This window comes from Urocampus carinirostris, chromosome 10, assembly GCF_059441175.1.
Source record: "Urocampus carinirostris isolate Australia breed hairy pipefish chromosome 10, RoL_Ucar_1.0, whole genome shotgun sequence".
Classification (NCBI taxonomy): domain Eukaryota; kingdom Metazoa; phylum Chordata; class Actinopteri; order Syngnathiformes; family Syngnathidae; genus Urocampus; species Urocampus carinirostris.
In genome coordinates this window covers 983260-1054336 of record NC_142358.1, presented here as the reverse complement: position 1 = coordinate 1054336, position 71077 = coordinate 983260, and the positions used below count along the sequence as shown (strand labels likewise).

Sequence of the window (71077 nt, the reverse complement as noted above, 5' to 3'; positions counted from 1 at the left end):
AAGAGAACTTTTTTTTTCCTAAATAAGTCAAGTCAAGTCATTTTTTTTTGTATAGCCCTAAATTACGAAGAGTCTCAAAGGGCTTCACAGATTATTACACTATATTACACAGACTATTTTTCAGCCGACGAGAAGATTAGGTTATTCATATGCCATGGAGTAGAAGTGAGTTTTAAGCTTAGATTTAAACATTTCCACTGAGGTTGCAGATCGGATCTCAGGGGGAAGAGCATTCCACAGCACCGGTGCCCAAACGAGCCTAATTGTCATATACAGTGGAACCTTGGTTCTCGACCATAATCCGTTCCAGAACCCTGTTCGAAAACCGATTTGGTCGATCACGGGAAATCGTTTTTCCCATTAAAAGTAATGTAAAATCGGTTTAATCCGTTCCAACAGCCTGAATGTTTAGCAAGAACGTAAACATGAATCTAACCCAGGCTAATCGTGCGTTAGCGTAATCTTCCATACGAAAGATTACGCTAACATGAACGTGTAAAAATTTAAAAAAAAGGGATTATGAATAGGATTTCTTACCTTTGTGGTGGACGGTGGGGAGAGAAAAATCATCAAAAGTTTTTCAACCTCTTCCAAAACTTGCGGCAGTTGCTTGCTTATAGCGCTAACTTCCTTAGCCGCATCACTCGATTTCACAGCCTCCTTATTCTTTACTATCGTACTGATAGTAAATTTAGCCGTGCTGTATTCACTAGCAATATCGGAAATTCGTACACCTCTTTCATATTTAGCTATTGTGTCTTTCTTAAAGGCAATAGTTGGACAAACAACTTTTTTTTTTCACCTGTCCTGCGTGCACTGACCTTCGGAGGCATAATTAGGGGCTAAAACACCCGTACGCTGCTCAGCATCGCACCCTAGCGTACCGGCGTTCGAACTCCGATTTTTTTGACCGAACAGCGTAGCAAGAATTTCTCAATTTTTGGTCGAACACCGATTTGTCCGAACTGAGAGGCGTTCGAAAACCAAGGTTCCACTGTATGACAATAAGTCATTTTAGATGTGTTACTATTTTTTGCTAGAAACTAGCTGTACACTTATGTTTTTCGTAATAGGGCTGGCCCAAGCCTTCATGAGGCCCTAGGCAAAATTTGATTTTGGGGCCCCCTATTAATTGGATACCTGCTATACCTCTTTGTTTTTCTCCCCGGGTGGGCAACTATCTAGAGTCAAGTCATGTTAATTTGTATAGTCCTTTATCACAAGGGGCCTGCATTAGGTTCAAACATTTGGCCAAGGGACCAATCTTGGAGACTGATTAAGTGTATCAAATTTGCGAATAAATATACCGGTACATGTGGACATTTACATGTTGCATTTCTTTTAAAATGATTTTTAAAAATTGATTACAATTTCAGCAAAATAATATATCAAGTATGTGCTTTAATCCCTTCCTTTGATATTTAGTTTTGAAGTATTACTGTAGTTGTTCTTTTTGTGGGGGCCTTTTTGTATTTCTGGAGTCTGATTTTTGTTGGAAGTTCTGTAGTTTTTTTGTGGTGTTTGTGTTGTCTTATTTTTGTAGTAATTTTGTAGTATTTCTATAGTATTATTTTCTTATTATTTCTGTAATATTGTTGTAGTATTCCATTGTAGATCGTTTGTAGTATTGCTGTACTTGTATTTTGCACTTCCTGTTGTAATACTGTGTGTGAATTTCCCTGCGGGGATGAATAAAGTCTCTATCTATCTATCTACTTCTGTTGTAGTCTCCCAATATCTAGAAATACTATCTCTAAACAAAAGTTGACATATCATCAGCGTATAGATTGATTTTGTGTTCCGTATGAGACATCGTCGCAGTTCTAACTTTGGGTATCAATTCTGTTTTATATAAGCGAGTTAATTGCAAACTGGGGCATTGGAGGGTCTTACGTTTTGTCTACAAGTGTTAAATTTAACTTTCAAATGCCTTCATTTGTCCCCGTTTTATCTGCGTGATGGACCTAATAACTGTTTAAGAAGTAAACTAACAAAAGTATGGAACGTTGTAGGTGAATTCTGGTACTGAACTCATGAATATCCTTGGCGCGACGATCCCCGGCTACAGATACTGGCTTTTGGGACATGGAACGTTACCTCTCTGGCAGGGAAGGAGCCCGAGTTGGTGCGTGAGGTTGAGAAATTCCGACTAGATATAGTCGGACTCACCTCTACGCGCGGCTTGGGCTCTGGTACCAGTCCTCTCGAGAGGGGTTGGACTCTCTTCCACTCTGGAGTTGCCCGTGGTGAGAGGCGCAGAGCCGGTGTGGGCATATTAGTTGCTCCACAGTTGGCGCCTGTACGTTGGGGTTCACCCCATTAGACGAAAGGGTAGCCTCCCTCCGCCTTCGGGTGGGGGGACGGGTCCTGACTGTTGTTTGTGCTTATGCACCAAATAGCAGTTCGGAGTACCCACCCTTCTTGGAGTCCTTAGAGGGTGTGCTTGAGAGTGCGCCCCCTGGGGGACTGCTGGGAGACTTCAACGCTCACGTGGGCAATGACAGTGAGACCTGGAGGGGCGTGATTGGGAAGAACGGCCCCCCTGACCTGAACCCGAGTGGTGTTTCGTTATTGGACTTCTGTGCTCGTCATGGTTTGTCCATAATGAACACCATGTTCAGACATAAGGGTGTCCATATGTGCACTTGGCACCAGGACACCCTAGGCCGTAGTTCGATGATCGACTTTGTCATCGTTTCGTCGGACCTGCGGCCGCATGTTCTGGACACTCGGGTGAAGAGAGGGGCGGAGCTGTCAACTGATCACCACCTGGTGGAGAGTTGGCTTCGATGGTGGGGGAAGATGCCGGGCCGACCCGGCAGACCCAAGCGTGTTGTGAGGGTCTGTTGGGAACGGCTGGCAGAATCTCCTGTCAGAAGAAGTTTCAATTCACACCTCCGGCAGAACTTCGCCATGTCCCGAGGGAGGCGGGGGACATTGAGTCCGAGTGGACCATGTTCCGCGCCTCCATTGTCGAGGCGGCTGATCGGAGCTGTGGCCGTAAGGTAGCCGGTGCCTGCCGCGGCGGCAACCCTCAGACCCGTTGGTGGTCACCGGCGGTGAGGGATGCCGTCAAGCTGAAGAAGGAGTCTTATCGGGCCTTCCTGGCCTGCGGGACTCTGGAAGCAGCTGGCAGGTATCGGCTGGCCAAGCGGAATGCGGCTTCGGCGGTTGCCGAGGCAAAAACTGGCATAGGAGGAGTTTGGCGAGGCCATGGAAGCCGACTTCCGAACGGCTTCGAGGAAATTCTGGCCCACCATCCAGCATCTTAGGGGGGGGAAGCGGTGTGCCATCGACACTGTGTATAGTGCCGATGAGGCGCTGCTGACCTCAAACCGGGACGTTGTGAATCGGTGGGCGTAGTACTTCGAAGACCTCCTCAATCCCACCGGGACGTCTTCCTCTGGGGAAGCAGAGCCTGAGGACTCTGGGTTGGGCTCTGGTATCACTGGGGTTGAAGTCACCGAGGTTGTCAAAAAACTCCTCGGTGGCAGGGCCCCGGGGGTCGATGAGATCCGCCCGGACTTCATTAAGGCTCTGGATGTTGTGGGCGTGTCATGGTTGACACGCCTCTGCAACATCGCGTGGACATCGGGGACAGTGCCTCTGGACTGGCAGACTGGGGTGGTGGTTCCCGTCTTTAAGAAGGGGGACTGGAGAGTGTGTTCCAACTACAGGGGAATCACACTTCTCAGCCTCCCTGGTAAGGTCTATTCAGGGGTACTGGAGAGGAGGGTCTGCCAGGAAGTCGAATCTCGGATTCAGGAGGAACAGTGTGGTTTTCGTCCTGGCCGTGGAACACTGGACCAGCTCTATACACTCTTCAGGGTCTTTGAGGGTGCACGGGAGTTTGCCTGTCCGGTCTACATGTGTTTTGTGGACTTGGAGAAGGCATTCGACCGTGTTCCTCGGGAGACCCTGTGGGGGGTGCTTCGGGAGTATGGGGTACCGCACAGTCTTATCCGGGCTGTGCGGTCCCTGTATGCCCGGTGCCAGAGTCTGGTCCGCATTGCCGGCAGTAAGTCGGATTCGTTTTCGGTGAGGGTTGGGCTCCGCCAGGGCTGCCCTTTGTCACCGATTCTGTTCATAACTTTTATGGACAGAATTTCGAGGCGCAGCCTTGGCGGGGATGGAGTCCGGTTTGGGGGCCTCAGCATTGTGTCACTGCTTTTTGCAGATGACGTGGTGCTGTTGGCTTCCTCAGGCCGTGATCTTCAGCTCTCGCTGGAGCGATTCGCAGCCGAGTGTGAAGCGGCCGGGATGGGGATCAGCACCTCCAAGTCCGAGGCCATGGTTCTCAGTCGGAAAAGGGTGGTATGCTCCCTCCGGGTCGGGGAAGAGGTCTTGCCCCAAGTGGAGGAGTATAAGTATCTTGGGGTCTTGTTCATGAGTGAGGGTGGGATACGGGAGATTGACAGACAGGTCGGTGCAGCATCTGCCGTCACTCGGACCCTGTACCGGTCCGTCGTGGTAAAGAGCCTTTTCGGCTCAGCTCCCTCGATCTACCGGTCGATCTACGTTCCTACCCTCACCTATGGACATGAACTTTGGGTCATGACCGAAAGAACTCGATCCCGCATACAAGTGGCCGAAATGAGTTACCTCCGCAGGGTGGCTGGGTTCTCCCTTAGAGAAGGTAAGAAGCCCAGTCATCCGGGAGGGACTTGGTGTAGAGCCACTGCTCCTCCGCGTTGAGAGGAGCCAGTTGAGGTGGCTCGGGCATCTAATAAGGATGCCTCCTGGACGCCTCCTTCGGGAGGTGTTCCGGGCATGTCCCACCGGCAGGAGGCCCCGGGGGCGGCCCAGGACACGTTGGAGAGACTATGTCTCTCGGCTGGCTTGGGAACGCCTCGGGGTCCCGTCGGATGAGCTGGAGGAGGTGGCTGGGGATAGGGAAGTCTGGGCTTCCCTTTTAACGCTGCTGCCCCCGCGACCCGACCTCGGATAAGCGGAAGACAATGGATGGATGGATGGATAGATGAACTCATGAATAGAGCCATATATTGGCAACCCCTGGTCTGGAACAGTGTTTCTCAGCTGATGGGTCTAAACCAGGGGTCGGCAACCTATGTATGACACGCGTGCCAGCGGTGGCACGCGAGGTGTTAACCAGTGGCACGCGAGTGCAGGGCAAAAAAGAAAAAATGCACATTTTTACCAAAATTTAGACATTTTCAGTTGCGTGCCGCGTTGTTTAGATCCTTTACAGTGAAGGACCTAAACAAGTAAATTACTGTAGCCCCTAAACAACACGGCGCGCAACTGCTCCGTCTGTCTGCGCGGCACCTCACAGAGGAGAGATTCGTGTGTTAACCCTGCCACAGAAACACCGGCGTGCGATAAATAAATGAATCATAACAGCTCCTCCCGCGTGGACAGATGACTGGGGCTTTTTGGAAAAAAAAAAAAAAAAAAAAAAGTCTGTATTTGTGCATTATGCCTCGAGAGCGTTGTACCTCGCACGTCAAGTGTTAAACGTCATTACGAGACAAAACATGAAAATGAATTCAAGCACGAGTCTGTCAAGGTGGAGACATTAAAACACGCTGTGTCCACGGCAAACAAACTCGGACCCTGAAAACATTTTCGCTGCTAAAAGTTATCAAATTGCTCACCGCATAGCAAAGCACGGAAAACCATAGACTGACTGCGAATATTTTAAATAAGCGCGCATGTGTTTGCGCGCATGTGCATTTTTGACAGACTGTGCATAAAATGTCTATCAATCTTGTATATTTGGACTAGTGTAAAATGACAGCTGTTGGATATTAAAAAAATATTGTGCGAGTCATTAATCTTGGTGTGGCACACGGATTCACAAGGAAATTTGAAAGTGGCACGCCGCACCGAAAAGGTTGCTGACCCCTGGTCTAAACCCAAAATTTGGTCGCGGGCCTTGGCTTTGGCAGAAAAATTGCTAAGAAAACAAACATAACTGAAATTAATTACCTCCTTAAAGGTTGGGTGACTAGCTTGAGGTGTCCTCAAATACTTGAAATATTATTTTCTCTATTAAGTATGCGCTAACAATGCTCAACTAAGTCCAGAGAGCTCTTATGCTTTATTTTCTTTTGCGCCAATCTGCTTTTATCTGACTTTCATCATGCCTGTACCGTGCGGAACAAACCCCCCAAAAGATGAAAAAGCAGAGTTGATTCGTGCAAGAGATGCCATGAAAATGCAAATCATGTGTTACTCTGCCTCCATCTCCTGGCCTATCATGATTGCAGCCTTATGTTTTTAAATTCTGCACCCCACCTTTAACAGTATATGGTGATTATGCCCTGCAATTTCAAGTTGACACTCGCTATTTTACACCACATAAAAAATCCAAATTTTTTATCACACATGTTGAGCAGATAGAGTAATATGTCAGTCGTAGTTATAGGTGACCAGAACCCTGCAGTATCTGAAAATCTACCAATTGGCCTGCCCTCCCCCTATTTTAACATGCCCCCGTTTGCAGCAATAGTCAACTGGAGAAATGGATCAGGTGCTGTTTTTTTTAGGCGGAATGTACGAAGAAGAAGAGCTTCCACATGTCACAAATTTGCCCTTTCAGCTTTTCAGGTCTCAGAAATATGCAATTGGGGATAATGGATCATAGCCTCATGAGTGCAGTTCACTTTTTAGTGGACAGCAACAAAGCTGGCAGGCCCAAAAAAATGTGCACTTTTTCATGTCATGCGTTTTGATTGTATTTCTTTTGATTTCATTACTGGTTATTTTGTTTTTATACAAATGTGAATGCATTGTACAATTTCTGCTTTAAACTGCCCTTCAATAAATTGGAGAATTAGAAGTTTTTTCTTAATTTGGGTCACATCTTATAATTAGGGTGGGATAATAGGTCTTTAAGTCAGATCAGTTGAGAAACACTGGTCAAGAGCAGTGTTATTTCAACCTGTGTGCACTAGTGTCCCATGAGAACTTGTCTAGTGTGCTGCAGGAAATCGCCCAATTTTATCTTTGAAAATAACAAACATGCTATTTTTTTTCCTGTGATAAACCGAGTAACTGTTACGTTTATCCATATCTGTAAGAGGGAATACATTACATTTAAAAAAAAATGTTTATACTAATTATCTGCTCAGGAGGTATTACAGGGACGAACATTTAATATATTTTTAAATATCACCGTTCAAGATTTCCTGGCAAAAAAATTTAAATTAATGGAATGAATTAAAATACAATCATATGCAAAAGTTTGGGCACCCCTGATCATTTAAAAATTTTCCTTTATTAATCAATGGTTGTTCGGATCAGCAATTTCAGTTAAGTATATAGCAGATAAACACAATGATATCTGAAAAGTGAAATTAAGTTTTTGGATTTACAGAAAATGTTCAATAATTGCTTTAACAAAAGTAGACAGATGCATAAATTTGGGCACCCAAACAGAAAAATTACATCAATATTTAGTAGGTCCTCCTTTTGCAGAATTAACAGCCTGTAAACGCTTTCTATAGCTTCCAATGAAGGTCTGGATTTTGGTATTGAAGGTATTTTTGACCATTCTTCTTTACAAAGCGTCTCAACTTTTCAGGTTTGATTGTTTCCAAGCATGGACAGCCCGCTTTAAATCACACCACAGATTTTCAATCATTTTCACGTCTAGAGACTGAAATGACCATTCCAGAACATTGTAAATATTCCTCTGCATGAATGCCTTAGTAGAATTTGAGCAGTGTTTGGGGTCATTGTTTTGTTGAAGTATCCGCAACTTCAGCTTTGTCACTGATTCTAGAAAATTGTTCACAAAAATCTGCTGATACTGACTGGAATCCATGCAACCTTCAACTTTAACAAGATTACCAGTACCTGCACTGGCCACACAGCCCCACACCATGATGGAACCACCACCAAATTCTAATGTGGGTAGCAAGTGTTTGTCTTGGAATGCTGTGTTCTTCCGCCATGCATATCGCCCCTTGTTATGTCCAAATATTTCAATTTTAGTTTCATCAGTCAACAGCACCTTATTCCAAAATGAAGCTGGCTTGTCCAAATGTACTTTAACGTACCTCAAGCGACTCTGTTTGTGGCATGTGTGCAGAAAAGGCCGCATTACTCTCCCATAGAGCATCTCCTTGTGCAAAGTGCGCTGAATAGTTGAAGGATGCGCAGTGACACAGTCTGAAGCAAGATCATGTTGTAGGTCTTTGGAGCTGGTCTGTGGGTTGAGTTTGAATGTTCTAACCATCCTTCACCTCTGCTTATTGAGATTTTTCTTGGCCTGCCACTCCGCGCCTTAACTAGAACTGTGCCTGTGGGCTTCCATTTCCCCACTATGTTCCTCACAGTGGAAACTGACAGCTGAAATCTCTCAGCTAGCTTTTTGTATCCTTCCACTAAACCATGATATTGAAACAATGTTTGTTTTCAGGGCATTTGACAGTTGTTCGTAGGCCCCATGTTGCCACTCTTCGGAGAAGATGCAAAGGTAACGACCCTCAATCATGCGCGACACAAGGGTTCACAGTCACTCGGTTTATTGCCTGCATTCAGTAAACAAAACAATACAAAAGTCTGTGCACGATGTTATTGAGCTGAAGGTAAGGGTAACAGACAACATGCGAGCACATTGATATTGAAACCTTAATAACAATGAACATATCTTTCCCACGTACCTGCATTCAGTAAACAAAACAATACAAAAGTCAGGGCGTCTGTACACGTCTGCAATCATCGAAAACATTAACAAAAATACAAAACGGGACATCACTCAACATGCCGCACCTCGTGGCGTGGTTGCATTGAAACCATGTTCCATCACAGTAATCATCATTTCAAGCTGCATTATTTTACTTTTAGTTAGTGCTTTTTTTTATATACATCATTTAGCACAACTTTATACATTTATATACAAAAAATAGTTCGTGAAAGCAGCTCCTATATCTAGCAAAATATGCATGTTTGCCCTAACTGATATTGGGCACAGCTTACCTTCAGCCCGATGTTATTGGGCTGAAGGTACGGCAAGCGCAGAAGCCCATAAAGTGCCGAACAAAACAGACAGTCGCACACGCCCATGGCTTAACAAATTAATGCAGTACCAGAATTTTAACAGTAATGCAACAAAAACACAGATTTTGTGAGAATTTAAAATAAAACTCGTCTTCTCGTACGTGTTTCAACAAATGCACGGAGGCTGCCATGAGGGGGAGTCCTTTATTGCATCATCCCAAAGAACTCAGAGAACTTTAGACATAACAATGCTTTTATAGCTTCAATTGAGTACAACCCAAGAGGCGGCCCGGTCCTCACGCAACAACAAGGAAGATGCTGTCGTACCCTTATTAGGACATGTTGTTCGCCTCAGTTTGCTCAGAGAGTCCTTGCAGGTCCCATGCCCTTTTAAGGAAACTCAACTGTCTGCCAAGGACCTTCCCGAAATGATGTCAACATGACTTTTCTCACAACTGTAAGCAAGTCTTTCTACATTTCTTTCTAAATGTATGCAAATCTATTTTACAAATGCAAGTCTATTTTCCACAACATATCCCCCCTTTGGGAGTTTATCTCCCACATTGAACGGAAATTAAAATCGAAAAATCAATACAGGGTAGTGGTAAAATATCTTAAATCATAGCTACACGGACAGAATTACCCGAATCGAAAATAAAAATAAAATCCTGGCGGTCAGCCTGCCGTGATTATTCCAACTTTTGTTATTCATGTTTTGATTACAAAAACCTCCAACACTCCGAACACCTGACCTATGCACTGACCCCCCCTTCATTTATCTTTATCCGTACATACTGGATTATACACGCAGACTGTCGATGGCTGATCGGTACGTGATAAAGGTAAATGAATAAATTAACTGATAAGTGATAAAACAAATTTTGGTAATAGTAGTTGATACATTCCAATATGAGTGCATGATTGGATAGTGATACAGTATACACATTGGCCTTTGGCCTGACCCCCGTGAACATTTTGAAGACCATGCTTTGCCGTATTCGTCATCGGGTGTCGTGAAGTCAGATGTTGGAGTGAGAGATCATCCCAGCAGGCATCACGCGCAGTTTCCATGCAGCCCAAAACCCGGAAGCGACGATGCATCCTGACCATCCTAGACAGCAGCTTACTCCCTGGCAGTGTGACATACCAACAAGAGAATCACAATTAGAAAAAAACATATTTGTAGCTATTATTCCTAGCGCTATTGTGCGTTGCGTGTTAACCGAAAGTACTACTAGATATTGCATTTAGTCCAGATCATCGTATGTGTCCATTCTTGCAGATGCCCCATTATCTAGTGTAGGTTTTCCCGAATGTCGATGTTGCCAGATAAAAATCATGATGTTCTCCTTTTGTACTTAAGGCCTCGTTTGTGTAATCAATAAAACGTTGTTGGTTGTAATAAATCAATAAATGTAATTAATCCATTCTGCGTTCTTATTCGGAGTTATCCAGATAAATATTGATACCAATCCAGACTTAATTTCATTCCTAGCTTTAAATCCATCTGGAATTCCTCTCGGTTGTCCGATGGCATCTAGATTCACGCCAATTTTCCAAAAAGTGAACATTTTCGATTCCTTACAAGATGTGCTATCAGTTTCATCTAAAACAATACATTTTGAACGGTCTTACTCTTTAAAAAACGTTTTCCTCGTTTCAATGAGCACTTCCGTTTGCGACGTTTTTTTTTTCCATCTTTTTCTATTTTTTCTTTCAGTTACGTGGGCCGATTAAACGCCAGCGCTGGACAAACATATAAGACAAGAAAGAAGAATACAGGAAAGAATTCAACCTTTTACAACATTTCACAAGACAAAACAGAGGGCCCACAAAGACAGAGGGCCCACAAAAATTAGTTTAATTAAGTCAGTGCACATTGAAGCCATGCGTTTACACAATTACTGAGTTTTGGTTATTTTTTCCTTTTCTACACAATTTTTCTGAATTTTACGTACTGGCAGTGTACTCATTTTGGGCCGTTGGCGTTGTAACCTCACTCTTTAATGTTGTTGCCGTGGGTGTAGGTTTCTCTGATCTTTGGTGTGTCGTTACCACTGTCGTCTGCATCGTCACCTTAGGTGCTGGAGTGACCCACCATTTGGTCCTCTAGCTGTTAAGGTTTGGCTTATTATCCGTTACTTTAGTCTGTACTGTCGTCAACATATTTGGTTTCTGGTATTCAGTCGGCAATCCGACTGGTTGAGACGTTTGTCTGACTCATCACATAATACTCGGGATTTCAGTAGTTCAAATTTGTCTTCTATTGCGAATTGCACTATTTATACACGTCTTTCTACTTAATCAAGGAAGCGAGGTTTTGGGTGCTCTGAGGAGAGTGATGAACAACAAGAGAATGAGTATGGATGCTAAGAGTGGACTGTATGAGAGTGTGATTGTGCCGACTCTGTTGTGTGGTGCAGAGACTTGGAGCCTGAACGCAGATTTAAGAAGAAAGTTGAATGTTTTCGAGATGAAGTGTTTGAGGAGTAGATAGATTCGCTTCCAGACCAAGAAAAAAAAAAAAGGGGAGACGATTCAGTTTTATTAAGACGAAAGGTGTGTGTGTGTGTGTGTGTGTGTGTGTGTGTGTGTGTGTGTGTGTGTGTGTGTGTGTGTGTGTGTGTGTGTGTTGTCGTATCGATATATTAATAACTAAATGGAGTGGAATGGAACTATGCTGACTATAACATGAGACCAAACGAGACGGCACGCTCTATAGAGAATATATTGACTTATTTCATCATCACCTATAAACAACTCAAAATTTTGCCAACATTCTGCTTCTTAGAAAGAACCTAAAAAATCCGTCATTAAAAGTGCAATTAACCACCAGTCCGTCATCCCAAAAAAATGGTTCTAGGTCAGGGTGGGCAAACTTTTGGCGTCACGGGCCTAGGGACACATCCAGTTTTTCTCATTAACATTTATGATGTTATATTTCATTATATTAATTCATGTTTATTTATTTTGTGTATATGTATGAACCTTTACTGAACACCAGCATACCTTCAGGGCAGTTGCAGTTGATTTAACAGGGTTCGGTTGCATTTGGAACGGATTAATCCCGTTTCAATCAATTTCAATTGGATAACGTGTTTCGATTTACAACAGTTTCATTATTCCATATTTGCTGCTAGAACCAATTAAACGTATAAGTAGAGGTACAACTGTGTTACTGTAGTGCATATATGTAGTATTTCTGTCGTGTCCCGCCCCCCTGGGTACTGGCTGTAGCAGATCGTCTAATTTGCGTGTGTCCTTCTTAAGGGCTTGCCCGTTCTGAGTAAAAGCCTGTTTTATGAGTATTCCTAGTCTAAGTTCCTGTTTGCCTGTAAGCCTGTTTTTGTTTTGTTTTGTCCCTGGGTGTTGGACAATTTTGCTAAATAAAAGTAACTGGTCGTTAGGAGATTGAGTTCTGGTCCGGTCTGCACTTAATTTAATTTCTGCAGTAGTATCTTATAATATTTACAAAATAAGTTTCTGTAATATTTTCGAAGTAGGTTGTAGTACACCTGACGCTTTATGTTTGAAGGATTTCTTTAGTAGTGCTAGTATTAATGCTGTAGTAGTTTTGTAGCAGTATTCTTGCAGAATTTCTGTAGTTGGTCTTTTTAGAATTACAGCAACACCATATACTATGTCCCGGTTTTCAAGCTCCATATTTCGTTTTCTAGTAATTTCATTTATATTATTGTAATACTTTGCCATCTCATTTCTTGTTCTCTTGGTTAACTGCAAATGAATGGCTGGATTAAACCCTAGAGGTTTAATTCCGACCCAATTGCGGATAATGTGTTTGATTAATTTGATTACCCCTGTGCTCAGCATCTTTTTCTATAATACAATTTTTATGTATGTGTGGTATGTATCTTCTTATTCTAAAGCAGAACAACATGTTATGTCTATGTTTATTTGCCTTCAATTAGATATTCATCCTTTTAATAATTCTCTTTTATTTTTATAGCTTATCTATAAAAATACTGTTATATGTTTTGCACAATGCTGACAACTTTTTTGCACTACAATGACTATTTTTTCACCAAATGCATATTACACAAACCTCAACTAAATGTAACATTTTACATGCAAAACATTTTTTTGTGTAAATATTGTATTAAACCTTATCTTTTCCGTTCCTTTACCTCACTTTGAAGATGGAGTGTCATTCCAAATTTAATCGTCAGTTACAATATGTTAACCCGTTTTGTAACTATGTCCGTAAAGGTATATTCTATTCTATCATAAATGGTCTGCATTTATATAGTGCTTTTCAAGACCCTGAGGAACTCCAAAAACACTACATAATGTGTTTTTTTTCTTACTTTTGTCGCAAGTTTTTCATACCCAATCTTCAGCAAATTATTCTTATTTAAATAACTTATGTTGTATATTAACATGTATATGTAAATTTGTGTTTCTTTTTTTATTTTCAGAATTAAAGCAAAATTTAAAATGAGTGCTGAGGCTCATTTTGTCTGTCAAAAATTCCTAAAACTGAAGATACTTACGTATTTACTTTTAGCACAGGCGCTGGGCAATGGAGTAAAAGTGCTCATGTCCTGTTTATAGTTCCTAACACTTACCCAATCAAATCGTTTGAGTTGCTTTTCTACAGCTTCTGGGTAAAACGTTTGTTTTGGGTTAAAGTTTTTTTCTGTGAGTTTCTATTAAAAAATGTCTCGATAGTGAACCTAAATTGTTTAATCAGCTTCCTTATAAAGTATTTTTAGCAATTTACATCCAAAACGGGGACTGCTGGTGTGACAGCGTGACTGTAAACTGGAGTTACTGGAGTTTTCTATAACATGAGCATCACCTAAAGGCAGCGGATATGACACAATATATATATATACTGGACTGTCTCAGAAAATTCCACGCATCGGCCCGGTATTGCAGTACCTCCGGGAACGGTGCATTCGCAATGATCGCAGCAAGGCTTTAGGGCTAGGACCTTAGCTTGGCCTTTTAGCTGAGAGTAAGTGTCCCGGCTCCTAGGCTTTGTAGCGTATTATGAACTGACTGATAACGGATAATGGATAATGAATAACGAAGATAGAACAATAACCCTTAAAAAACCCAAAACCCCCGTCTCAGAAATTTAGAATATTGTGATAAAGTTCTTTATTTTCTGTAATGCAATTAAACAAACAAAAATGTCATACATTCTGGATTCATTACACATCAACTGAACTATTTCAAGCCTTTTATTATTTGAATATTGCTGATTTTGGCTTACAGCTGAAAAAAACTCAAAAATCCTATCTCAAAATATTAGAATACTTCCTCAGACCAAGTAAAAAAAATAATTTTATAACAGCAAAACTAAATCAAACATTTGAAAATGTCCATTGATGCACTCAGTACTTGGTTGGGAATCCTTTTGCACGGATTACTGCATCAATCCGGCGTGGCATGGAGGCAATCAGCCTGTGGCATTGCTGAGGTGTTATTGATGCCCAGGATGCTTCGATAGCGGCCTTCAGCTCATTTGCATTTGTAGGTCTGGTGTCTTTCATCTTCTTCTTAACTAGACGTGTCCGGGAAATGGGCTACAATAGCCGTATTCCCATGGTCAAGCCACTTCTGAACTCAAGACAACGGAAGAAGCGTCTGACTTGGGCTATGGAGAAGAAGCACTGGACAGTTGCAGAGTGGTCCAAAGTCCTCTTTTCAGACGAAAGCAAGTTTTGCATTTCATTTGGAAGTCAAGGCGCCGGAGTCTGGAGAAAGGCTGGAGAGGAGCAAAATCCAAGTTGCTTGAAATCTAGTGTGAAGTTCCCACAGTCAGCAATGGTTTGGGGAGCCATGTCAGCTGCTGGTGTTGGTCCACTGTGTTTCATCAAGTCCAGAGTAAATGCAACTGTGTACCAAGAGATTTTAGAGCACTACATGCTTCCATCTGCTGAAAAGCTCGATGGAGATGAGTATTTCATTTTCCAGCATGATCTGGCACCTGCCCACAGTGCCAAAACCACCAGTAACTGGTGCACTGACCATAGCATCACTGTCCTTGATTGGCCTGCTAATTCCCCTGACCTGAACCCTATCGAGAATTTGTGGGGTATAGTTAAGAAGAAGATGAAAGACACCAGACCTACAAATGCAAATGAGCTGAAGGCCGCTATCGAAGCATCCTGGGCATCAATAACACCTCAGCAATGCCACAGGCTGATTGCCTCCATGCCACGCCGGATTGATGCAGTAATCCGTGCAAAAGGATTCCCAACCAAGTACTGAGTGCATCAATGGACATTTTCAAATGTTTGATTTAGTTTTGCTGTTATAAAATTATTTTTTTTACTTGGTCTGAGGAAGTATTCTAATATTTTGAGATAGGATTTTTGAGTTTTTTTCAGCTGTAAGCCAAAATCAGCAATATTCAAATAATAAAAGGCTTGAAATAGTTCAGTTGATGTGTAATGAATCCAGAATGTATGACATTTTTGTTTTTTTAATTGCATTACAGAAAATAAAGAACTTTATCACAATATTCTAATTTTCTGAGACAGTCCAGTGTATATATATATATATATATATATATATATATATATATATATATATATTTTTTTTTTTTTTTTTTTGCACTTCGACTCGCTTTATTCGTTATTATTATTTTTTTTCATCGTATTTTGTCCTGTTAAGCACTCTTATTTCGGTTGCACTACACAATGCAGAGACATCTTGGGGTCAAATTATACACACTGTCCCTTTAAAAGATTTTGAGTGCATGTTTCTTATGACACCATATTTTACAAATTACATTTTGCACGTTTTCGTCTTATCTCACATTTCCTTTTTTTTCCCGTAATAATTTAATTTTGGTACTTTTGAGCTTCCATACCTTGGGGCCAGTGAGCCTTTCATGAGGTGAAATGTACTTGTACTTTCCAAATTCTCAACCGTTTTGGCATGTTGTACAGTAGTGTCACACTTAACCAGGCTGCTGTCTCTTTGATGCGTCAAGGTCTGCAACTGCAGCGCCGCTGTTCGGATCTCCGGCTGCACTTCCGGACCCGCGATTTCCATCCGCCGTTGCGATTTCTCGAGCTCTGCTCCTAGTAACAACCATATCAAACAACTTATTACCACACACAACTTTATCATACACATCTTGTTTTCCTAATTTAACGTTACTGCCCTGTTGATCTTGGTTGGTCCCATTGACGGTGGCAGCGTGAGCCTTGGTACAGTGGTTCAGATGGTACCAGGTTGAGCTGCCCTCGACCTGGACTGCGGTCACGACGGTGTACGGTCCCTCACGCCTCGGTTGGTTCCACTTTCGTCGAAACACCTTGATGGAGACGAGATCCCCTGGGACCACCGTCTTCTCGAATGGTTGTTCGATCTTGGACTCTTGTCTCTTCACCAGCCGTCAATTGTCTCATACAGTCTCTCAGTTCAGTTTGTAGTTGCTCAAGTGGCGGGCCCTTATAGGGACCTCCCAGATGCGGCGCTGGCATCGGTCTGCCTGTTAGCATTTCATGCGGTGTTAAATGTGTGATCCGATGAGTTTGCATGCGATAACTCATCAGCGCTAACGGTAGCGCATCCCCTCAGTTGAGCCTAGTACTCGCACAGATCTTGTTTATCTTTGATTTTAATGTTCCATTTACTCTTTCCACGTCCCCTGACTTTGTGGGTGATACACTGCACCAAACTGTTGTTTAATGTGTAATTCTTGTAGGATGCCCTTCACGACCTTTTGAACAAATGCTTATTATGATTATCTGAGCTTATTTCTGATGGTATACCAAATTGCGGAATAACTTCTCTGATCAAAAACTTAATTACTGTTTCCGCACCTAGATCTTTTGATGGAACTGCTACATTTCCTGATATTATTCTCTGCACAGATTTCACACTGGTTGCGCACTTCGTCTACCGTGGCCTGTAAATATGAAGACCTGTAACCTTTTTTCTTCAGCTATTTTACAACCTCCCCCCTTGCACAATGATCTAAATTGTGCTATTGTCAACTGATATAAAATCAAAGGTATTTTCCTGTTACCTATTCTCCTTAAAAATCCTCCTGATGCTCCTGCATCTGGAGAAACACATCACCGTTTCCAGGAAAGCATATTCAAAATACAATTTTAGCAGTATTCCTGTGTTAAAAATAAAATAATTTACAATCCAAATGTATCAATCTTCCTCAGATTTGTAAACACTTTGTCAATCAACAAGACCCTAACGTGACTTAATGCAGACTCGTGTTTTTTGTTTTCCCCGCCTCGTTGACGGCCTTGGACGTCTGGCTCAGTCCATTGTGACGTTCACTCGTAATCCGCTGCTTGAATGTATCCATGAGCCTTATCAGTGCAACACTGACCTTGGTCATTGTCGGTTTTCTTTCTCTTTTTTCTTGAAACTGGCTGCAATCAGTTCAGATTGCCCCCTGCTCACTGTTCGAGGACAGCCTGGATGTGCTCCAGTGTCCCCACAGCCCTGCTGTTGACAAGCGGTGCAGACAATGGATGAGTGAACGTTTTTGTTTGTTCTTTGTTTGTTTTTCTTTTTCCCGCTGTAATCTCCTCACAGCGACCAGTATATCGTCCATCTTCAGTCCTTTTCAACAGTCCGTTTGACTTCAGAATCCTGTTAAATCGGTCATGTTTACAAACTCGAATGTTTACTCTAGGTTAAATGACCATGCAGACAATATCTTAGTAATTCTTAAATTTTCCATGGTCTTCCTCAAGATCGATTAATCTGCTCCTCATTGTCTTTTGAAAATGCTCTCTCCATTGACAAATCGTTTTCTTAATTTACCCAAACTATACATATCAACATTTAACACGCTCAAATTCAAATTTTAAACTATTACACTGCCTAAGCATCAAAAAGCATCAAGATGTTTAACGGAACAAGATCTCACAAATCAAGAGGCCACACGCAGACTAAGCGGGCGAGATTTGCATACAAATAAAACTAGTCACTCCACTCTTTATTTATTATTTCCCCCTCCCTAGCCGAAAAAAAGGAAATAATTTAATTCGCCTGCGCGTTTCTCACACAAACCCGTTCAGCACACAAATAGTTAATACTCACACACGTAGCCGAGGAGAAAAAAACATTCATTAAAAAACACAGCATGACCATTCGTCCCAAATACCCCCTTTTTCAGTGCCGTCTGTACCCAAGGTAAAAAAAGGTATCCTCGTCGTGAGTATTTTGTGAAATTCTTACAAAATTTGTTCGCACCTTGTTTTGAAACCATCGTCTAGGGAGATAATAAGGCAGATTGGGGGGGGGGGGGGGTGGAGAGGAGAACGGGTCAAAGGAGAAGGGGGAGAAAAGCAACAGCTAAATTAACTTGCCCACTCCACGCTCTGATTACACATGTTTCAAACATACTCCCGTCTCTAACACACTTTAAGACACGCGAAAGACACATACAGGACTGTAAAAGGCAAAAGAGCACATCACCATTAGCGCAAGCCCTACTCACGCATACACTAACAGCCAAAAATTCCCCGAGCAAGATATCGCTCAGAGCGGAAATATGCCAGCAATTCACATATACAGTCTCTTAGTCGCTTTTTATATGAGAATTTATCTCAATAATACAACATCTGATTAACTGCTCATTTTCCTACTGCCGGTATAACCTTTCAGATTGCAGAAAATGGCGAGGTTTCATGCACCACACTTTTCTTTAAATGTAACTTGCATGTCAGCCTCCCAATCCTCAATCGACTAGGGAAACACATACAAAACATGCCCCGTATGAACTATATATAGATCGTCCACTCCCGAACTGTCACTTCAGCAAATGATGATGTCTCACCACCGCTTTTTACACAGATCTCAAGACAATTATACGGACCGGAATTAACCATCTCTAAATGTACACACACCGACACTTTGGCTGTTGTCTCTTATCCAGACTTTCGCAGCACGTCCAAAAAACACCACAACAATCCCTGAGCACAAGATTGTTGCCGGACATAAATCTCAACTCAATCTATACAATCCGTCCTAACTGTGGCCCGACTACAGACGAATAATCCACGTGCACGACTTTTCAAATTTAGCCCTCACGTCACAGCCCCAATGCACCTCAACTTACCCCGACAAGCAAACTAAGTAAGGAAAGAAAAACCTTGTCCTTACCTCAACCGCTCGTCGGGGCAGCGTTCACGACGAGAAGTCAATATGAGCCAACACGTTGGGCGCCACTGAATGTTGGAGAAAATGCAGGTTCGATAATCGCTTTTATAGCTTCAATTGAGTACAACCCAAGAGGCGGCCCGGTCCTCACGCAACAACAAGGAAGATGCTGTCGTACCCTTATTAGGACATGTTGTTCGCCTCAGTTTGCTCAGAGAGTCCTTGCAGGTCCCATGCCCTTTTAAGGAAACTCAACTGTCTGCCAAGGACCTTCCCGAAATGATGTCAACATGACTTTTCTCACAACTGTAAGCAAGTCTTTCTACATTTCTTTCTAAATGTATGCAAATCTATTCTACAAATGCAAGTCTATTTTCCACAACAATATCACTGTGTTTGTCTGCTATATAATATATTTAACTGAAATTGCTGATCTGAACAACTAATTATTTATAAAGGAAAATCTTGAAAATGATCAGGGGTGCTGTGAAGTTGCTTAAGAATGTTCTATACATAGTTTGTGTATTTCTCTGAACATAATTCATTATCCACTGTCTATATATCTTTTTATGTTTTAGTCTAATGCCCACCCACCTATGACGCATCAGTCTAAATGCCCCACCCAACTACTTGTACCAAATAAAAGCTTTCTGTGGCTGGGGGGGAGGAGGAGAAAGACACTGGAGCCGAGAACCTCTGTGTTCCTCCTTTCTTTCTCCCTACTGCAGTGGCAAGAAATAGTACATTTGTCTCTGCCTGAACTTCCTTTTGTATCTGATGACCGGCCACACGGGGTTTACCCACATTTGGACCCCACATTAACTGGTGGCCCGTACGGGGACCCACATTTGGACTATCTGCCGACCCTGGATGGAAGAAACCAAAAATCTGTCGACAGTGCTTCCCTTTGTCCGAGGCGGGTCTTCTCCTCCGGTTCCCCGGCGGCTCGCCTAGACACTGGGTCCCACGAACCAGGCCGGCATCAGATAATCAGGTAGTGCAATCTACTACACGTTTATTAAATATTAAAAAAGCATAGTATCAGGTTGGATTACTAAAAAAGGAGGTGGGAGTTGGCAGCGCGCAGAAAAGGGCGGTGGCCCTCGTTTGAAAATGCCCAGCTGGCAATCTATCATCCAGATAACCCAAGAAACCATAAAAAAAGGAATTAGAGTTGGTTTATAATTAAGTGTAAAATAACGACTAACATTAGTTGGTGGTAATTACACTTAACAGGATCGGCTATCTGGGTAGTGAAAATTAAACGTTGGTGTCTACGTAACAGTGACACAAAGAGAAAGACCAACCCCACCTACGAATTTTTAAAGGAGCATAAAATAATGACTTAGTGTTGTAAGGAAACGTGTTTAATCATAATTTGTGAATTGCCTGGCCAGAGCAGAACATATTGTGAGAGATTATAAGTAAAATCAGAGCTTTGTTACACATAGATCAAATAAAGTGCACTGTGTGTGTGTAAGTGATTAGATCAGCGACACATAGATGAAATAAAGTGTGTGTGTGTGTGTGTGTGTGTGTGTGTGTGTGTGTGTGTGTGTGTGTGTGATTAGATCAGCGCTGTGTTCTACGGGTTAGGGCGTTGCCATATTGTTTGGTGTACCGAATTAAAGATGGGGCAAACCCAGAGAAAAACGTTGTTGGAACATGGAGATGTGAAGTATATTGGAACGATGAGTGAGGAGTATGTGAAGTATGTTGTGGATTGGGTGAGAAAATTTGAATTTTATCCCAGTTTGGCTGATGTCCCTACAAGGAGGAAGTGAAAAGAAAGTTATTGAGGAAAAGAAAGGAAAAAGCAAGTAAAGGGAAAGAGACAGCAGGAGTTGAAATTCAACTCCGCGCCATTGATGCATGGATTGTTCAGGGAAAGAAAAGACAAGGAGAAGTAGAGCAGAAGAAGCTTGGAAAGGAAGTTTCGCGTATGAAGATCGTTGAGACAGAAGAAACAGGAGTCAGACAGAGAGTAACAGGAAATGAGTAGGGAGCAGCTCCACACGTGTCTGAGGACGAAGAGGATGTGTATGAGGCCCCACCAGAAGAGGCGGGCCAACAGAGCACAGGCCCACCCACTGAGAGAGTCAGCATTAGAGGGAAAAGTAAAGCGCCCCCTGGCAACAAACCAAACAAAAGAAACAAGTATTAATGGTTGGACCAGATCATGTTGATTTGTATAGCCTTAATCACAGGGGATCACGAAGGGTTGCATGGAACAAAGACTATTGCATGAAACAAAGACTCTTGCGTAGAAACAAAGATTGTTGCGCGGAATAAAGATTATGATGATGATATAAATACGAGTCAACAAGATAATTCACAAGTGACAAGTATGTATTGCTTTATATTGAATCAATAAGAAAAGATTGATTATGATTACAGAGAGAGGAAAATGCAATTAGAAAGTTTTGACATTGAGTTGGAATTGGCATTTTTTTTTTTAGATTTTTTTTTAGATCTTTTGAGATTTTTGATGTTTAGATAGTGTGAGGGTTTGGAATTTTGACAAGTTTAGCCCAAAGGACTGGATCCTCTGGGAGGACAATTGATTCCACACTGAATTTTTTAGAATGAGTGTTACGATTGACAAATGATAAACAAATGTGTAACAAATACTGACTTAAGGTTTGGTTAAGTTAAAAGAAAACAGTGTCTATGGAAGAGCAGTTTAGAAGACAATGAGAAAGAAATTGATCAATCTTGAAGAAGATTATAGGAATTATAGTTGATTTCGAGACATATCATGCTAATTTGACAATAATTGCACGGGAAATAAATGGATAGAAATCGATTAAACTAAGATAATGTCTACTAGTACTTAAATTTAGAGAAAAATTTAAGACATTGAATAATCCGACTAATTGCCTAAAACATCCCAGCACGTAAGCACGATAAAATTAATGAGACTCTTAAGTGCCACTGAATTCCACAAAACTCTTTTTCTTTTTGAAAGTCAATGCACTCTCCAAAGGGCATATCAACCTTGTAACAACATTGTAATGACATAGGTTGTTATTTGAGAAATTCTCATACCTGTCAACCTCCACGTCTCCATGCCCTTACAAACTGTCGTATTTTCCCTTCCAAAATACAAAATAATCTTACACCATATTTTTTTTCCAAACGTGTTTATTTATGTACTTTAACATACATGTGTTTCGTTATAACCTATATTTTGTTAATTAACATTTTGCATGCAAATTTTCTCCATCTCGTTCAAAACTTGAGCCATTAATACTGTTCAAACACACGTAAAGCCAAACCAAAGCTGAATTACAAAGCAGCACTTTGCATAATATACAGTATAGGGCACGTTTTTCACTACAATTTACAGTTAAGGTGTCACACCAAAAAAAAAAAAAAAAAACGTTTTGGCTGTACAACGCTAAAGAATCATTTATATAAAAGCTCACTATATAATCTGTTCATGTACAAAAAAAATCTATCCACGTATTGATAATCGTTTTTAAGTAATTGAGAGAATAGAAGGAGAATCTATTCAGTTTTAAACAAATGTATGTACAGTATTCATCTTTTAATGGTTTTATTTTACAGGAAATACAACTAAATTCCAATTTATAAGTTTTATAGAGTAAATAATTAGCAATTTTTAACTAGCTTTCTGGCCAGATTTTTCTATTTTTTTGGATGTTATCAAGCTTGACCTTTTTTTGCTAGTCACCAGCTCTGTAGCCTAGATGGTAGGGTGCCCGCTCTGAGACTGGTAGGTCGCTAGTTCAAGCCTCGGCCAAGTCATACCTAAGACTTACAACATTGGTACTCATTGCCTCCCTGCTTGGCGCTCGGCATTAAGGGTTGGAATTGGAGGGTCTGATCACCTAACGACTCCCAACACAGCAGTTGGGTCTAAAATGGCGGCGCCCTGTTTGGCTGCGGCTGATGACATTTCGTTCTGTGTGCATGGTTACAAAGAATGACAATAAAAGTAAATTCTATTCTATTCTAGTAATTAAGCTAAATTTTGACCTTTCTAGCTCGCTAGCTTCTTTTAAACTTTGTTTGGCCGTTTAATTTGCTTTTTTCCCTTTAATCTAGTCATCCAGCTCTCAGTTTTTTACCTATTTAACTTACTAGCTAACTAGCAAGCTATCTTTTTTAGTTATTTCGCAAGCTATCGAGCTAGCTTTTTACATTTTTTCCATGCCAACATTTTCTTTTTTGATAGTTATTAAGCTATACTTTGCTATCGTTTTTAGTCAGCTTTTTTTCCAACTTTCTACCCGGCTATTTAGTTGTCTTTTTACTTTTAAAGCTAGTTACAGACGTTGTCCTACTTACGAACGAGGTAGGTTCTGGACCATCATTCGTAAGTTGAATTTGTTCGTAAGTTGCTCCAGCGCTATATTTTGTAATGTATGTTTAAGGTTTATATATGTAGCCTGTATTGTTTTGAAATTGAAAAATAAACATTTAATAAAATAATATGCTCTATAACTTTAAATAGCAGGTTGAATGATAAATCATAGAACTGAAAAACAAAGCTACACATTAGGCGTTGACTCTCTGATCTGTGAAGCCCTTTGACACTCCTTGTGATTAAGGGCTTTACAAATAAACATGACTTGACTATAAAGATATAGATAAATAAAAAAGATTGAGGCTACGTCCTTCTCCGTTGTAAAAAGTGGACGAAAAAAGCAATCCAACAATTTTTTCAACTGCGTCAAGCTTTCTTATTCCATATTCATTTCAAAAGAAACGGCTCGCCTCTTCTTTAAGCTTTACACCAACTATATTGAATAGATGCGCGAGATATCAAACAATGAAAACGTCGAAGTTCTTAGCGTGCTAGAGATACAGTGCAGTGTGTATACACACAAACCAGGAAGTAGAAGCCGGATTTCTTCTTCGGGGTGGTTTGCTGGGTGACCACTCACATTGCCACGCGGCAGAAAGAAGCACTACAGCACTGTCCTCTACTCTGATAAAGGTGCACACAATACAAAATCCAATTTACAGCAATGTCCGAATATTTTTCGACATCCCGAAAAACATGTTTACATGTACCATTGTTCGTAACTCGAATTTTCGTAAGTAGGGGAGCGCCTGTCACTAGCTTCCTTTTAGCTTTTTAAGTGTTTAACTTTCCAGCTAACTATCTAGCTAGCTTTTTACAGTTTTTGCATGCTATCTAACTGACATGTTTTTTTTTTGCTAGCTATCAAGCTCAATGTTGGCCTCCTTACTAGCTAGCTATCTGGCATTTTTTGCAAACTTTTTATCTGGCTATTTACTTTTAGCTGGCTACCTAGCTTCCTTTTGGTTTTTTATCCTGTTCACCTTCTAGCTTGTGCTATTTAGCAAGCTATCTGGCTAGCTTTTTACCATGTTTGCATGCTATCTAGCTAACATTTGACCATTTTTGCTAATAATCAAGCTAATTTTTGGCCACCTTTCTAGTTAGCTATCTATTTTTTTAACTCTCTCTGGCTATTTACTCTTGCCTAGCTACTGTATCTACCACCTTTTATTTTATTTTTTTTACCTGTTAAGCTTTCTGGTTAAGTATCAAGCTATCCTTTTAGCAATTTAGCTAGACATTTAGATACGTTTTTGTTTTAAAAATGCATATCAAACTGGGTTCCACTTGCACTAATTACTAACAAAAGGTAACTCTCAGCTTGAAAAAGGTTGGAGACCCCTGATTTACGCCTTTGTAATGGAAAAGGAGACTCAGAAAAGTACTCATTGTGAAACAATGTACTGGAAAAGATCCATTAGCAATAATGTACTTGTATTTAGAAATGTTACAGTAGTGCAAAATCACAATGGAGGGTTTTCATAGTATTGCCATGGAAACTGCTGACGTCACCTAATACCGCCCACTCTTAACCGCCACGGGACTGAACCACATGAAAATACGTCCATGATCATAAGATATTATACGTCGCACCGTGATTTGAACTACCAAACTTAAGGAGGATTTTCTTTTTCTGGGCCGTATTGAAGAATATTTGAAGTAAAGAGTCAAAGTTTAAAAAAAAATCTTGGGTGTTTTTTTTGCCTACCCAGTTGTACTGGTTGGAAGCGGAGTGATCTCTGAGGATAGTAGAAGCCGAGAAAGGGAAAGACGTCCGCTGTTTTTGACTTCCTGACTAAATTTCGTTTTATATCGGCGCTTGGGTTTTCTTTTTGGTCTTTGTCCTAATTTAGATGGCAAGCTTTCCAGACTCTATAAACGAAAATGATATAGGTAAGTACAACTGCCAACGTGTAGTTTTTCCTTGAACGAGTAACCTCCGCCGCTTAGTCTCAGTAGACAACCCCAGCCATCTTGGCCCTCCCTTCGACCTATTTGTTGTAACAACATATTCACAAATTCTACGATAAATATTCACTGACTTCAAACACATATATGTATATATAATTCCGACTGAATTAATATAATTAGTTAATGCATTTTGAGTCGCTGCGTTAAAGTGTGCGCCACGCCCGAGTTCGTGTCAGTAATGTTTGCCTACAATTTATTATTGATTGAAAATGGCTAAGTAACGGGTATGCTCAATTGTTTTCCCACTATCAAAGCGTTGGGACATATAGCTCGATCTGACACATTCCCCTCTCACGCCAGCGTTGTTAATCAACAGCTCGCTTCGTACGTTCTTGTTCTCCTTTTGATCACACAAACGTCTTCCCACATTCAGTGTATAAAGTACCAAAAGTGTTTTTTTTTTTTTTTTTTAAATTTTTAAGACCATTATACTACTAATCATAGATATGCTAAAAAGCAGATGTCTTATAAGTAGGACAACTTTTCATATACTGCACTATAAGTGACTGCTATAGTTTCAAGTGGAACTGCAACTAAGGACTACTGTATTTTAATAGTAGACTCGTCACAGACTATTGAAATTAAATGATCTGCATTTATATAGCGCTTTTCAAGTCAATGACTTCCCAAAGCGCTTTACAGTGTGCTTCACATTTCCCAATAGCGGCCTTGTATTGCAGCCATGTAAGACGCTAACCTGCTTATTGGGGGTATTAGGGGTTCAGTGGCTCTACCTCCTGAGCTACTGCCGCCCCCGTTGAAACCTGGGGTCAGCAACCTTTTCGGTGTGGAGTGCCACTTTCAAATTTTCTTGTAAATCACAACAAGATTAATGACTCGCACATTTTTTTTATATCCAACAGAGCTGTCATTTTACACCAGTCCGAACATACAGCATCGATATACATTGAAATTGTATAACTGAACAATTTATCTTCTACTATTCTTGTTAATCAACAAATTAAAAAATAATATGAGGAACATGTAGAAAGGCCTGTAGACATCCATGACTTCAACTATTCTTCATCAACAATGAACTACAATCAAAATCAAGTGATATGGCGGTGTCTGAAACTCATGAGAAAAAGTTACCGGACACCCGGGCAGACAACTCTGAAAAGTTGCCTGCCACATTTTTCACAACTTGAAACACAATAAAACGACTCATTGCGAAAAAAAAAAAACCATTGTTGCAAAGTATTATGGATTGATAATCAGAATATATAACAGAACAACATTTTTAAATTACATTTATTATGAATCTACTTATAACATTCATTGCATGGCTATGACATCACTGTTTTCCATCTGCCATCAGTATGTACCTGTGTTTACTCATCTTAATTCATGCAATGTTTGCTACAAGCCACGTGAACTCCTCCTTCCACGATGCTTTTGAAATGAAATGTATGTTTATGTTTTGTAGCGTCATCAATTTTGCTTCGTTTGATTTATTCTGGGGCTGAGGTTTTGGCTTGATTCCTAACGACTTCTCCATTTTCTTGTGTTCTCTGTGCGTCTATTTTTGTAATGATTTGACAATTTAATAGCGCTCTTACTCGTGATATTGCGGTAAGACGTTTTCCATTGTGTGACGTCATTACGCACGCACCATATTTCGCTTTGCTATTGTCGATTGCCCTGTTGAGGAATAAATATGCTTTAAGACTGAACCAAAATGTCCTGCTTATCTTCTCACGCATAAGGAAACTGCACAATCTGACATATCCTGAACAACTTTGGAAAATTATATGCAAATGCGCGACCTTATAACGCTAAGGAAAGGCCCGGAGCGCGAAGTTATTCGATGTCTTCTGATCGGCTGCCAAGTATGCAAATTGCCAAACGAACATAAATTCAGAAAATCCAAACCGAACGCAGATTTCGAATTCGGAATAAAGAAAACGTTTGATTTGAAAAGAGTTTTTGTTTTCTTTCTTGAAAAAGTTGTCGGCCACCCTGGCAGAGACGTTGTGAAAGTTGTACGTGGGTGCGTTAAAACACGGATCCTCCCTCCTCCGCGACGCGCGGCGCAGACATCCTATCAGGAAGTAGAGGATGTGGGGCGTTACCGTAAACATCTAAATAACACGGCGCGCAACTGAAAATGTCTAAATTTCACCTAAAAATGCGCAAGAAAAAAAAAGATTATTATTTTTCGCTCGCGTGCCAACAGTGGCCGACCGGTGATTGAAACGATAACAATCTGATAATTATTATTCTAAAAAATAAAAACCTGGCATTCCGTGAAATCACCTTCGCACTCTTTAAATAGTAACAAACTTATCAGCATTAAATGCGTTTTATTTACTGTTGAACTGCTGCTAATGTGGCTTTTCTTAGTTCTCAGCCGTGTTTCTCAATTATTTTATGATATGGCCTCCCTGTCTCGCTTCGCCTGTCTAGGCATCCATGTTAAATATTTTTTCATAGGGTCTCTTGAGGGTCAGCTACACTTCCTGTCTACACATCATACTCCATACCTGTCAAACTCCACGGCTCCATGCCCTTACAAACTGTCGTATTTTCCCTTACAAAATACAAAATAATCTTACCCTTTTTTTTTTTTCAAACGTGTTTATTTATGTAGTTTAACATGTTATATTGTACATGTGTTTCGCAGGGTTGGGTAGGGTTACTTTAACTTGATTACTTTCAATTACTATAACCTTATCCTCCTTGTTTTATAACCTTATCTTCTTTGTTCCTTTATTTTCTTGTTCTCTTTTATCCTCACTGCTAATATGTGATTCTGGAGTGCCATGCACAATTTTGCTGTCACAATATGTCCAACCCATTTTATAACAATGACAATAAATGTATATTCTATTCCATACACCAAATAATTAAATTAACGTCATGCTAAGTTTAAGAAAAAAATAATTATCTGATTATTCAACTAACAGTTTCAATAATGGGTGACTATTCGACTATTAGTCCACTAACAGTCGTTATTGGCAGCCCTCGTCCTACCCCACACACCCACACAGCCTGTTATTGATAATGCCACAAATATATCCAATTGAAAAATGTTTTTCTGATGTTAAAACTCGTGAAATTTACTTTTATTTGAAATTTTCAAAGAAAATGAAAATTTTCAAATGTACTTTTACAGGTAAGGCCAAGTTAATTGGTGAACTCCTGGTGCCTGTTGCTCCCTTTGATCAGAAGTCTGGCCGTGAGGCTTGGAGTGTAGCCTTTGCACCCAATGGTTCTTATTTTGCTTGGTCTCAAGGGCATCGCATTGTGAGGCTAATACCCTGGCCAAAATGTCTGACCAATTTGTGAGTATGGCTTTTCTATTTTGGTTGATTGTTTTTACAAAAAAAGATAAATTAAATAATATTCACATTGTGCCTTTTGACTCTGTTGTAACAATATTATTGGACATATTTTATGAATTTTATCAGTAATTGTGAGGTTTGTAAAATTTTGTTCTGCAATCATCAGTTCATCTGTACTGTTTGACTTGATTTAGTTTATTAAGGAATTCTGATCCAAAGCTACAGTTTCTGCAAAAGAATAAAAATCCAAATCAATTTGTGAACTTCAGCACTGAGTTAATATTATTAATTTTAAATTATGGGGAAATTATTGACAAAGGATTATAGGGACATTGTGCATTATTTAGCGCAAGCATGCATGTCAAACATACAACCAGCAGGAACTTTCTATCTATCAATTATTTTAAATCAGGTTGTCACAAATATGACATATTCGTCTACACGTAAAAATGTTTCATATTTGTGAATATTTTTCACATTTGCGAGTATGTCATTTTTTCTCTCTACGCCCCGTTTGTTATCACTCTTGACTAAAATGTCAAGGCAATAACGTCACGGTGCAGCGACGCATGCACACACGAAAGCAGACAACGCCAGTTTTGTGCCCAATTCCGCCTCCCCTACAGAATTTCAATCCCCTTCACGTGAACATTTATTTTTTTATGTGCTTCTCAATGCTGCTTTTCCGACAGAAGTTGACAGAGTTGATAGAAGTGTCGCAATCGTAGTCTGTATAATGCATTTATTAAGGAATATTGATCAGCATGATGGGCAGCACGGCGGCGCAGTGGTTAGCGCGTGTGCGGCACAGTTCTGAGGTCGTGGGAACCTCCTGAGTGGGTTCAAATCCAGCTCCCGGCCTTACTGTGCGGAGTTTGTATGTTCTCCCCGTGCTTGCGTGGGTTTCCTCCGGGCACTCCGGTTTCCTCCCACATTCCAAAAAACATGCATTTCAGGTGAATTGGCCGGTCCAAATTGTCCCTAGGTGTGACTGAGCGAGTGAGTTGTCTGTCCCCTGCGATTGACTGGCAACCAGTCCAGGCTGTCCCCTGCCCATTGCCCGATGATTGCTGGGATGGGCTCCAGCATCCCCGCGACCCTATTGAGGATAAGCGGTGCAGCTGATGAGATGAGATCAGCATGATTAAAACAAAATTGTGATCGTAATCTATATAATGCGTTTCTCATGATACATTAATGCAAGCATTGCTAAGAATAAAGGCCAAATGTAGCCTAACGCTATAATATTTTCAATCACGACTAGTTGTACACAAGTACACTTTATATAGTGTACTGTAATAGCCCTATAGTATTGCATGTTTAAAGAACGTATTGGTTCGCTGATGTAACCACAGCACCATTGTGAATGAGACCCTGGTTTCATTAGATTTCCCTTTGTAAACAAATGTTTTCATTTCATTTAGAAATTGACTCCCCTATTTACTGCTTTCAAAGAAAGACACACTTCAAACCTATTGTGTTGGGTGGCTTTGGGAGATAACTGAGGAATACCAGTCTTCGTGATGTGTTTTCGGATGGAAAGTTATGGTTTTGATAATGAAGATGATGATTGTTATTATTACAAGTCTATAGTCCAAAGAGGAAGCACTTTAGCAAGGGTGAGATTCTGGAAACCATTGAAACCTCAAAAAATTGTAACGTAACAGGTTAAAATCCTGCACTGATGCAGTTCTTTTAAGAAATGGAACAGAATGTTTGGGTAATAACTATTTCTTAATTATTTCTTGACCATTAAATTGCTCTTTAATAAGGTGTGCAGTACTGTATATGTAATATTAAGCTCATATAACCATAGTAACATAATGCAGAGGGGGAAAAGTGACAATATATTTGTCAATTGTGATTATTTGTGTGACAAATAATCGTCTCCAGGAATTCCTAATTGTTTTCTCAGCTTCAGTAGGCCCAGCCTAGTAGTTTAATCGGATGTTAGTGCCCGTCTTATTTTGTATTTCTTTAATATATTTAAAGCAGTATGACAAATGAGGCAAACACATCTTTATCCATATTTGAAATTTAACTATCAAAATGTACCATTTACCAAATTGTTCGAATTAGTTATCTGACTCCATTAACCAAACACGACCTACATTCATCCAACAATTATGCGCGCGAAAGCCGACATTTTCACACGGGGGCGGATGTTTATTTTTCCTAACAGAAGAACTAAGTGTACTCAGGAGACGGCTGAAGTGATGTTGGAGTCTGTGGGAAGCCTTCTTCTAAACTACTTTAGGTTTTTAGGGGCGGCAGTAGCTCAGGAGGTAGAGCGATCGTTTTAGGATTGAGGGATCCCAGTTCGAATCCCGGCTTGTCCGTGTTACATGCCGAAGTGTCCTTGGGTAAGACACTGATACCCCTATACCCCCAATAAGCAGGTTAGCGCCTTACATGGCTGCACAGATCACGGCCGCTATTGGGAAATGTGAAGCACAATGTAAGGCGCTTTGGGAAGTCATTGACTTGAAAAGCGCTATATAAATGCAGATCATTTCATTTCATCATTTTTCTTATTCGCTCACGTCTCCCTGCAAGATGGCGTCTCGGCTCCTCCCTTGGGCGTGCCAAGCAGTTGCTTGTGCGCCTTGAGGTCTGGCTCTCCCACAACAGCGCCTGTCGTTCTGCGTCAGCAAATCCACGAGTCCTGTTATCAAAATTTCCTAGAAAAAATATTATGCATTTAAAACAGCCCATGCCCTGACATTGAAATAAAGCCCAGTCAGTGTATGTCTATTGCATTTAACGCAATATATGTCATTTGTAGTCAATCGTATAAAATCCTTTATAGTCTAATGTATAAAACCCTTTACTCCCAACTTGAGTTGGTTTATTTTTGTATTGTATATGGTGACTTGATTCAGATGTATAGCTGCATTTACAGAAGTGCTTTGTAGTACTTTTGGTTGCACTAGATCGGTGGGTCGGGACCCAAAAGTCAGTCATAAACCCGTTTACAGTGGGTCGCAAGCTTTTGACTTAACAAAAAAATTATAAGAAAAGAAAAAACAACTGTGGGTCATTCAAAGTACTTAACAGTGGATGTTGGTGGCGTTTACACCTGCCATTTCACAACCACGTGTTGAGCCTGGCCATATGCAGATACAGCAGAAAATATATATAAGATATGGATTTTTTAATCTTTAAGACAAAGCCACAGAAGTGAAGCGTTTTTATGTCATTAAAATGCAACTAATGCATCTAATTGTGCATTCAAGGTAATATATGTGACCTGATGTTGTTTATAGATAGATAGATAGATAGATAGATACTTTATTCATCCCCGAAGGGAAATTCACTTTTCCAGCAGCATCCCTAAGCTGAGAACAATCGAAAATAACTGAGAACAATCGAAAATAACACGGGAGCTGCTGGAGTGGCTGCCATTCGTGACGGCGCCGGAGAAACGATTCAATTTGAATCATGTACAAACAAACAAACAATTGAATCATGTACAAGAAACGATTCAATAGCCATGTGAGGAAAGGGACCAGAGAGAGGTATGGTGGCAGATACCCTCAGGATTTTCAGCCATTGAACCAGACCCTACCAGTGTGCTGGCAATGTTCTGGTACCTCAGGTTTGACGGTGTAATCCTTTCATTCGATACATTTGATGAGTGATTTTTTTTTAGTTTTGCGGCTTGTTTTTACGGTGAGCTGGTGAGTTCTGAAGTCAGACCAGTTGAGAACCACTGCACTACAAAATACAGTAACATAAAATGGTCAAATATTACACAATGTCCCTTTAAGTCAGTGTTCCCAAAGCTTGTTTCTGTGGAGGCAACATAACTTTTCCCTTCTCAGTTTGTAACAGAAACAGTGTGATGATTGCATGTGTGCGGGCAGGGGACACCCTGAACTGGTTGCCAGCCAATTGTGTGCGTAGTTGTACAAGTTAATTGTTTTTCCGCATAAATTAGCCCAGGCGATGGCGCTTCATAGGGCAACATCATACAAAAGAATGCCAGATGCCCTCAATCAACAGGAGGGGGGAAATGGCAAGGTGTCTCCATCATTCAACGGAAACGTGGCCATAATTTAAAGTGTTCACAAGCACTTCACCTGATACTCAAAGCAGTTCTCAATTGTTAAAAACACAAGATTAAAATTCAAGCATTTACAAGAATTTTAAGCACCTGTACAAACCCTTTAAATCAGGAAAAACTGTCTAATGCACTCTCATGTTACAATGACGATGATTTAATTTCTATTCTACTATTCTAATCATTGTAAGTGACAAAATTATGGTGTTTTGACCAAAGATAGTGTGATAATGAGATAAAGCCCCAACAACTTTTCATATGTGATCTAAATCACTAGTGCTTATGTGGTTAGAAATTGGCGCACTTGCCACTGCAACTCTGGTTCAAATTTTTTAGAACTAATAATGTGCTCTTCGACTTTGTGTTCTTGTACTGTTAAGCGGTCCGGACAAAATGTGTAGGCAGGGACTATTGCTTTAAGTAAAAAGCCCCAAACATATTTGTATGATAAGAGACCTGAAAGGACATTTTTACACTTAAGCTTTTTTAATTAATGCTGTTGATGCCATTTTGTCATGCCGGATATTTCATCCTATATCATTTCTTTTTCAGTTCAGTGGGCAAGGAAGGACAAGGCACTAATGCACTAAGTCCTCGCCACTTTTCCCGTCAAAACAGTGATGGAGGACATTACGTACAGGCAGTTGGTGATCCCAGGGAGCACACAATTGACTGTGGCGACATTGTCTGGGGTTTGGCTTTTGGCTCATCTGTGCCTGAAAAGCGGAGCCGCTGTGTTAATATTGAATGGCACCGGTTTAAATTTGGTCAGGACCAGTTGCTACTGGCAACAGGCCTAAACAATGGCCGCATCAAAATCTGGGATGTTTACACAGGTGAGGATAAACATGTTTGCCCTGCAAAAGTCGCCTTTGCATGTTCTTTCTCGAAGGATTATTTTGCTTTGACTTCAGATTTTTTTTCCATTTGCTGTTGCGTTTATTTACAGTTTCTCATGGAGTTGTACTTGTGGTAGTAGACGTTCCCTTGAATCCTTCTGTGTGTTGGCTCTTTGCAGGTAAACTGTTGCTGAATCTAATGGATCATTCTGATGTAGTACGAGATTTGACATTTGCTCCTGATGGCAGCCTCATGCTGGTGTCTGCATCCAGAGATAAGACCCTTCGTGTGTGGGACCTCAAAGATGATGGTGTGTATAGAGTTAGTAGCATCCATCCATCCATTATCTGGACCGCTTATCCTCAATAGGGTCCGCGGGTGGTGGAGCCCATCCCAGCTATCTCAGTTTCTCTTTTTGATTTTTGAAATACAGTAGGACCTCGGTTATCGCGGGCAATGGGGAACATTCACTGAGTGAAAATCCGCTAAGTAGCGGTGCACCTTCAAAAAAAAAAAAATAATAAAAATATATATACATATATTTTTTTTAAATTATTTTTTTAGACCTGGTTAATAGGGACCAAAACCACCCGCTAAAAGTGAAAATCTGCGAAGTAGCAACGCTCCTTCAAAAAAATAAAAAAATAAAATAAAAATCTCATCTCATTATCTGCACCGCTTATCCTTATTCGGGTCGCGGGGGGGGCATCCCAGCCATCTCCGGGCATTGGGCAGGGGACACCCTGAACTGGTTGCCAGCCAATCGCAGCTGCAAATCACATTAGTTCTCGCAGCTTGCTGCATTCTTCATCGACGCACGAGCCAAGTGATCCACCGCTAAGAGTCGTACAGCTAGGCGATTTTACGTCCGCCCGGGACGATCGGAGACAAATTCACGACAGGGTTTTTATTTGCGCCACACCGCGGGTACTTTCGGGCGCGATACGCACGACACCGACAGTTACGTGGGTCCCGCGCACGTCCACCGCCTTTCGCCCGCCGCGCGCGGACGGCCGCCTGGCGTCGCGCCGCGCTATTGGGGTCGTCGGACGCCCGCCGCCTTTTCTCACGCCGCGTCCGCCGAACCCACTCCGTTGCGCGGCCCAGGAGTGACCTCCGCCGAGTAACCATTACAGACCGCGAAGCTCTGAAGCCGCGAACGTTGAACCGCAAAGTAGCGAGGTCCCACTGTACAATCTTGTTGAAATACAGGGATGAAGAAAATGGGATACGAGTGAGATTGGAAATACTATGTTTAAAACTATGGTTAATTTGTTGTTATTGTTGCTATTATTATATCAGAACTGTTATTATAAATATTTTGTTTATTTTTATTGTTGTTATTATAATTGGTGCCGCAGTGACATTTGGTAACTAGGCGCATTATGACGTTGAGGGATGGGTATTACGAAGATTAGTGTATTAGTGATGATTGTAATTATTATAATTATTGATATCTGACCTATGTAATAAGTATATCCATGAGATTTTGTTGTATTAAACACAAGAGGAAAGGAGGATTTGTAAAATGTATTTAATAGGGAAGATAAAGGGGTAGGCAAAATAAGCATCTGCTTCTGACTACCCCTTTTCCCACGTTAGTGACATTATTTTATTGTTGACTCATTGTTTTTGTCCCATTTTTATTTCAATGTTCGAAATAAAAGTTTTCATTCATTCATTATGTCACTTGTCACTACAGGTAACATGGTGAAAGTTTTGCGGGGTCACCAAAATTGGGTCTACTGCAGTGCTTTTTCCCCTGACTCATCCATCCTGTGCTCTGTTGGTGCAGGTAAAGCGGTAGGTAATCATGTTCCCCCTAACTTACTTTGAATGTATTTGCTAGCTTGTTGTTGTGCTATTGCTTGTGACTAGCCATGCTCAATGAACCTAGAAATGGATTGAAATTCAACCCATCCCAATACTGCTCCCCTATATTCACACCAAATTCGAAAATGATGTGTGTCATAAATGAAGGGCCCAGCAACTAGGGTTTGTTTGGTTTTTCTTACTGTGGGGAGAAACACTGTAGGTTTATTGAATTTTGCAAAACTCACAACTAACTGTTTCTGCACACATGTACCTACATTCATTTTTGCGTTAAAAAAGTCTATGTGCAGGGTTTTTCCTGGCTCAAATAAAGGCAGAAATTGTCTCATTTTAAATAGTGATTAGCAAGCATCAACACCAGGTATTAGTTACAATTGCAGCCAACGATGCTCTCCTCTCACGGACATTTTATGATTAGATGGGAAGTATTAAAAATTAGAGGAATACAAAGTAAGCAAATATTTAATGCAATATAAGTAATAATCGGTAGGTGCAATATCACATTTTTAACCCATTATTTCATACATAATTAAACCAATATTGCCCCTTCTCCTGCAGAGTGTATTTTTCCCTCATGGCCTCTTTGTAGCTTGACCTTCTTGACATTCCATAACCTCTGCAAATTCCTTGTTTGCAAGAGCGCAGCATGGCTATAGCCGGAGCTAAATGAATGTCGCCGAATTGGAATTTGTGCATATTCAGGCTTTTCATTATGAAGTCAATTGTTTGTTTTTCTCCAACATTTTATAAATATGATGGTTATGAAAATATCAAATTATTGCATGGCTGCCACCTTATTGAATGAATGTAAAGATCCTAGCTGTAACATTCTATAGCAGCCAGATCGTAAAATGGTCAGTGAAATATGTAGTACCTTTTACCATGTGCAATAATTTACGATCAACTGCCAGTAAAGTAAAGATACTCATTCATCCGATATGTAGGATGAAAACAATTTTTTTGACATTTGTAACGATTACGTATTGGTATCCATAATAAATGAGAAATAAACTGGGGAGGGCATTGCCATTAAAATTTTGATTAAGAAAAAAACATTTTATTTTTATAATAATAATAATCCTAAGGCAGTAGTAATATTTTATATTGACAAGACTTCAAAAATATCGGATATTTTTTTATGGTGAATGTTATGCACCTTTGGGAATAATATTTGGTAATGGTCTTTGTCACTAGTCTAGAGTTTCGATTTAAAAAAAAAAGTTCTGTTAAAAAAAAAAGACTGAAAATACAGCCTGAAAATGTATAACTTTTTCGGCGACTGTGTTTGCTTCACTCAAAACAAAAACAGAAAACAAACGTAGTACCCTAGTCATCTGATTTGCTATGATTTTTACTCTGGTTGTTAATTGTCTTGCCTCTGCACTGCTATTATTGTAGCACCTCCATAGTGGCTGAACTCCTCCGGTAGCTAGAATGTGAAGCTACTACTGCTTAACTTACAGTAGGTTGAGTTTATCTCATTGTTGAGCTATATAAATCAATTTTTCTGTGACTTTGAACACAGGAAAAACCCTGTTGTGATTAATAAGGGGAAATAAGCAACTCCTGACCAGCTGCGCAGTAAAAAAATGTTTTTTAACCTGGCCAACTGACTTTTAAAATGTTCCAAAGATGTTGTAAACAGATAGTAGGTACCATAAAACTGGAACTTTAATTCTTAATGGAAGTTTTGAAACGCTAGTAGAGATGTAGTTGTTAGTAGCTTTAACAGGATGTGTGTGTCCCTACAGTGTGTGTGTCTTGCTCTCCCTGTCACAGGTGGTGGCAGAGCTCAGTGTTTGATTGGTTTTGAGGGGAGCGCCGCGCTGACATTTTGAGCAGCCGGTGTGAACCGCGGATGCTCATTGTCCAAGGCCTGCCAGGGGCAACTTGGCACCTGACCTGCAAGGTCATTCTGTACGTAGGTGCTGCTCCGTGTCTGTCTACCTCTGCTGTTGCAGTTCCTATTTATTTTTAATGTCATCTTATAACTATCATTAAACTGGTCATTAATATAATTATTCCTTCTGTTCCCCTCCCTTCCATGTATCCCGGTGGTCGGCAACCTTTTCTGTACCACAGACCGGTTCATAGTCTTGTCAATATTTTCACGGCCTCGTGATCTGCAGAAATGTCCTGTTGAGACGTCCTAATGTAGGCTGATCAGACAGCAATTCATTTTTTTCTTTTTTTATATATCTATTTATCTTTCTATCTACTCTGGTTATATCCATCGAGAGGGGTGACCGATAGCAAGACAAACATACACAAAAACAAAGAAAAGAAAAAAGGAAAAAGTAGCAAAAAACAAAACAAATTTGACCCTGGCCAACCCAAATGCCCAAACTCCCAAACAAGTTAACCACCTCGGCACTTAAGTTGGTCATGCTTTCGTCCCTCCAGATGAAACGGGACACAAGGAAGCGGCCATGTCCCTCGGGTCAGGGTGACACAACACACTCTTCTGTTCAACAGCAGGGCCCTACAGCTTTCACTAGTTTACCCCTGCCACATCATACAGGTGCCCTGCCCTTCCCTTAGAACGCGTCAAAACGTCCCACTATCCTTTCACAACACCCCTCCACTGATTCCTATCACCAACAAGAGCTCTAGCTTCCTCTACATTTAGACATCTTTCCTGCAGTGCCCTCATAACACCATCCATCCACGTCAATCGCGGCCTTCCTTTTGTTCTCCTTCCATTTACTTCTGTTCTGTAGATCTTCTTCAACATTCGCTCCTCATCCATCCTCTCCATGTGTCCAAACCAACCGAGTACTCTCTTATCCACACACTTGCTCAGTTCCACTACTTTTCCGTTTCTGTCTCTCACAATTTAATTTCTCAATCCATCCAATCTTGTCACTCCTAACATACTCCTCAAACACTTCATCTAGTAAAACCAAAAACATTCAGTCTCAGAATTGCTTCAAACAACTTGTACTGATTTATATAAAACAATGGTTGGCATGCATACATACACTGCTTGATTACCGTTGTCAACAAACATCATACTAAAAACCTACCAGATGAAAACACGCCAGCCTTAAAAGCTATGTGACAAAACCGTACCGTATTTTCTGGACTATAAGTCTCTCCAGAATATAAGTCGGACCTGCCAAAAGATGCACAAATAACAAGGAAAAAACACTCTGAGAATAAGTAACTTTTTTGGGTGAAATTACTTTGATAAAATCCAACACCAAAAACATACATCTCATCTTGAAAGGCAATTTGAAAAAACAAAAAAACAATTTTTTTTTTTTACTAAGGTGACCCTTACGTGCATATCTTAGACACGCTCGTCAACAATGACGTAAGTCAAGTCACCTTTATTTGTATAGCCCTTAATCACAAGATGTATGTCAAAGGACTGCACAAGATTACAGTTACACCATCTCCTGATCTTAAACCAACATGTGAGCAAGTAAAAACTCAAAACCTCAGCATGAGGAAAAAAGAAACCTTGAGAAGGGGCCTCGCAAGTGGTAATCCAGGATGGCCAGGGTGCAATAGATTTAGCATTGGGTAACAGTACACAAAACATAGTGAACATCAATAAAAGAAAACAATAGCTAATATTTTTAAATTTGTCCAGAAAGTGCATGACAGCTACAACACCTAATATGTTAAAAGTTATTCAGATACCATTAGCATAAAGAACATGCTTACCAAACTATCATCTTCATTTATAATTATAACAACATGAATAATCCTAATGTGCATAAATTCAGTTTTCTCTCGCTGTACATTTAGATGTCCTCGTTGCTGAAACTTTTATTCAAACTCCACACAAGGAGGGCTTTAGTTGGGATTTAACCTGGGATCTGGGGCAACAAATTCTGGTGGCGATCCGTGTGCCAAGTACCGTATTTTCCGCACTATAAGGCGCACCTAAAATCTTTTTTTAAAGCTGACTGTGCGCCTTATAATCCGGTGCGCCTTATATATGGATCAATATTGAGCCGCGACAGGTCTCGCAACTTACGGTAAGCAGCCACCGACTCAATTTTTCTTTTTCGCATAGAAGAAGTGCGCTGTGCATACTGGGAAATATTAAACAACGATTCTCTTTTATTTGTGCGTTTGTATAAAGACCCTGAAATGGCTCCTATTAAGAGACACGCTTACAACGCAGAGTTTAAACTCAAGGCGATCAGTCACGCAGTAGAACACGGAAATAGAGCAGCAGCAAGAGAGTTTGACATTAATGAATCGATGGTGCGGAAGTGGAGGAAGCATGAGGATGAACTGCGCCAAGTAAAGAAAACTAAACAAAGTTTCCGTGGCAATAAAGCGAGATGGCCACGGTTAGAGGACACACTTGAACAGTGGGATGTTGAACAAAGAGCAGCAAGTGGAAGTGTCAATACAATCACTATTCGAATGAAGGCAACAGCGCTGGCACAGGAACTTAACACATGTTCACCAAGACGGGGAGACAGCCATGTTTGTAGTGGCGGTAGTCCATACGCCACCATCTGTCAGTGGCTCGTAAATGCCTAGGCTGATATCAGTCTCAACTGTGGTCCGAGCTTTCAGGAAGACGGGAATTGTCCCCCAACTGCCAGACAACAACAGCGACACTGACTCGATTAATGAAGACCTTGATGAGACGGAGCCGGACGTGTTGGATGGTCCATTAACTGAGATGGTCAATTCGAACACTGCAGAAGAAGAATTCGAGGGATTCGTAGATGAGGAGCTGATAGAGTGAGCTTTATGTTGTTCTTTTGATTTTTTTTACGTTTTACATTTTAGTTATTATGTTATTGCTTTATTGTTATTGTTTTGCACTTGTTATTGTTTTTGCACATTACGAGTGTCACTATATTTCGATTGCACTAACGTTTCATTTACCATAACAGTATCAGACGTTTTTTTGCGTGTTGACTAAATGGAGGAAAAGTAAAATGTTATGCCTTGCTGTTGTTCAAAGATGTTAAAGATGTGTCATGAAAATGCTTTATCTCAGAGAAAATAATAAAACAGCTGTTTATTCATTTTGGGAATGAATGGAGTTGTGGAAAGCTTGTTTGTTATCTATTAATAAAGTTTGACTGACCTATCTGACTGTTTTGTTGACATTCCCTTTAGCGCGGCACCATCTAATGGTTGCATAATGTAACTACAGCCACTACTGTAGCGCCTTATAATGCGGTGCGCCTTATGTATGGAAAAAGTTTTAAAATATATCATTCATTGAAGGTGCGCCTTATAACACGGTGCGCCTTATAGTGTGGAAAATACGGTAATTAAAAATACAAACTTACCAAATAAACCAACCCCGCAAGAAGCTTATTGGTGTTGTGTAATCGACTCAGAAATGCACGTATCCTCCTACTCCATTGCCAAAGGTTTTTTTCTAAAACAGCAACTTTGTTTAAAATGTTTCTAGCATGACATAGTGGAGTTGACCATTCTCCATGGTGATTGGCTATAAGCGCAAAAGTTGGTCTGATTCATCTTTCACTGTATCTTCGGCGGGTGGGAATCTATGTTTACACCGTGACTGTTACACCGCCCGACAGGTAACTGCGCTCGCCCGTGCAAACCAAACTGATTTTAAATTAAATATACCACCTCAAAGACCCAGGTTCAAGTTTAGTTTAAAACAGTTGTAGCGGTGTCACTGAAAGATAATGGAACTTCTCTTTCTGTGCGGCCCGGTATCAAACTACCCAGGCCCCAGTACCGGTCCGCGGCCAGGTGGTTGCCGACCACTGATTTATACCACCGCCCTTTTTCCAAATTCAACCCCTTCCCTAGTTCAGAATACTTGGTACGACCATCTATCAGCTCTTAGTACATTCTGTTTTGTTATTTGGTTAGATATTTTTCTTGTGAACCTCTATGTCAGCGATTTAACCTGCCTTCTGGTTGCTGGTGCCAGGATGTAGCAGATTAACCAAAGATCTAATTCTAAAGACACACATAAGCATTAAAATTCGAAGTGTTGCTTTACAAAAAAAAAAAGAAAAAAAATTACACCCCATTTAATTGAATAAACACAATTTTGACATGGAAATAATTATTAACCCTTAAAAAAATCTAAGAAAACTGAGCAATTGTGTTTAAAGCTGGTGTACGTTTGAGGTGTCCTTTAGAAAATATATATTTTCTCTATAATAGGTGCTGTACGGATTTTGGACCTTTTTAACTTGCAGAAGCAATCTTCTGGCTCATGTCATGATTGCAGTCTCTGTCATGCTCCTTATGTTACACGCACTTGAATAAACTTCTAATTTTATCTTTTTTTGGGGTAGGCTCACCAAAACAAGCCCGCCCCTCCCCCGTTCACCCCTATCTAATGTGTTGCGCGGCCCAAGCAGCTTTGCTACAAGTAAGTTAAAACCTAATGGGCGCGGTGGAAATTTATTTCAGGGCCCTTTGAACTCATTTGGGCATTGGTAAATCATACTTAATAGAGAAAATATTTTGCTTTCAACTTTCTAAGGAAACCTCAAGTGATGCATCTCACTTTAATTTAATGAATGAATGAAAACTTTATTCGAACGTTAAAATAAAAACAGAACAAAAACAACTCAAGAACAAAATAATATTACATTATATGTTCGAAAAGGGGTAGTCAGAAGCAAATGCTTATATTCCCTACCCCTTCATCTTCCCTATTAAACACACCAATTATATAACAACAATTGTAATACTATTGATAATAAGTTATATAAGGTATAACAACAGCAACAATAACACAAGGTTAATCATAGTTCTAGACGTACTCGTATCACTAATACCCGATTTTCTTCATCCCTGTATTCCGCCAGAAATGTTTTTTAGTATTTAAATTTGAACAAGTGAATAGATGGACATCGTTTGATCTTGTCTTGCAAACTGTTCCAGAGCTTGACTCCACACACAGACACACTCATACTTTTCCTGGTGGTTCTCACCTTTGGGATCATAAATTCATAACTTCACATAAATTTACAGTACTTAGTTAATTCCGAGGAAGAAAATTAAACTTTGTTGCTGAATTTATAGCTGGGGAAAAATACAATGCTATCACTGGAAGACATCCAACTCTTTAGTAAGTTTCTAGCAATGGCTGGACTAGCGGCTTTCATTTGGCTATTTCAAGAAATGTATACAAACGGGTTGAGGGCTGACATTGGCTATAATCGATTGTGTAATCAGTCTTTAGTGAAATATCTCCAGTCCTGATAAATGCAGGTCATATCTTTCAAAAATGTCTTTTTTTGGGGGGGTTGTGTGAGTGAGCAAGTGTGTGGGTGTTTATGTATATTTTGCCAGGGGTGCCAATGCTTTGGCCATAAAATATTCTTTTCTCTTGCAGTATCTGTCTGTCTCCGTAGGCTTCTGCTGGTGGTGCCAGTCTATTGTAAACAGAGCGATCGAAAACTCTGAAAGGGGAAACCAGTGGAGTAACATTATGTTACCTTAATTTACTACTTGTTTTGATTTCTTTCTTTCTATTTAAATTTTACCTTTATGTACTATAACGTGTACTATAATGTGTAGTTTATTAAGTATTGGTGTAGGCAATAGGATTTTATAGTTTGATGCAAATGAGAATGTTAAAAATGTTAAACATGATTGTAAGCTGTTTGAAATTTTAAACGATAAGAATTCGTCCTTCTGACGTGTACTCTTGCTTTTTGTGTCGCATGTGCACTTTTGTTTGCTTACAATTTTTTTAGTTTTAAATATGTCCATTGACAGATTATCATCTTGTTTTCTTTATTTATTTTCAGTTAGTTTATTTGATGGTCAATATGCACACAGTATTGCCCATCATAGTACAACTAAACTGTTCTTTACATCATTCCGTAGATTTTAACATACGTTTCCTTACTTTGCAGGTATTTTTATGGGACATGGATGAATACACGTTAATCCGAAAGTTGGAGGGACACCTCAATGATGTGGTGTCTTGTGAGTTTTCACCAGATGGGGCATTGTTGGCCACAGCCTCTTATGACACACGAGTTATTGTCTGGGATCACAACAAGGCCACAAAAGTTCTAGAGCTGGGGTAAGACCTATGTCTTTTCAAAAATATTCAGTTGTTAGCTCACATTTTTTGTTCAGTTTAAAAGGCCAAGTAACACATATGTACTAAGTTTACATATCCCAACCAATGGTCGAAGTAGTTTGACTGAAGAAATACTACAGTGATATTACAGTTGTGTTAAAAATCATTAAACTTCTTCAGGAGTTTGCTAGTTTTCCATTTATTTGTATTCATACTCATTCAACTTGTTGATTAGGAAAATACCAAGTACAGTAATCCCTTGTTTTTTGTGACGGTCAAAACCCGTAGAGTAGAAAACATTTATTTATATCATCATAAAATATATTTGACTTTATCAAAATAACAACTATAGATCTACAAATAAAAACACAACACAAAATTCCAATTAAATGAATGGTCTTTGTTGTCATTATACAATTGTACAACTAAATTGGAGGGCTTCTGAAACCCTCCAACACAGAGAGAGAGAGACAGGGTGGCAGAATTCCGGAGGTCAGGTGGCAAAGAGTTCTTTTGGATCCCCAAAAGAGCCAGGTATCCATGATTAATAAAATACTACAATTATGAATGTAGTGGTTTCCCATGAGTCTTAGCTCCAGGTCATCCGGTTCATGGATAACGGATCTGCTGTTGGTGAGATACAGGCTCTGCAGGGGTAGCTTAATACTTATCCATAGCAGTAAGCCCGCCCTGTGGCCATTTTATTGCTTTCTCTCGTGACGCCGCCTCAGTGTCTTCCCAGACCCAATAACAATCCTCCGGTGGTGATCATCACTTCCTTGCGCTCTTTCCTAAGGGTCAGATTAAAGTGATGAATTTATTTTCAATGTAACAAGCCACTAAAATACTGGCTGTTGCAGTGCTGCGCTGTTTATAATGATGATGATGATAATAATAATAATACATTCTACTTCAAAGTGCCTTATCCCAGCGTCGCTGTACATGGAATAACAACAATAAAGCAAGAATAAAGAATAAAACAAGCAAGTGATAAAAACACAGTAGAGTTAAAGGGTCCGGTATGTGAGCCAGATGATAATGAAAAGGCTCGCCTGAAGAGATGGGCTTTGAGTCCAGATTTGAAGGTGGATAGGGTGGCAGAATTCCGGAGGTCAGGTGGCAAAGAGTTCCAGAGCTGGGAGGCAAAGCGGCTGAAAGCTCTGCTCCCCATGGACCTGAGACGGGCAGGTGTGGCAATGTGAAGGAGGTCGGAGAGTTGCAAGGGGGCAAGGTTATGGATGGCCATGTAGGTGGAGACAAGGATTTTGTAGTGTATTCTATGGTTGATTGGGAGGCAGTGTAACTGCTGAAGGACATGGGTGATGTGACTGTGAGTGGAGGTTTTGCTGATGATGCGTGCAGCAGTTATGGACCAGCTGAAGTTTCTGGAGGTACTTTTGAGGTTAACCGTAGAGAAGGGAGTTGCATTATTCGGCATGAGGTGACAAGGCCATGGACAAGGATGGCAATGGTGTGGGGGATGAGGGAGGGGCAGAGACGGTTGATGGAGCACAGTTAAAAAAAAGCTGACTGGGTGGTGATACCGTATTTATAAGGGAGTTAAAGAAGAGTGTGCTGTCGAGGATGCCACTCAGACTCTTGACCAAAGAGGAGGGAAAAACTGAGGAATTGTCAACGGAAAGAGAAGGAGTCCGCTTTCAACAGGGTGGATTTGGTGCAGATGAGAAGTAGTTCAGTTTTATTGCTGTTTAGTTTTAAGAAGTTGGTGGTGAAACATGATTTTTTTTTTTCAGAAAGGCTAGACTTGAGGTTGGGTGATGGGAGTATTGACTTCGGTTTGCAGGAAATGTAAAGATAGATAGGTAGATAGATAGATACTTTATTCATCCCTGTAGGGAAATTCACACTTCCAGCAGTCTACCCCGTTGTTTATTAACAGATTAACATGATGCCCTAGGGGTGCTTGTAGCGGAGTGGATGACGTCACACGCCAGTCCAAAAGTTCGACATCCCTGCGGCAGATGGAAATATTTTTCTTTGTGTCCAGGGATACACCACCTCGTGTTAGCGAGTCCGTCTCCTCTCCGATTCCCGTAGGCTTTCGTGTCTCTGTAATGCGACGCTGAAGCCGGATTGCTCCGGGTAGCTCCGGGTGGCTACACGTTAGCGTCCGGAATGCTAAACGTGAGCCACGTTTCCGCAAAACACAGCAACTGCGCTCCCTGTGCGCTTCGATGTTTTCCACCAGCACTCGTTGATCTCATTTGGTAGTGATTTCGCATTTACCATGATTGCGGATGGTACCGAAGACTTATAACGCCGCTAGCCGCTTCGCTAGCTCCGGTTCTTCCTCCACGATAGGCCCCTTCATCACGCCGGCACGAGAATTCTTCAGGGCAAGGAGTTGATTCCTTGAATTAATGCATTTTTGTGCGCTAAAACCCAGGTCCATAGGATAGAAGTAATCCATAGTGTAGTTGTCAAAACGGGAAGAAAAAACACCGAAGATAGAAGCAGACAATAAAACAAAAAATCACAAAAAGTGAGAGATAGCAGGGGAGCTGCTGGAAAGGCAGCCGCTTATGGCAGCGCCGCTTTGATCTTGTTGTTAAAGTTGGGTGTCATCAGCGAAGCAGTGGAAAGAAATACTTAATTTCCGAAGGATGTGCCCTAGGGGGAGTAGGAAGGTTATAAGGAGGAGGGGCTCCAGTACTCTGTCCTTGGGCACACCGGAGGAGCTGGAGAGTGGTCAGAGAAGGACTTGATTAAGTGCGGCCAGTGAGGTTCGAATGGAACTATTAGAGGGGGGTGTGGGTTAGGCCATGTAAAGAGAGTCTGCTAGAAAGAATGGAGGTGTCAAAGGCGGCACCTATGTGGGGGAGGATGGGAATGGAAAGTAATCCAGAATCAGTGGCAATAAGGTGGTTGTTTGTGATCATTCTACGTGCAGTTTCAGTGTTTTACTGACCGCATACACCAGCCCATCACAGTCGTGCTCACACAGTCTTGCCCACCCAAAACACACACACACACCAAGCCCTCCGCAACCTTCCCCTGTGTGAGCATTTGCTTTGTGTTGTCTGATGCAGAACACAATGCAATGCACGATGAAATTCTGCTGTAAGTATTGATAGCGCAAAAGTAAACAGTGATACAGCGAGGGATTACTGCACACCATTTATATGCTTTTGTTTTCCATTTAAAGGTATACAAGAGTTTAGATAGAAATGAAACTAATTATGTGTTCAAAAATCAAGATGCACATCTTTTTGCAGCCATCTCTTTCCTCCACCATCACCTATTTTTGCTGGAGGCTCGAATGACCGCTGGGTGCGCTCAGTTAGCTTCTGCCCCGACGGCCGGCACATTGCCAGCATAAATGACGACCGGTGAGGCATTTGTTTCTCTTCTACCTTTCTGAAAAACGGCAGCGCAACTGCAACTCACCTTCTGGAGTGTAATGGGTTTTTTTACTTTCATTTTTTTTCATTTAGAGATGCATAAATGTCCGACAGCTCATTTATTGTTTCGTCAGCAGCTTCTTTTTTTATCATGCAAGTTAACGGTATTCCCAAATTCTTAAACATGCAAAATGTGAGGATAGTACATTGTATTTGCATAAAATCTATATATATTTCCTCTGTATGTTCCAATTATTGTTAAGATAATGCATTTTGAAGCAGCATGTCTTGTATTTGTCATCTGAGCTGTGGCACACACAGAGAACCACCAGTGGGGGGCTAACTGGGACCTATCAACGGAAAGCGGCCGCAGCCTTCGGCGAAAAAACGCGAGGCTGGCCGACCAAAAACCTCGCAGTGTACAAGCTAACCGGGAACCGATAATGAAATGTGGCAAAGGCTATGGCAGGGGTGTCAAACTAATTTTAACTCAGGGGCCACACGATAGAACAAACATTCTGTCGGGGGCCGGACTAGTAGATTAAAGAGAAAGAAAAAGAGAGATAAAGAAATAAGAGAAAGGGAGGGAAAAGGAGAGTGGGCAGGACAAAGAAAGAAAAAGAGAGAGAGGGAAAGAGCGTGAGAAACAAATGAGATAAAAAGTCATGAGAAAGGGAGAAAAGAAAGGAGGAGGAAGAAAGAAATCCAAAAAGAAACAGAAAAGCCAAGGGAGAGAAAAGAGAAAATAAAGCGTGAAGGGTAGGAAGAGAGAAAAGGAAAAAAGGAAGTTAGAGCAAAAAATGTTAAAAAGACACAGGGAGAGAAAGAAATAAAGAGCAACAAAGGAAGAGAAAAAGAGACATAGAGAGTGACAGAGACAGAGAGTGGGAGAAAATGGGTGGAAGAGAGAAAGAGAGAGGGAGAGAAAATACAAGAACAGTGTTTTTGTTCGAGGCACCTGGCTTTGGCAACATCATGTCGACATATTTCAACCTGCAGCTTGTTTTTCTTCGCTTGGAACAACAGTGAGCAACAGCAATCCCAAGTGAAATGAAATGAAATGATCTGCATTTTATATAGCGCTTTTCAAGTCAATGAAGACTTCTCAAAGCGCTTTATAATGTGCTTCACATTTATCCATTTACACACACACACACACACATCGGACTTTCAGTACAACTCTGAGTCCTGCCATGTGCAAAAGTTTGCCGACGACACTGCGATCGTGGGATGTATCAGAAATGGGCAGGAGGAGGAGTACAGGAAATTGATTCAGGACTTTGTCCGATGGAGCGACGCAAACCACCTGCACCTGAACACCACCAAGACCAGGGAGATGGTGGTGGACTTCAGGAGAACCAGAACTCACCCGGTTCCTGTAACCATCAAAGGAGAATGTGTAGATTTTGTCCAGACCTACAAATACCTGGGTGTGCAGCTGGACAACAAACTGGACTGGACTGCCAACACAGAAGCTCTATGTAGGAAAGGGCAAAGCCGACTTTACTTCCTCAGAAGGCTGGCCTCCTTCAAATTCTGCAAAAAGCTCCTGAAAATATTCTATGAGACAGTTATGGCAAGCGCCCTCTTCTATGCGACAGCGTGTTGGGGAGGCAGCGTCAAGAAGAAGGATGCCTCTCGTCTCAATAAACTGGCTAGGAAAGCGAGCTCTGTTGTGGGCAAAGAGCTGGACAGCCTAACAACAGTAGCTGAGAGACGGGCACTGGAAAAGCTGCGGTCATTCATGGAGAATCCATCGCATCCACTACACAGCATTATCTCCAGACAGAAGAGCAGTTTCAGTGGCAGACTGCTGTCACTGTCTTGTACTACGGACAGACTGAAGAGATCTTTTCTTCCTCATGCCATGAGGCTCTTTAACTCTACCCGGCGGAGTAAAAGCCCACAGTAAACCACACCACCTACATTGCATATTACCAAATCTTATTGCAATATGTATTCTGTGTAGCACTATTTAGTTATTCTATATAACACGCTACAGTGGGCATTTGCACATCACACTGGGTATTTGTATATTGTATTCTTTTTGTTTTATTATTGTATTGTTCTCAGCGAAGGGATGCTGCTGGAAATGTGAATTTCCCTTCGGGGATGAATAAAGTATCTCTCTCTCTCTCTCTCTCTCTCTCTCTCTATCGCGGCTGTGCAGCCATGTAAGGCGCCAACCTGCTTATTTGGGGCATTAAGGATTCAGTGTCTTACCCAAGGACACTTCGACATGTAACACGGAGGAGCCAGGATTCGAACCTGCGATCTCTTGATCCCCAGACGAGCACTCTACCTGTGTGGCAACTAATCCATTATCAAACATGTCCAAAACTTGACATCAAGTTACATTTTGATAAGTTTCCGGCAATGCAAAATTATTTTTCACTTTTGAATGAATTGACTAATGTACTATTGCAAAGGTTATACGGCCTACAAACGTCATATGTTTTTACAATTCTTTCACAAGATATCCATTTTTTTTTTTCATGGTATCCTTTGTCGCATAATACTAACATTTTTGGGGGCTTATTTAGTGTTGCACGATACAGAACTGTATTTAACTACATTTTTTAGTGGAAGTACAATGTTGGCAACAAGATTAACTTGTTATAATTGGAAATTATTTGAATGCAACACAAACGTCTTCTATTTCCCTGTTTTTTTTTCTGTTTTTTTTTTTAATTCCTTTAAAAAAATCTCATTGTGTTTATTTTTTCCTAGCTGTTACTTTTTTATTTTTGTTCTCCTTTTACTTTTTTTAATTTGTTTCTTTGTTTTCTTTATTTCTGGCTTTTTTCTGAAATTTTCCTTCTTTTTTCTCTTTTGTTCCTTTTTTTTCTCAGCTTTTAACCTACTTTTTCATTTTGGTATTTTTCCTTTTTTGTTCTATTCCCGCTTCCTTTAAGTCATTTTGTGCATGATTTTACATAATATTTGGTCATTTAGGGATGAAAGAAGCAAAAACAAGCTAAAGAGCTGTTTAGGACCCGAAAGAGCCAGTTCTTTTTGGTGAGCCGAGCCGAAGAAGCCGGTTCTCGAAAAACTCTACCGACTTTACTCAACTTCGTTCTACTTCCATCTTGACTTCAAAATACCGCATTTAGAACACAACGTGAGGGGAACCCTTGTAATTTCACCTTCATGCACTGTAAATTTGACTTAATTCAGTTCTTAATTAGCAATTTCGAGATTTTTGTGAGCTTGCTAGATTTTCTTGTGCGCAGAAAAGCTCTGGGTAGTGCGCAATATCACGCACACGCAGTTTAGAGGGAACATTGCGCTGGATAGATTTTATTGCGCGCTGAGAATGTGCGGGCAGTGCGCCATTGCGCACGCGCACAGCTTAGAGGGAACATTGCTCCAAACACATTGTAATGCGCATCCTAGCGACGTGCAACGAACGAAAGTAAAAGTGGACGAAATGTCAATGAAAAGAAAATTATATTCTGCCGATTACAAGATGCAAATGGTGAAATATTTGGCGGAAAAAGAAAGAAAGTTTGTAAAGCTTGTAAGCTTGTGGCATTGAAAGGAATTGATGTCTGACGTGAGGGCGGTGGAACGAGAAGTGGTCCATCTTTTACCCCAACACAGAAGATGGAAATTTATTTGGATTTAGTGATTTGGAGTTAAACTGACAGTTTGGTAAGCCTTTTTTTGTACAAATAACTACTTGAATAAAAATAACTGCAGAGAAAAAAAAAATTCTGGTTGGGTTCGGACCCGGGTACAAGATCTTACTCTGTTTATACAGTTTTGTTTAATTTAGATTTTGTTACAAATGACAGGCTGTATGTGTCGTGCATGAGCTTGGAACGGGGCCACTTGAAGCTTTTTTTTTATCCGGCCCGCTAAATAAAAACGTTCAATATATAATGGCAATACAGTGGAACCTCGGTTCTCGACCATAATCCGTTCCAGAACCCTGTTCGAAAACCGATTTGTTCGATCACCGAAATCATTTTTCCCATTAAAAATAATTTAAATTGTTTTATTCTGTTCCAACACCCTGAATGTTGGGCTCCGTTCCAACACCCTGAATGTTTAACTTGAATGTTTAACGTAAACAAAACTAACCCAGGCTAATCGTACGTTCGCGTTATCGTAATCTTCCGTACGAAAGATTACGCTAACACAAACATGTAAAAATTAAAAAAAAGGATAAAGAAAAGAATTATGAATAGGATTTCTTACCTTTGTGGTGGTCAGCAGAAGGCGCAGGTGGACGGTGGGGTATTCCCTAGCAAGACCAGACACTCGCACACCTTCATATTTTGCTATTATTTGTTTCTTAAATGCAATAGTTGTACGCATTACTTTTCTTTTTTCACCTGTAGCAACTTTGCTGCTTGCACTGACTTTCTTCGGAGGCATAATTAGGGGCTAAAACACTTCGTACACCTATATTAAAAGCGAAAGCAAAACGAAGCATGTCTGCCCGCGATAACAGTTGGTCACAAAAAGAGCGATCTACACACGTACGCCGCTCAGCATCTCACACTAGCGTACGTACTCACGCATTACCGGCGTTCAAACCCCGATTTTTTGACCGAACAGCGAAGCAAGAATTTCTCGAAATTTTGGGTCGGACTCCGATTTGTTCAAACTGAGAGGCGTTCAAAAACCGAGGTTCCACTGTATATAAAATAGTAGTAATACTAATAAAAAATAAATTTGAATGCAAACTTTGTCCCCATTGTCCCTTTGTGTCTGCAACAAACATGCAGGTACTACTACATAACTACTACAAAAATTCTTCAACAATTTTACAAAATATATATCAAATTAGATGCTTAAATCAGGGACCAAATGCATTATTTAAAAATAAATACTATGGAAATATAAAAAATACTACTACAGTAATGCTATGATACAAAAAAAATTATACAAGTACAGTAATATTCAAAAATACTTTAAACATACTATAAAGATGTTAGTATGGAAATACTTCAAAAATATTGTTTTGTACAGAAATACAATAAAAATACAACTCAATTATTGCTTTAATACCTAAAGACTTGTACATAAATATTACGACAGAAATACTACAAAAATACTTCCACAGAATTATTATGACAAAATTCTGCTAAAATACAACTAGAGTAATACTACAAAAATTATAATGTAGAAGTACTACTTAATACTCCAAAATAAATATACAGTAATAATATAAAAAAATGGACTGGAGAAATACAACAAAAATACAACTAGAGCAGGGGTGTCAAACTCATTTTAACTCGGGGGGGCCACACGATAGAACAAATATTCTGTCGGGGGCCGGACTAGTAGATTAAAGAGAAAGAAAAAGAGAGATAAAGAAATAAGAGAAAGGGGGAGGGAAAAGGAGACAGGCCGGACAAAGAAAGAAAAAGAGAGAAAAGGAGAGAGCATGAGAAACAAAAGAGATAAAAGTCGTGAGAGAGGGGAAAAAGAAAGGGAGAAGAAGAAAGAAATCCAAAGAGAAATAGAAAGACAGAAAACGGAAAAGAAAGCGCAAAGGGTAGGAATTGAGAAAGAGAAAAGAGCGAAAAGGAAAAAAAGGAACTTGGAGCAATAGAAGTTAAAAATGACACAGGTAGAAAAGAGACAAAGAGCAACAAAGCAAGAGAAAAAGAGAGACACAGAGAGTGAAAGAGACGGAGAGTGGGAGAAAAGGGGTGAAAAAGGGAGAGAGAGAGAAAGAACTACAAGTACAGGACTGTCTCAGAAAATTAGAATATTGTGATAAAGTTCTTTATTTTCTGTAATGCAATTAAAAAAACAAAAATGTCATACATTCTGGATTCATTACACATCAACTGAACTATTTCAAGCCTTTTATTATTTTAATATTGCTGAATTTGGCTTACAGCTTAAGAAAACTCAAAAATCCTATCTCAAAATATTAGAATATCATGAAAAAGTATACAAGTAGGCTATTCAACTAATCACCTGAATCATCTAATTAACTCGAAACACCTTGCGAGGGTTTCCTGAGCCTTAAAAACACTCAGCTTGGTTCAGTAAACTAAATCACAAGTATGGGGAAGACTGCTGATCTGACTGTTGTCCAGAGGACCATCATTGATACCCTTCATCAGGAGGGTAAGACACAAAAAGAAATTTCTCAAAGAGCAGGCTGTTCACAGAGTGGAGTTTCAAAGCATATCCACAAAAAGTCTGTTGGAAGGGAAAAATGTGGCCGGAAACGCTGCACAACCAAGAGAGATGACCGCAGCCTTAACAAAATTGTGAAGAAGAGCCGCTTCCAGAATTTGGGGGAGCTTCAAAGACAGTGGGCTGAAGCTGGAGTCCAGGTATCAAAAGCCACAGTTCACAGACGTGTCCGGGAAATGGGCTACAATAGCCGTATTCCCATGGTCAAGCCAATTCTGAACTCAAGACAACGGAAGAAGCGTCTGACTTGGGCTATGGAGAAGAAGCACTGGACAGTTGCAGAGTGGTCCAAAGTCCTCTTTTCAGACGAAAGCAAGTTTTGCATTTCATTTGGAAGTCAAGGCGCCAGAGTCTGGAGAAAGGCTGGAGAGGAGCAAAATCCAAGTTGCTTGAAATCTAGTGTGAAGTTCCCACAGTCAGCAATGGTTTGGGGAGCCATGTCAGCTGCTAGTGTGTGACCATTGTGTTTCATCAAGTCCAGAGTAAATGCAACTGTGTACCAAGAGATTTTAGAGCACTACATGCTTCCATCTGCTGAAAAGCTCTATGGAGATGAGGATTTCATTTTCCAGCATGATCTGGCACCTGTCCACAGTGCCAAAACCACCAGTAACTGGTGCACTGACCATGGCATCACTGTCCTTGATTGGCTTGCTAATTCCCCTGACCTGAACCCCATCGAGAATTTGTGGGGTATAGTAAAGAAGAAGATGAAAGACACCAGACCTGCAAATGAGCTGAAGGCCGCTATCGAAGCATCCTGGGCATCAATAACACCTCAGCAATGCCACAGGCTGATTGCCTCCATGCCACGCCGGATTGATGCAGTAATCCGTGCAAAAGGATTCCCAACCAAGTACTGAGTGCATCAATGGACATTTTCAAATGTTTGATTTAGTTTTGCTGTTATAAAATTATTTTTTTTACTTGGTCTTAGGAAGTATTCTAATATTTTGAGATAGGATTTTTGAGTTTTTTTCAGCTGTAAGCCAAAATCAGCAATATTCAAATAATAAAAGGCTTGAAATAGTTCAGTTGATGTGTAATGAATCCAGAATGTATGACATTTTTGTTTTTTTAATTGCATTACAGAAAATAAAGAACTTTATCACAATATTCTAATTTTCTGAGACAGTCCTGTACAGTGTCTTTGTTCGAGGCACCTTTCTTTGGTAACATCAAGTTGACATATTTTAACCTGCAGCTTGTTTTTCTCTTGCGCTTCTGTGTTGTCTCGTGGGCCGTATTCAGTCCCTTAGCGGGCCTGATCTGGCACCTGTGGGCTATGGCAACAAACACCAAGCTGGACAGTAATAAACCAAGGGACACAACAAAAATGGTGCTGATATTGGGCGAATACTCGGTTGGCTAAAAACACATACGAAAAGCCACAATCACCTACATTAGAAGGAGGCGAGGGCAAAGAAGTAACTCATGCATAATTGGCAGCAGGTAATTTTACTTAACTCAGCTGCTGGAGGTGAGAGCACAAAAACAGTCAACAGGCCCACAGCTACTGCGTAAGCAAAGAATCTAATTTCTCAAAGTAAAAATGAGCTGTAGACAGTCACTGTTACCTACCATCGCTGCCTGTTTTGGCGCTGCCTAACAGGCTGTGTGAATGGGATTCGCCATGTTGAAAGTGATGTGTTCCTTCAACAACGTCACAGCTCTATAAGAAACAAGCTTTGGGACTAAATTCCTCGAGTCTCCCTGCGCATTAAATGTTTTGCAACATATTTGCATAATTGTTGGGAGGAGGAACACTTTTCGTTCTGTGCATGATAGAAAAAAATCTGTTTGGAAATATCTTTAAGAATTGTTAATTTCACATTGTAGACATTGTTTTGGTCCCGATTTTACCTTTTTTTTAACTTCTTAAAATATGGCAAGCTATGTACTTGGCACAAATTTAAATATTTTGTAAGTAGATTGTGTTATGTATTTATATTTTGGTATCCATTTTGGTGCATATATATATATATATATATATGTTTGGCGTAAAAGCAGCGCAGCTCATCACCCTCAACCAATGTTCCCTCTAAGCTGCGCTCGTGCGCAATCGCACACTGCCCGCACATTCTCAGTGCACAAGAAAATCTAGCCAGCTCACAAAAATGAGGGCTCAAAATTGCTAATTAAGAAGCGAATTAAGTCAAAGTTACAGTGCATGAAGGTAAAAATACACTGGTTCCCCTGACGTTGTGTTCTAAATGGGGTATTTTGAAGTCAAGGTTGAAGTAGAACAAAGTTGAGTAAAGTCAGTGGAGTTTTTCGAGAAGCGGCTTCTTCGGCTCGGCTCACTAAAAGAAACCGGCTCTTTTGGGTCCTAAACGGCTCTTCAGGTTGTTTTTGCTTCATTAATCCCTACATGATTAAATATTATCTAAAATTATGCACAAAATGACTTAAAGGAATGGGATAGAACAAAAAAGAAAAGAACAAAGTAGTGAAAAACTGAGAAAAAAGAAATGAAATGAAATGATCTGCATTTATATAGCGCTTTTCAAGTCAATGACTTCCCAAAGCGCTTTACAATGTGCTCCACATTTCCCAATAGCGGCCTTGCTGCCATGTAAGGCGCTAACCTGCTTATTGGGGGTATTAGGGGTTCAGTATCTTACCCAAGGACACTTCGACATGTAACACGGACGAGTCGGGATTCGAACTGGGATCCCTTGGTCCCAAGACGAGCGCTCTACCTCCTGAGCTACTGCCGCCAAAAGAAAGAGGAAAGAAGAAGGAAAAATTTAGAAAAAAGCAGGGAAAAAATAAAAGAAACAAAGGAAAAAAGGAAATAGAGAACAAAAAGAAAAAAGTAACAGCAAGGAAAAAATAAACACAATGAGATTTTTCTTAAAGGAATTAAAAAAAAGGTAGAAAAAAACACGGAAAAAGAAGAAAACGTTTGTGTTGCATTCAAATAATTTCCAATTATATCAAGTGAATCTTGTTGCCAACATTGTACTTCCACTAAAAAAATGTGATTCAGTACAGTTCTGCAAGATTGTTGGATGTGTTTACAGAGGTAAAATGAGTGGTATGTCTGATCATTTTTATGTGGAAGGAAAACTGAGAATGGATGGATCAAATCAAGATGGCGGCGCCCCTGTTCGGCTCGCTACAGTTTTTTTACACTTCGGTCATAAAACCCAGTCTTCGACTCAGTTTTGACGGCGAACAAAGTCAACTCAAACCGCAGATTAATCTACGATCAATCGATCAATTTTTTTGCTGGATATGCGATCATCCAGAAATCAAGTGCTCGGTGCTACGACCACTCGGGAGTGTTTACTTAGCCTTGGACTGCTACGTCAACAAGACCCTGCGGCCTACAAAGCAGCGAAGCAGAGTGGCAAGAGAGCGGTGTGACCGGAGGAGGAAGCGAGGTTGTCGGGCCGGGCTAACCGCTAGGCTAAACCATTCAAAACGCCTTTCCCATCCATTTTCCTCTCCAACGTTCGCTCTCTGGACAATAAACTGGACCATTTACAACTGGATCTAACATCGAACCGCGAGATGACGAACTGCTGCGCTATAATTCTGACGAAGACATGGTTAAACTTATCTATCCCGGCTGACGCTCAAGGAAACCGTGCGGGTCAGATGCATCGACATTTCGTTTTGTATACACGTGTACACGAATGACGATAAAGTATATCTGAATCTGAATTGTGGAGGGCTAGTTATAAGAAGAGTGTGAGGGAAGAGGTGAAAATGTCAGAGTTGAATAAGGCAGAAAAGGAAAGAGAGTTTAAAGAGAGGATAGGGGAAGAGTATGAACGGATTAGTAGAGGAGAAATGGAGAGTGTGAAAATAGAATGTAAGTGGTTTAAAGAGGCGGTGTTGAGGAGTGCGAAAGAAGTGTGTGGAATGAGAAAAGTTGGTCGAGGTATTAGGAAATGAAGTGAATGGTGGAATTATGAGGGAGTTGCTAAATGTTGAAGATGGGATAGAAGTGAGAGTCGAGGCTATCGGTGGGATGGGGAGAATGCGCGTGTTGGGTGATTAAAATTTGAAGCCTGTGGAAACATGGGAGGTGCAAGAGGCAGTGAAAGAAATAAAAGGAGGGAAGGCGCCTGGGTTGGATGGTTGTACTGCTGAATGCTTGAAAAAAGGTGGCACGGCTATGATTGACTGGTTAGTACGCTTGTTGAATGTATGCTTTTTAAGTGGTGTGGTTCCTGTTGATTGGTGTAGTGCTTGTGTGGTGCCATTGTATAAGGCTAAAGGTGATAAGTATGAATGTAGCAATTCAAGAGGTATCAGTTTTTTGTCTGGTGTGAGACAGGGGTTTGTGATGTCACCATGGCTGTTTAATGTGTACATGGATGGTGTGGTGAAAGAGGTGAATGAAAGAGTGTTTGGCAGAGGTGCAGAGATGATGGACAACAGTGGAACGTGGTGGCAGGTAAGTCAGTTGTTGTTTACAGATCACGCAGCGTTTGTGGCTGATTCTGAGGAAACATTGAGAAGGTTGGTAATGGAGTTTGGAAGAGTGTATGATAGGCATGTTATGTGTGAATGTTGGGAAGAGTAAGGTGATGAAGTGTTCACGTGGTGGAGTGGGCATAACGTTAGAAAAAAGGTTGCATGGACAGGTGCTGGAAGACGTTGAAAGCTTTAGGTACTTGGGTTGTTATGTGGCTGCAGTTAGTGGAATGGACTGCGAGGTATTGCACAGAGTGAATCAAGGAAGCAAGGTTTTGGGTGCTTTGAGAGTGATGAGCAACAAGAGTAGGAGTGGATGTTAAGAGGGTACTCTATGAAAGTGTGATTGTGCTGACTGTGTTCTATGGTGCAGAAACTTGGAGCCTGAATGCAGATTTGAGAAGGAAATTAAATGTTTTTGAGATGAAGTGTTTTAGGAGTGACAAGATTGGATAGATTGAGAAATGAAATTGTCAGAGACAGAACTGGAGTTGTAGTGGAACTGGGCAAGCTTGTGGACAAGAGAGTACTCGGTTGGTTTGGACGCATGGATGGATGAGGAGCGAATGTTGAAGAGGATCTACAGAGCAGAAGTCAATGGAAGGAAACCAAAAGGAAGGCCGCGATTGAAGTGGATGGATGCTGTTATGAGTGCACTGCAGGAAAGATGTCTAAATGTAGTGGAAGCTCGAGCGCTTGGTGATAGGAATGAGTGGAGAGGTGTCGTGAAAGGATAGTAGGATGTTTGGACGTGTTCTAAGGGATGGACAGGGCACTGTATGATGCGGCGGGGGTGAACCAGTGAAAGCTGTCGGGCCCTGCTGTTGACAGAAGAGTATGTTGTGTCGCCCTGACCCGAGTGACATGGCCGCTTTCTGTGTCCCGTTTCATCTGGAGGGACGAAAGCATGACCGACTTGGGTGTTGAGGTGCTTAACTTGTGGGTGTTTGGGCAATTGGGTTGGCCACGGTCCCCAATTTATTCATTTATTTTTATTTTTTAATTTTTTTTTGCCACTTTTACCCCTTTTAATTTTCTTCGTTTTCTTTGTTGTTTTTTTGTATGTGTTTGTCTTGCTGTCGGTCACCCCTCTCGAGGGATATGACCAGGGTAGATAGCTAGCTAGATAGATAGAATGGCCAAGTCAAAGTCCAGACCTCATCTAATTGAGAATCTGTTGAAAAAACTGAAAACTGCTGTTCACAAACGCTTTCCATCCAACCTCACTGAGCTCGAGCTGTTTTTCAAGGAGGAATGGTCAAAATATAAGTTTCTCAATGCGCAAAACTGATAGAGACGTACCCCAAGCGACTTGCAGCTGTAATCGCAGCAAAAGGTGGCGTTACAAAGTATTAGCTCAATGGGGCTGAATAATTTTGCACACCCACTTTTTCGTTTATTTGTTAAAGTTTGAAATATCCAATAAAACGTGTTCCACTTAATGATTGTGTCCCATTCATTGTTGCTTTACAATTAATTAGTTTTCTATCTTTATGTTTTAAGTCTGAAATGTGGCAAACGGTCACAAAGTTCAAGGGGGCCAAATAGTTTTGCAAGCCACTGTAGGTGCACAGAGCGGCTACAGTATTGTAGCTTTGCCGGCATGAGTCGCGTGGCATATGTTGTTTTTTTGTCCCGCTAGATGAGCAAGAGCTTCACTTTTGTTTTGGATGGAAGCATGGAAAATTCCCTAAAATGATCCATATTTTGTCCTGTATTAGAGCATTGCAGGTAATCTGCTCCAAGTGAACTATCAAATGGATTGCGTAAAGTTGACTAACACAATAAGATGTTTAAGTCGGAGTCCTAACACTTTGAGGCTGCCACTATGTGACCAAATACTGCTACAAATATTACCGCTAAGTTTATTATGTTTTTAATGTTGCACACCTGCAAGATTGTATAGGATAATTGTTTTGACTATTATTGCTTGTTGTTGTTCGTTGTCTCAGCTATTATGGACTGGTTCCATCATTGTCACTATCAGTTATTTCTGTTGCTGTTCTTTGATCACACACCTTTTTAGGTGGATAACCTAGGAGACTTAATAACCTTTAGAACAGGTTGAAATATCTTATCTGAAGTTTGGTTTCTCTCTCCTTGCACATTAAAAATCTATTGATGTCTTCTCTCCTTATTTTGAGTGTCTGCTAAGTTATAAACTTATCATCACTCTACATAATGCTTTCTGCCACATGAGAGGTGTGTTCCGTTCACATAAGTAGTCACGTATGTTTTTGTTATTATGTACATTCACATTAAAGCATTTGATTAGGGGGCCGGGAGGGGGTGATTTGGGCATTACGCCCAGTGTTAACATAGCCTCTGTGCCGTAATGTGGAACCTTGTGCATAAATAACTACTATAAAATGTCTTTCAGTCAGTATTTTGTGAAGCAATTAAAACTCTTCCCAGGGAACTCAGTGTAGATATTGCCAGAGTCTTTCGATTTTTTTTGCGGCCTTCAATCTTCCTGCCCACTACCAGAGAACTATTTATTTAGAGTGTCTGCTAATTTTAAAACTTATAATTTTGGTCTTTCAAGCTGGATTCCAAACTGTTCGAAAGGCCCTCCATAAGCCCTTTCTTTGGATTATATCTCCTAGGTTGCAAAAGCAAATCTGCCCTTAAGGGTGTGGTATCACAGAATGGCATGATTGGCCGATAGTGACAAAGGTGTAAACAAGGGGTCTGAACCTCACGGCAACGGGGGCCTATTGCGGCCCCCCGGAGGACAGTTTGAGGCCTCGCCCTACTTTTGAGAGTTTAAAGACACAGTGCAATAATTAAGTGACTCCTGGTGGTAAAAAAAATACTCATTTAAAATGTATATCAATTTAAATGCATCAAAAATACATGATCTTTGATTAAAACATGTTTTGAATTACTCGTAGGTTGAGGAAATTTGCATTTATTTTACACCTAGAACTGACAAAATTGTCCACCATCTTGCTGCTACTGGAAGCCCACCAGAAAAACAAAAGTCATGCGAAAGGCTGGACATAAAAATAGAAGAAAAATGACTTGAGTCTCTTTAGTTCATGTCATTCTTTGTGATTTTTATTACTTGTTTTCAGTTGCACTTCACTATAAAGCGAGACCTATTGGTCAAGTAATACACACTGTCCATTTAATGTGCAGCCTATGCGGATTATTTGCACATTATTTTATTATGATTCATTTATGACTGATTTGATTATCCTCTTATCACATTGAATATTGATGTATTTTTATATGTCATTTTATGCTGCATTTTTTTCTAACGATATTACAGAATGCTGTAAAATTTTATCACATGTCATATTAAAAACCCGATGTGGCCCAACCTGACCCAGATCTTATTAAACAGCCCCACTCTCCACCGCAAGTAAATTGACTTTGAGACCCCTGATCTGAACCGTTCATGAGTCAAAACTCAAAATAATGAACTTGCATCCTATGCAATCACCTTTACAGGTGATCAATATTAAAAACTAAATAAACTTTTTATTTCTGACTAGAAGTGTGTGTATGTGTTGTCCCAACATTAAATCTGTCGTAGAAATCTGATTTCTGAAAGTGTTTTTTTTTTTTTTATCCCTCTCTTTGCCTAGACGTGTCCGTTTCTGGAGTATCGAAGAAAGGGCTCCTCAGGCCATTGCCGTTGTCAGCAACGGCCTTTACTGTGCCTTCTCTCCTGAAGGAAGTGTCCTTGCTGCTGGGTAAGGGCACATTGTATTTTCAGCAGTAACTGGTTTTAGAATTCTAAAAGATTTGTACGGTATTCCCTTGTTTTTTTGGGGCTTGCGTTCCAGAAATGTTTCGTGATATTCAAGACCTGAGAAGTAGAAACAAATTTTATTTATTTGATAGATACCAGTGAGATATATACGACCGTGACAAAATAACAACTCTAGACATTTATTGAGAAGTGGCTGTCTAACTAATTTTTTCCCCCTTTGCTTAAAGCTATGCCAGGTAATGTGTGCGAAGCATCTTATAGTACAGAGGTCGGGAACCTTTTTGACTCAAAGAGCCATAAGAGCAAAATATATTAATTTTATTTTGGGAAAGAGCCACACCATATATTATGAGACAAATTTACTAAATTGCTAAACCCGCGCCCCGGACAAAAGCTTAGTCTTCAGCACATTTACATTTGATGATTTGATAAAAATTATGAAAAGAGAATAATGCCAGAGCCCATGTCCCAAAATCAACAAACATACCACTTTAAACTTGTCTCTTTCTCACTCAAGATCGGTTAAACTCTTTTTTTTTTCCATACATATTGGTTTCAAAACCAGATGCAAGCAGTTATTTTGTAAAAACGTCACAACATTCTGCAAACAGGGAGCCTGATGTGCTTACCTTTGGCGCAGACGGCGTAGGGCGAATGATGGGAGGGAGTGCTTGCACTTTTTGCTTTCACTTTTTGCATACCCATCCCTCCCACTCACCCAACCAAATAACTAAGTTCTCTTCCGGTGTTTTGGCGTATTTACAGTTTGTTCTGTGGATTCATCATGAGGTATCTGAACACTGAACAGATTATATAGTGAGCTTTTATATAAAGGATTCTTTAGAGTTGTATCGCCAAAACGAGTTCTTTTTTTTTTTTTTTTTTGGTGTGACATCTTGACTGTAAATTGTAGTGAAAAACGTGCCCTATATATTCTGCGAAGTACTGCTTTGCAATTCAGCTTTGGTTTGGCTTTGCGTGTATCTGAACAGGATTAATGGCTCAAGTTTTGAACGAGATGGAGAAAATTTGCATGCAATCACATTTGTCTCTGAGCCTCAGGTACTCATAGAACGAGCCATACATGGCTTGCGAGCCATAAGTTTCCAACCCCTGTTATAGTACGTGCAAGAAATATTTGTTTTTTTTTAATTAATTTGTTTCAATTGTTTTTTGTTGACATGGTCTTAATTTTTATTTCAAAAGGCATTTAAAAATTCTTGAATTTAACTGTCCTTAACTTCTAGGAACCCTGATTATTAAATGCTTTACTCAGGGGTCGGCAACCTACGACACGCGTGCCACTGCTGTCGCGGTGTTTTGGCGTATTTGTTCTGTGGATTCATCATAAGGTATCTGAACACTTACTTGAAAAGCGCTATACAAATGCAGACCATTTACCATTAACGTTAGCGCTCCTCCGTGTGTCTGGGCGGCGCCTCGCAAAGGAGAGCTCCGTGTCTTAACCCAGCCAACAAAACACACACGCGCGCGATAAATGAACGAATCATGCTGGCTCCTCGAGCAAAAACATCTCGTTCTTTCCAGCCAGTGTGGAAAACCATTGACTGATGGCGAATATTTAAAAGAAGCGTGTGTGTACGTGCACGTATGCGTGTGCGCGCGCGTGCGTTCTGCATTGCTGCTGTTATTTCAAGTTTTGATGTTTAAACAAAGTTCATGTTGAGTTCAAAGAAGACTCCGTCCATCTTTTACAACAAGATATCATTGATGAATGGTATAATAGCTGACCATATTACTTGTTTTTTTGATTGTAGTTTGTAGTTGATGAAGAATGGTTGATTCTGCTTAATTCTTGTGGTAAAAAGTTGAAGTCAGAATGGCTACAGGCCTTTCCACATGTTGTTCACATTCATATTTTAGTTAATTGATGAACAAGAATAGTGGAAGATAAATTGGTCGGTTATACCAGTGTTTTTCAACCAGTGTGCTGGGGCACACTAGTGTGGCGTGAGAGCTTGTCTAGTGTGCCGCTGGAATTTTATCTTTCCAAAAAATCAGGCCATTATTCAGTATTTTTGCACTCTTCAAATGAGGAACTGTAAGAGTCATGCATATCAGTAGGTGGCAGTAGATTTTTATATACTTTTTATGTACTTATTATCTGCTCTGTAGGTAGCACAGTACATTTAATAACTTAATTTGTTTAACAAAGCGATTTAAGATTGCACTGTAAAAAAATAAAAACATAAATAAAGCACATCATTCCTTTAATTTTAAGTATTTTTTTTTTCTTTTTATATAGTAATTATCTGCTTATGAGGTAGTACAGTAAAATATTTGACATAACTTCATTTTCAAACATTTTCGACGGACGGTGTGCTACAGAAACTTTTTATAAATAAAAGTGTACCTTGGTTCAAAAAGGCTTGAAAAACACTGAGTTATACGATTAAAATGTCTATCCATGTTGTATATTTGGATTGGTGTAAAATGACAGCTCTGCTGCATATTAAAAAAATGTTGTGCGAGTCATTAATCTTGGTGTGGCACACTGATTTACAAGGAAATTTGAAATTGGCAATCCGCACCGAAAAGGTTGCTGACCCCTGGCTATACTCGTAATCACTATTTAATTATATGGTAGTTTCCATTTTGAACGGTGACATGATCCGAAAACTCAAGGAGCAGAAAACCGGGTCATTGAAAACTGTGCCAGGGGGGCACGCCCGAGTTACATTCTGCAGCCAGAGTAACGCACCGCTTTTGAGTTTTAGTAAAGGTAAAGGCGTTATAGCGGCGGAAAAGTTGGATAACCCCACTACTGAAAAAAATAACTCGGTTATGTTACACTGGTTATCTGCTGCAGAACGCAATGCACGATAAAATTCCATGAAGTAACGCACCGCCTTTGACTGTCGTTAAAGGTAACGGCGTCGTAACGATGGAAAAATAACGAGCTAGATAACCCCATTACCGAATTAATAATGTCATCATGTTAGAATAGAATATAATATACCTTTATTGTCATTTTTACAACATTGGTTGAATATATTGTGACAACGAAATTGGACGTGGCACTCAAGTGCCACATTTTACAGTGAGGATAAAGAAAACAAAGAGATAAAGGAACAAAGAAGATGTTTGTAATGTCCGTGTTGCATAGGCTTTGTTTTCCTCCGGAGGGGGGTGTATGAGGGGGTGAGGGACAGACAGAGATGGCCGGATCCAATTAGATGTTTGATCTTACTGTACATACGGTCCAGTGTTTTTTCCCTAATTGCTCAGTCCACGTATTGAATTAATTTGAGAAGAACAGTACTCAAGCATGCCTGATTAAAGTTGCTGGCGACGATAAAAGCTCCGTTGGGGTGTGCAAGCTGCTGTTTATTGATAGCAGCGGGCAGGAGATTTAGCGCTATGCTAACGTTAGCATCCGGTGGAACGTTAGCACCCGGTGGAACGTAAACAGCAACCACGATGACCACAGTTAGCTCTCTCGGTAGATAGAAGGTCTACACGATACTGCTAGAAACTCTATATCGAGTGAGCAGTGTGTGTCAATGATTCGGCTGTTATTGCAGCGCATAGTCCCTCACCCCTGTTTTTACCGGAGTCTCCGTCTCGGTTGTGCCGGTGTAGCGTGCGTCCTGTTAGTCGGACTTGCGGCGTCGGGGAAGCCAAGACTCCGTGATGACAAAAATACTGCAATTTCGGACTAAGCTGTTGGTGGCGATCCGCAGCTCAAATTCACTCACTTTGTGGACGATGGATCTGGTGTTGGTCAGGAACATGCTTGGAAGCGCTGGTCTGTGTGGTCGCCTTCTTAGCCTAGGCCCAACCGGCAGCCTTTTACTTTTGCTCCGTCATTGTCGGCACTGACTTGAATTACACTGGTTATCTGCTGCAGAACACAAAGCACGGTAAAACTCCACAAAGTATTGAAACCGCAATACAGCAAGGGATCAATGTATGAATTTTGTTGATATTTTGTTGATTTTTGTTGTTGTTAGAACTCGTGATGGCACCGTACACTTTTGGGAATGTCCTCGGAGCACCGCCAGCCTACAACATTTGTGCCGGATGGCTCTTAGGCGAGTGATGACAACGCAACAAGTGGAATCATTGGCCATTCCAATACCTCTGTGTGACTACCTATCCTATAAAGTCATCTGATTTTTGTTGAGAGTCCGACAATATCTGCAGCATGCCAGGCAACTGGCAACAAATCATTTATTCTCTGTATTCATTTTCAGAGAACATTTCATTTGTAAAAGTTGATATGCCTTCTTAAATTTCCAGCTCATAGTCGAAGAGTAGAATGTTTTTTTGTATATATTTATTTTTGTAATCGCCCGCTGTACTGTGGTGTGCTGGGATCAATGTGTCTTCTACACCTCTAAGTCCAAGTCTAAGTGTTCTGCTCTCTTCTCTTTCATCAGTTCTCACATGTTGAACTCGTCAAAGTATTTTGCTTTTTCTTGAACTGTCCTTATCTTTTCTCTGACTTAAATTTCAGTTGCACTTACTACCAATACGGACGTATACAGTGTTGTGCACGGCCAACCACTAGGTGGTGCTAGAGCTCCCTCTACCTTAAAAATGTTTATGAAATGTTTTTTTTTGGTTTTTTTTTGCTTTGAAAAATTAATAAACATTTAACTGAGGTCAATACCGACTGGTTCTTTTACAAATAATGGGGATGAATAAAGTAAAAGTATCTATCTATCTATTTAAAGAGATAAAGAAATGACTTAATTTTTATTTTTTTTCAAATAAATGAAATTTTGAAAAATCTTGAATAAAATATATATATTTTCAAAAGTATTATTGCAGCTGGGAGCAAAGTTTGTCAAAGACCTAATGTAGAAGACAAATCATTTTTGTAGTATTAACTCCCATTGTAACTGCTATGTTTTTGATACATTGCAAACCTGTTAAGTTGAAAATATTTTTGCACCTAGAAGTCAAATTGCATTCAATATGTCCATATAAAGATTTTTTTATTTTTATTGACGCTTTTAAATAGATGGGCATATGCGCCTTTTTTCCTCTGTGACTACTTGACCCCTAAAATGTCTATGCTTGGCACTGATTAGAATAGAATAGAATAGAATATACCTTTATTGTCGTGGTTACAAAATGGGTTGAACATATTGTGACAACGAAATTGGACGTGGCACTCCAGTATCACATTTAGCAGTGAGGATAAAAGAAAACAAGGAAGATAAAGGAACAAAGAAGATAAGGTTATAATTTACACAATATAAAGGAACAAAGAAGATAAGGTTATAATTTACACAATATTTACACAAGAAATGTGGGCATATTTAGAATATTAAATGTATATTCTTTGCACAACAAATATTGAACTTGAGGTCATGTGTTGGCGTTTGACTTGGTTGAGGTTGGATCTTTCAAGGATAAGTTGTATGGAGGTGTAACACTTATCCAGCCTTGAGGTGAAGTGTGATATTTAACACCCACGCTGACACATTTGTGTTGAAAGAATGTGCTTACATCAGGCAATGATTTAGGGAAGTGAAAATTTACCTACTTTATAATGTGTGGCTTTGCTTGGAACACTTTCCTTGTTAATACAGTAAATCAGCTGTTACAATTTTATTTGACGTCTTCAATATCATTCATTGTCCCAACTTTCCATCTTCCCCCTACAACTGCTTTACAAACAATGACATGTTGAACTTTTTAATTACTTTTTCTAAATGACAGTCTCATACAACTGTTTTCTACTAAAGCAGGGGTTTCAAACTCATTTTAACTTGGGAGCAACATGGTTTAGAAAAAAACTCAACGTAGATTGAAGAGAAAGAAGGACATAAAGCGATCAAGAAAAGAGGAAAAGATGAAAGGGGGAGAAAAAGAGAGCGAGTGAGAACGAGAAAGGGAGAGAATTAGAGAAAGATACGAGAAAAATAGAGAAAAAATAAAAAGGAGTAAAGATGAAAATGCTGAAATAAACAGAGACAAAGCAAGAGAGAATGAAGGAGAAAAAGAGGAGACCTTGATAAAGAAAGAAAAGGAGAACGAAAGAAGAGAGAATAAGAGGGATAAATTAAGGGAGAGAGAAAGAAGAGAGCTATAGTGAATGAGAGATAAAGAGTGAGGGAAAAAGAAAGGCGAAAGAGAGGAAATAGAAAGCATAAGATATAAGGAGAGAAATGGAGAAAATTAGAAAGAAAGAAAGGGATATAGCTCCAGTTGCTTTGCAGGTGGTACGTGTTTCTGTCAATATCAAGTGGACATATTTTAAATTGTAGCTGACTTTTCTCTTGTATTTCTCTGGGTGTTGTGTCCCGGGCTTTATCTGGCCCGCGGGCCGCATGTTGATACATATGTTCTACCAAAGTGTTGTAAAACTATTATGCGGACTGACTGCTAAAAAATTGCTTCATGTCGTTATGTTCAAACATTGTTTAATTACCTGGAATGAAAACAACACACGTTACTCTAGACAGGAAGTCTCCAACCTTTTATCAAGCTACTTTTTGTTACTAATTAGCGAAAAGGGTTTGTTTGTTATGAATTTCTAAAATAGCAACATCACTCGTTGGCTTGCTAAATAGCCAAAAGGTAGCTTGATCCTTAGCTGGAAAGGTTACCAGGTATAAATTAAAAAGGAGCTAGATAGCTAGTGTTAGGGGAAATGTAATGTTTACCAAATTGTTCGAATTAGTTATCTGACTCCATTAAGCAAACACAAACTTTATTCTCCTAACAGTGCATGCTCTTTTCTTAATTTTAGGAAAAAATATTGACAAGACACATGCATTTTCAGACGGGGGCAGATTTATTTTCTTAAATTATTTCTTAAGTGGATTCCATCGAATTTTGCCGAATTATTGTCCAATTAGTCTAATTAGTCTTTGTAGCGCCTCCCATCTCTCATCTCTCGTCCCGTCTGTCTCTTTCCGTCCTCCGTTTTCCGTCTTTTTGACACGTCGGGTTCATCGGCCCCTCCCCCTTGGGCGGGCCAGGAACTCCACACCTCGTCTGACCGGTACATTACAAAGGCCCCCCCCCCCTATGGGGCGGATCCGACGCCAACTTCACCTCCTCCTCTGGCCGTGCTGACTCCTCCTCCCATGGGCGCGGCACCGCCTCCTCAGCGAAAGCCGCCGCCATGTCTAAAGGACTCACAACAAGAAAGCTTATGAGAAACCTTGTCTTCTTTTCCCGCGTCAACCCTTGTCGTCGTTCTTGTTTTTCTGTAAACATCATTCTTGTCCAGGCCACACTGACCCCAAGCCTTCCCTGTAAAAAATCCCCACTGCATTCAGCAAATGCAATTTGTATCGTATTAAATCCCTTATAGTCAAAACAATAAAAAAAAATCCTTCACTAGATAAAAGAGTAAAAAGATATCTGAATAGTTGAATAGAAAGCTAAAAACAAAGAAAGACAGCTAGCTAGAAAGGAGGTTTGATAACTGGCAAAAAAAGGTAAAATGTCAGCTAGATGGCATGCCAAGTAGCTAAAAGATATGTTGATTGTTAGCTATAAAGATAAACTGATAAAAAAAAACTAATAGAGAGCTAGATAGCTAACTAAAAGAGTACAAATATAAATTTAAGTAAATAAAATAATCTTAACAGCCAGAAATCTAAAATCAAAGCTAGGTAACTAGCTAGAAAGGAGCCCATAATTTAGCTTGATAACTAGCAAAAAGGGTCAAATGTTATTGAGATAGCATGCAAAAAAATTAAATACTAGCTACAGAGCATGCAAAAAGTGTAAAAAGCTAGCCAGATACCTTACTGAATGGCTAAAAATGAAATGAAATGATCTGCATTTATATAGCGCTTTTCAAGTCAATGACTTCCCAAAGCGCTAAAAATGTAGGAAGATAGCTAGCTACCAAGCTAAAAAGGTAGCCAGATAGCTCATTAGCTTTATAAATCCCATAAATTGGAATTTAGTGTGTTGTATTTCCTGTATAATGAATCAATAAAAAGGATGAATAAGAAAACATGTTTATTACATTAACTGTATTCTCTTGATTGCTTGAAAAAAATCCAGATTGTAGTAAGAAAAAAACATTTTTCTGCCCTCCAAAGTAAAATTTCTATGATTAGGGTTTTTCGATTACTGAACAACTATGGAAAAATATGAAAACAGTTGACACATGTTTTAGTACTCTAGTAAGCTGCATGAAGAGTCTGTACAGTCAGCATGATGCTAGCTAGGGGATGCATTTTTATCAAAACGGTGGGCTTGGGGTAATTTGTGCCAGTGGCACAACTTCCACCAAATTATGATGATTTACTATACATTACTTTATGGTATTTTATTGTTATTGTACATTGTATTACAGTTGTGGCAAGCACCCTCTTCTATGCGACAGCGTGTTGGGGAGGCAGCGTCAAGAAGAAGGATGCCTCTCGTCTCAATAAACTGGCTAGCAAAGCGAGCTCTGTTGTGGGCAAAGAGCTGGACAGCCTAACAACAGTAGCTGAGAGACGGGCACTGGAAAAGCTGCAGTCAATCATGGACAATCCATCGCATCCACTACACAGCATTATCTCCAGACAGAAGAGCAGTTTCAGCGACAGACTGCTTGTTGTGTATGTAGTAGGGTTGTAGTAGAATTCAGAGACAGGCACGGACGGTACATTCTTAGAGTGTTTACTTAACTTCTTCCTCGGTAGTTCTCAAGCACAAGTACAAGGCTGCACATTAGTATACAGCGACACCGCTGGAAGGGGAGTGTATTACACGACACCACATATTCCCTTTTTGTTAGAATAGGACACAAAACAGTAGCGCAGAGTGAATAGGACCAACAATGTCCACAGCAACCTTTTCCCAGACAGCAGTTGGGGTAGGCACAGGCTGTAATGGGGCAGTACGTGTAGTTGCGGTTTTGTCATGCTGCAAGCAGGTGGTGCATGATTTGATGGCGAGCTCTACGTGAGAATCCATTCCAGGCCACCAGTACAAGTCTCTCAGTCTTTGTTTTGTGCGGACGATCCCTTGGTGTGTAGCATGAGCAAGTTGGATCATTTTTTCCTGTAGCTGTTGTGGTATCACAACACAATGAGTGCCACGCACAATGACACTGTTTTGCAAGGCAAGCTCATTTTGCACACGGAAGTATGGCACGATGAGGGGGTCAAGCATGTAGTGTCGCACCTTCTGTAGCACTGGACATTCCTCACACGCACTGGAGAGCTCATCAGCAGTGACTGCAGCAAAATCAGGAGACACAGCAGCCACCATCTCCATGATGCCATCATTTTCCAGTTTCGTCAGCTCCTCCGACACCTTGTCACGGACGGCATATGGGAATCTGCGTAGCTTTTGCTGGACTGGAGGGACGTCTGCACGCACTTTAACTTTGTGTATAAAACCTGTAGCAACGCCTAAAGCATTTGTAGTGTTGACAGAGTGACTCATCTCCGATGCAGCAGGTGTTGTAATCTGCCCATCTTGTATGTGGAGGCGAAGTGCAGTGAACAGGTCCATTTCCAGTAATGGAGTACCGTCAGGAACTATGTAGAAGTCAGTATGTGCACTCTGGTTGCAGTATGTAGCAGTAAGTTGGAGACAGCCCAACAGTGGAATTGGCTTCTTCATGTAGGTCACCAGACGTACAGTAGGCTTTGAGAGAGGCAAGTGCATGAATGATTGTCTGTAAATTCTCTCTGGCAGAATTGAGACTGCTGAACCAGTGTCAACAAGCAGGTCATTAGTAATTGACTGTTCATCATTCGCATGGAGAGCAACTGTACACGTAAGGCGTTTTGGGACTGCAGCTGTAGGGGCTACATGACACACAGTAAGTTCTGGGACAGTAACTTCTCTCACTGATTGAGTAGGAAATGCGCTGCAGCACACTTTACTAAAATGTCCAATTTTTTCACATTGGTTGCATTTTGCATTTTTAGCAGGGCAATTGGGGTCATTTGCTAGATGAAAGTTGGAGCCACAACGGTAGCAGGTTTTGTGTTGATTCCTTTTATCTCTCGAGCGCTGTGTATGCGTACTGCTCTGAT

The 71077-nt window shown here is 40.4% G+C and overlaps 1 protein-coding gene across 2 annotated transcripts; it reads left to right on the top strand.

Annotated features, from left to right (window-relative positions):
* The first annotated feature begins 24955 nt into the window (after positions 1–24955).
* On the top strand, positions 24956–65733 carry wsb1 (WD repeat and SOCS box containing 1). Of its 2 annotated transcripts, XM_088345155.1 has the most exons (10): positions 24956–25309; positions 28503–28671; positions 33287–33570; positions 33753–33884; positions 35277–35377; positions 43249–43421; positions 46658–46771; positions 60973–61080; positions 62377–62452; positions 65075–65226. In XM_088345155.1, exons 1-10 carry the CDS (start codon positions 25270–25272, stop codon positions 65081–65083), a joined length of 1206 nt encoding a protein of 401 aa, XP_088201281.1. In that variant the 5' UTR covers positions 24956–25269; the 3' UTR covers positions 65084–65226. The 2 variants fall into 2 exon arrangements, with proteins under 2 accessions (XP_088201281.1, XP_088201280.1); XM_088345154.1 differs by lacking the exon at positions 62377–62452 and having other exon boundaries at positions 65075–65733.
* Positions 65734–71077: the final 5344 nt, after the last annotated feature.

Excerpts from the sequence above, each read along its gene's own strand:
- wsb1 (XM_088345154.1), top strand. The coding sequence starts at position 25,270 with ATGGCAAGCTTTCCAGACTCTATAAACGAAAATGATATAG. Across the intron at positions 33,571-33,752 it reads AATCTGGGATGTTTACACAG|GTAAACTGTTGCTGAATCTA; the intron begins GTGAGGATAAAC and ends GGCTCTTTGCAG. Across the intron at positions 61,081-65,074 it reads GGAAGTGTCCTTGCTGCTGG|AACTCGTGATGGCACCGTAC; the intron begins GTAAGGGCACAT and ends TGTTGTTGTTAG.